At 43.2% G+C, this 68,235-nt stretch overlaps 7 protein-coding genes and 1 non-coding gene across 19 annotated transcripts in view; 4 read left to right on the forward strand and 4 right to left on the reverse strand.

Annotated features, from left to right (window-relative positions):
• Window positions 1-1,168: 1,168 nt before the first annotated feature.
• LOC142952015 (neurotrypsin-like) lies at window positions 1,169-13,773 on the reverse strand. The gene is made up of 13 exons (XM_076093975.1): window positions 13,112-13,773; window positions 11,652-11,894; window positions 11,027-11,165; window positions 10,749-10,927; window positions 10,492-10,639; window positions 8,579-8,757; window positions 8,072-8,213; window positions 7,533-7,753; window positions 6,621-6,762; window positions 6,249-6,527; window positions 5,020-5,142; window positions 4,661-4,929; window positions 1,169-4,095 (listed from the first exon to the last, which is right to left on the reverse strand). The coding sequence occupies exons 1-13, from the start codon at window positions 13,122-13,124 to the stop codon at window positions 3,512-3,514; spliced, it is 2,661 nt and encodes an 886-aa protein (XP_075950090.1). The 5' UTR covers window positions 13,125-13,773; the 3' UTR covers window positions 1,169-3,511.
• LOC142952021 (E3 ubiquitin-protein ligase TRIM21-like) lies at window positions 13,252-16,758 on the forward strand. 7 transcript variants are annotated; one of them, XM_076093995.1, is made up of 3 exons: window positions 13,399-13,499; window positions 14,120-14,166; window positions 14,274-16,758. In XM_076093995.1, exon 3 carries the CDS (start codon window positions 14,276-14,278, stop codon window positions 15,947-15,949), a length of 1,674 nt encoding a protein of 557 aa, XP_075950110.1. In that variant the 5' UTR covers window positions 13,399-13,499; window positions 14,120-14,166; window positions 14,274-14,275; the 3' UTR covers window positions 15,950-16,758. The 7 variants fall into 7 exon arrangements, with proteins under 7 accessions (XP_075950105.1, XP_075950110.1, XP_075950109.1 ...); XM_076093994.1 differs by having other exon boundaries at window positions 13,427-13,499; window positions 14,120-14,180; XM_076093991.1 differs by having other exon boundaries at window positions 13,451-13,499; window positions 13,676-14,180.
• A 101-nt stretch (window positions 16,759-16,859) lies between these two features.
• Window positions 16,860-21,918, forward strand: LOC142952024 (E3 ubiquitin-protein ligase TRIM21-like). Of its 3 annotated transcripts, none has more exons than XM_076094001.1 (2): window positions 16,860-17,009; window positions 19,411-21,918. In XM_076094001.1, the coding sequence occupies exon 2, from the start codon at window positions 19,413-19,415 to the stop codon at window positions 21,093-21,095; it is 1,683 nt and encodes a 560-aa protein (XP_075950116.1). In that variant the 5' UTR covers window positions 16,860-17,009; window positions 19,411-19,412; the 3' UTR covers window positions 21,096-21,918. The 3 variants fall into 3 exon arrangements, with proteins under 3 accessions (XP_075950116.1, XP_075950114.1, XP_075950115.1); XM_076093999.1 differs by lacking the exon at window positions 16,860-17,009 and adding an exon at window positions 18,454-18,855; XM_076094000.1 differs by lacking the exon at window positions 16,860-17,009 and adding an exon at window positions 18,454-18,846.
• Window positions 21,919-22,034: 116 nt separating this feature from the next.
• On the forward strand, window positions 22,035-25,711 carry LOC142952023 (E3 ubiquitin-protein ligase TRIM21-like). Its single transcript, XM_076093998.1, has 2 exons — window positions 22,035-22,174; window positions 23,044-25,711. Exon 2 carries the CDS (start codon window positions 23,046-23,048, stop codon window positions 24,732-24,734), a length of 1,689 nt encoding a protein of 562 aa, XP_075950113.1. The 5' UTR covers window positions 22,035-22,174; window positions 23,044-23,045; the 3' UTR covers window positions 24,735-25,711.
• Window positions 25,712-38,394: 12,683 nt separating this feature from the next.
• On the forward strand, window positions 38,395-45,520 carry LOC142952037 (cerebellar degeneration-related protein 2-like). The gene is made up of 6 exons (XM_076094023.1): window positions 38,395-38,584; window positions 39,310-39,422; window positions 41,211-41,359; window positions 41,449-41,619; window positions 43,405-43,618; window positions 43,784-45,520. The coding sequence occupies exons 1-6, from the start codon at window positions 38,503-38,505 to the stop codon at window positions 44,480-44,482; spliced, it is 1,428 nt and encodes a 475-aa protein (XP_075950138.1). The 5' UTR covers window positions 38,395-38,502; the 3' UTR covers window positions 44,483-45,520.
• An 832-nt stretch (window positions 45,521-46,352) lies between these two features.
• On the reverse strand, window positions 46,353-56,653 carry polr3e (polymerase (RNA) III (DNA directed) polypeptide E). 2 transcript variants are annotated; one of them, XM_076093981.1, is made up of 21 exons: window positions 56,532-56,653; window positions 55,669-55,765; window positions 54,783-54,833; window positions 54,545-54,622; window positions 54,351-54,466; window positions 53,655-53,737; window positions 53,301-53,408; window positions 52,926-52,972; window positions 52,715-52,834; window positions 52,489-52,574; window positions 52,019-52,063; window positions 51,828-51,919; window positions 51,391-51,511; window positions 51,193-51,274; window positions 51,023-51,082; window positions 50,633-50,790; window positions 50,480-50,541; window positions 49,957-50,393; window positions 48,622-48,699; window positions 47,797-47,919; window positions 46,353-47,704 (listed from the first exon to the last, which is right to left on the reverse strand). In XM_076093981.1, the coding sequence occupies exons 2-21, from the start codon at window positions 55,705-55,707 to the stop codon at window positions 47,648-47,650; spliced, it is 2,043 nt and encodes a 680-aa protein (XP_075950096.1). In that variant the 5' UTR covers window positions 55,708-55,765; window positions 56,532-56,653; the 3' UTR covers window positions 46,353-47,647. The 2 variants fall into 2 exon arrangements, 1 of the variants encoding a protein (XP_075950096.1); XR_012954629.1 differs by having other exon boundaries at window positions 47,636-47,704; window positions 48,367-48,699.
• Window positions 56,654-56,825: 172 nt separating this feature from the next.
• Window positions 56,826-56,907, reverse strand: trnal-aag (transfer RNA leucine (anticodon AAG)). The gene has a single exon. It is a non-coding gene; the product is annotated as a tRNA-Leu (tRNA).
• A 756-nt stretch (window positions 56,908-57,663) lies between these two features.
• The window catches only part of eef2k (eukaryotic elongation factor 2 kinase), a 12,715-nt gene continuing 2,143 nt past the window's right edge, over window positions 57,664-68,235 (reverse strand). For 2 of the 3 annotated variants that reach the window (XM_076093977.1, XM_076093976.1), the window contains exons 4-20: window positions 66,989-67,089; window positions 65,443-65,503; window positions 65,320-65,357; window positions 64,192-64,363; window positions 63,409-63,558; window positions 63,192-63,324; window positions 62,967-63,094; window positions 62,017-62,230; window positions 61,856-61,920; window positions 60,881-60,958; window positions 60,467-60,523; window positions 60,175-60,240; window positions 59,524-59,655; window positions 59,245-59,433; window positions 59,037-59,161; window positions 58,661-58,839; window positions 57,664-58,469 (exon numbers count right to left, since the gene is read on the reverse strand). In XM_076093977.1, coding sequence (XP_075950092.1) covers window positions 58,360-58,469; window positions 58,661-58,839; window positions 59,037-59,161; window positions 59,245-59,433; window positions 59,524-59,655; window positions 60,175-60,240; window positions 60,467-60,523; window positions 60,881-60,958; window positions 61,856-61,920; window positions 62,017-62,230; window positions 62,967-63,094; window positions 63,192-63,324; window positions 63,409-63,558; window positions 64,192-64,363; window positions 65,320-65,357; window positions 65,443-65,503; window positions 66,989-67,089 — 1,998 coding nt within the window. In that variant the 3' untranslated portion in view covers window positions 57,664-58,359. The remainder of the gene's footprint in view (window positions 58,470-58,660; window positions 58,840-59,036; window positions 59,162-59,244; window positions 59,434-59,523; window positions 59,656-60,174; window positions 60,241-60,466; window positions 60,524-60,880; window positions 60,959-61,855; window positions 61,921-62,016; window positions 62,231-62,966; window positions 63,095-63,191; window positions 63,325-63,408; window positions 63,559-64,191; window positions 64,364-65,319; window positions 65,358-65,442; window positions 65,504-66,988; window positions 67,090-68,235) is intronic. The other variant, XM_076093979.1, reaches the window with a different exon arrangement.

A 68,235-nucleotide genomic window follows, 5' to 3' on the forward strand; every position in this document is an offset into this window, starting at 1 on the left:
GGGACGTGTCTTGTTAGCGCTCTCTGACCTCCGACCCCTCGTGTCAATAAAATTAGAAGAGAAGCTGCCCCCAGAACGGGTCTCCTGAATCTAAATTACTTTTGACTTTGTCAAGGTTGTAAAGGATTGGTTCACCCCCCCCCCCCCCCCCCCCCCAGATGTTTCCAATCATTTCTAAGCAGGTGCAGCACCAACTCATCCAACAGCTTTTTGTTCTCAAAAACCATGAACATGTGTTTTTATAAAACAGTAAATACAATTTGTAACCTTTCTGTTGCAGGTACAGCAAAGGGAAGCGCTTGTTAAAGTGTTCTAACTGTTTTAGAAAGAGGTTTAATATTCAACCCATCTTTTGAAAACTAGGCCAACAGTAAAGTCAGGTTTTTATTTAATATTCCTACTGAGGAGGTTTCTCATTTTGAAGGGCTAAACTATTTTTCCCATCGGGCCGTTAAGTCAGAAGCTTCAGCTGAGTTTTATTTCTCAAAATCAATGCTATTGGTTCAGTTTATGTTAATCACAAATGTAACTGATCACAAATGTATAAACAATAAAAATCATGGTCCTAATATAGTATGTCATTTAATGTATTATGAAAAAGTCATCTTATGTTATGAAAATGTCGTAGCATGTCGAAAATAATAAGTTTGCGTCCCTTGTACGTTTACGTAAATGTACTTTGTATTAGTAGTACTTATATTGTATTATTCAAATAACTGCAGCCTGTCTTACAGATACCTTCAACATATTTAGATTTCTAAACATTTAGCCGTGTCCCAAAAGCAGAGTCATTACTGCGCATTACAAATCACTTATTGTACAGTTTTCTATAAAAATGAGCCGGTCCGCTGCAGCAGGGGTTCCCTCTGATCCCCCTGTTTTCAGAAGGGAACCACACACAAGAAAAGATTAACACGGCTCATGAGTGACTGAGAGCAGCAGCTCGGCAGATTTACATAAAGGCAATAAATCTTTGTGTAAGCAATCTTTTTAGTTACACAATCCATGTATTTTGAGTGTGGGATGGTGGCGCACAGCTAACCCTTTGCGTATTACATAATCATCCTAATATGGTGGGTTTACCATCATCAAACCAAGACTACAGAGTTAATTCGAGGTTATTATTCAATGAGAAAGAAGGTGGACCACACCGACACCGAGGGCTTGTTCTCACCAGGTATATCGTTTAATACTCATGATTCAGCACATTACACGAAGGGACTAGTTCAACACATGGTAAAGTAGGCCGTACACACTTTACACTGCTCCCTCATCGTCCAGCCACAAACGTACAGTATTTACATTAACCTACAGGATCTGCATGATACAACACCGATTCTCAGGAAGGAAGGAGTCGTGAAAGGATTTGAGTTAATGTACAGGATTACAGGACAGGTCCTTATTGGAGAAACAGCAGTCGCAGGTTACAGAGATGCGTCACGACACAATGGTTCACAGCACATAAAAGCACAAGTCAAGTCCGTACACACGTATAGCAACAGTATAAAAAGAACCATCAGGGCCGTGTTATCCAACGAGCCCTGTGAAAATAGAACAATGTCGCCATCTTCTGGTTAGATCGCACATCTGCTTAGAATACAACAGAACAGACAACATTTAACTTCAGGAGTTTGGGCTATCTAAGTCAGTCAAGAATTAATGCAGCAACACACACTATCTAATGTCAGGAACAGTAGTCTATCTATTCATCTGTCCGTCTATCTATCTATCTAGAGCCAGCTGCTGGAATCAGTACAAAAAGATATGTTACCACCCGACGGTCAGCTTCCAATGGCTTTGAAAAGGTGTTATTCTGTACAGTTTAGAAGGACCATACCGATGGTTTTGCAGGTTTTAGCCCCTGAACAAATGATATACACTTAACATAACTGCTCATGAAATCATATTTTCCTGTTTCAGTATTTTTCCAGGCAAACGCTGGAATAGAAATCAATTATCAGACTCTTGAGTTGTGTAATTCATCACGTCAGCAGGATGTTTTTCTCCATCATTGTTGTGAGGTAACGCAGGTTAATTGATCTGAGAAAGAAGGCTCTCAACAATAACGTGACTTTGACAGAAAATAAATGCTGATTTAACATTTATTGTGATAGATTCAAGTTTCAGGAGTCGTGTGAAATCAATGGAAACCAACAGTTTCCTGGAAAGTCAGGGAATAGTTTTGAGAATAATCAAATTTAAAGGGGGTTTAATAACGTTATGCTCTCTTGTGTGGATGTAATTGTGACTTTAATGTAAGTGTTGAACGCTGCCACTTTCTAATAAGACCTTTATAAAGGGATTATATAAATTGTAAGTAATGACTTTATTCATGGTTAATAAATTATTGCTTTTGGTTTGCTGGTTTTATCTGGTTGGCGAGTCGTTATTATTCAGAGTGTTACTTCTTAATATCAATCCTGCCATTATTAATGTTAGTAAGTCAATAACAAAGATCTGTTTTGAATAAGAAGTTAGTGAATGTTAATGAAAAGCCTGGCAACTCAAAAGCTGCTCTTATTAAACACTTATAACTTATATCTATAAGTTAATAGTAAACAATTTATTAACCATTAATAAACATTTTAAAGCTTTTTGTAAAGAAAACGATGCACATTATACTATAGATTGAAAGCCCGGTTGTGTTTAAGGGTTGTAGGTTCTGCACTTTAACAAATTGAATTAACTTTTTGATGAAAAACAGTCGGCAGTAGCGTATACATCATGAGTAATGGGAATAAATACACTAAAACATGAAGAATAACCGGTATGGCCCTGAGTAAAATAGCTTAATCAAAGGTCTAAACAGCACTTTCACCAGTAAACGTATAAGACAACAGCCTGAAGAGACGAGCCCTGTTGGAACATCTGAATCGTGACGTCTGATGCAGGAGTTTGGGGTTTAATCTAAGTTAATAATCTTGGAGGGACAATGATGATATACAGCCAGCCTGTATTCTAGATGTTCTGGCGGTTAGTTTGATGATTTGTATTATTAGACACACAGAAGACACACATTAATGGGGTGAATTTTTAGCATAGATTCTTGTGTGAACATCTTAGAAATATCCCCAGAATATTTTTTTTAACACGATTCTCCTTAATATACATGCCATGCTGATTTTTTTTTTTGGATATTCAGATATTGGGTGAAAGGCCCCCGATCAGCATGCCAGGCTCAACCTAAACGTTGCCGACCCCATCAGTCACCGCTCGTCTTCTCAACAGGCTGTAACTCACATGTAAAGCACCACAACTCACCCACACACTCTGCCACCCTGGCAGCTTCGGGAAGGTCTGCCCACGCCGCTGTACTCGTCCGACGATTAGCAACCGCAAACACAACACTGAGTTCAGATTTTGAAATGAGCAGAGACGGCCGTTTGTGCTGACCTAAGTTAGGAGCATCTTTCTTTTCTTTTAAAGTTTACTTTTGTCTTCCTTTAAACCCTCTTTTCCTCCTCTTCAGGGGTCACATGGCACAGATGGTAAGCCAATGGCACGGCCTCAATCAGACCAGAACTTGTGTGTTTGTGTCGGCATCCCCTACGTGATGGGCATGTGTGTTAACGTGCGGGTTGGTGTGTGAATGATGACTGTGTTTCTGTTTAAGATCATTGATTTCGTTTGTTTCCTGCTGATTGTGTGCGTGTTTGAGCTTGCCGTGCACGTGGAAGTATTCATCCTTGCCCTCGCCGTGTGTGTGTTCCTCGTGTGTGTGTGTTAGGTCATTGTCAACACGTGTCAGATCTTCTTGCGTGTCCGTGTGTGCGGTCGGTTCCTCCGGATGTGCTCGTGCGTTGGTGACTTCCTCGATCCAGCTCCTGAAGCGGCTGACTCGAGTGTAGAGCGCGGGAGACGAGGGGCCGTCGCAGCCGTAGCCTCCGGCGACGACCCCGGTGAGGACCCACCGACCCGACTCCCCCTGACACACCAGCCCGCCTCCAGAGTTGCCCTGACAGCTGTCGTCATGGAGGAGGCTGGTGTCTGGCGGGCTGCCAGCGCACAGGGTGCCGTGGCTGGAGAAGCTGTCGCCGTAGCGCTTCTTGCATTGCCATGAGGACATCAGAGGGACCCAGGATGCAAGAACTGAGTCTGCGAGAGAAGATGGACGAGATGGTGAAAGGAGCGACATGTCAGAAATGCTGACAATCGAGAACAATGGATTGACTAAATCGTATTTGGCTACTGATTTCATGGCATTGTATCAAGCAACAAGACTAAAAGTCTTCAGCCTTCAGCTCTGAGAGGCTGTACTTAGTGAGGCTTTGAGCGAAATGCTAACGTCAGCATGCTTACAATCAGTAGGCGATTAGAGGGAGGATACCATCCCTTATGCTAGCTAAATGATCAAAATGCATGCTCTTTCTTAACCTGCCTTTCTCCCTCTCCATCCTCGAGTAGCAGAGAGAGTGCAGGAGCACAGGGGTTGTTAGTCTAGTCTGCCTGACTCATATCTGACTGAGATTTGTGCAAGTTAGAATCTCTGGCTCTGAAATATCAGCAGCCTCACTGTGCTGTGTGCTGAATAATCCACGGAGCTGTCCGTGGTGCTAAGGTAGCAGACAGATTTGTGATTGCAACGTGTGCTCTACAATCTGTGTATTGTTTGATGTTTAAAGAGACATGATTGAAGTAAACTGGAGTGGAAAACACATACCTGGTCCTGTCCAGCCAGCAGTGACCATGACAATGCAAGAAGATGGAGTCGTCCCTCCCGATGCTGCGTCCGCACCGGGAAGGCACGCTGCGTTGGTGTCGGGGTCAAAAGTCAGACAGTGACCCTTGGTGCTGGGCAGCTTCAGCAGAGCCAGGTCGTGACCGCCGCTCTGACCCTTGAACTTCCTGTGAACCACCACCTGCTCCGGGGTGAGAGTCTGCGCCGAAGCCCCGACACGCACCACGTACCTGGACGGGTCGCTGCCAAACCTGCGGGAAGGAGGGCGAGAAGAAACTTCAGGTGGATTCACACTTCACGGTGTTCGGTGGAATGGATTCATAGTTCAGAGTGAGATTTACCTGCTGACACAGTAGGCGGACGTCAGGGCCCAGCAGGGGCTGATCAGAGTGCCGCTACAGAGAGGACCGCCATGCTCTTCTTGAGACTGAAGCCACACTGACACCTGCCACGGCCACGTGGTGCTGACGGAGAACAGGAAGAGATCTCAATCAAAACTCCTTTCTTTTCTTTGAGTTTCTGAAGGCAGGGTGCTCTTTGTGTCAACTCATCAGCCACATAAACGACTGTGTAGCTGCTTATGCTGACTATACATTCTTCTATACACACTTTCAACTCCGTGCACAAGAGGATTTTAACTCGACTCCAAGTATTTGGAAAGACAACAGCTTTCAAAATCTGCATATTCAAAGCTGGTAACCACCGGAGCATCAGAACCACAGGTTTACTGTGTTCCTTTATGTCAATTCAACTAAAGGTGCTGCGTAGAGTGTTTAACTTATGTAGAAATGTTTTGATGGGTGACATTAAAAATGATTTAATGAATTCAACATGTCTTTAGTTTTGCCTTTAATAGTAAATGTGTTTTTTGCATCACTGAAGGACAATAACAAGGTGAGTCTTGCATTGTTACCTAAATCTAATTTTAAGACCTCTCACATTGTGAGGTGAAGCTGTGCTCACATGGTGCATATTCATATATAAAGTTGTTTTTAAATCGAGTTATTACAAAAATAACTGACAAACAGAGAATCTGTGGCGAGGCATAAGAGCTTGTTTTTGGGTCTCTGTGTGTATAATGAAGCTGCCATGTGTTGTCTGCTTAATGGGACCTAGGAGGCAGCAGCCGACATCAATACTAGCAGGTCAGTCGAGGCTCATTGTAGTAATTTATTGCAGCTATTTTATCATCGTATTTATATTACAGTATTCACACTTTTAGAAATATCACTGCTACGGCTTCATTGTGAGTCGCTAAGTCACCAGGACAAAGCCACAGATGTAATTAGGGCGGCAAAGTTTAACCGATTAATCGATCAGTTGTCAACTATTAAATGAATCCGTTGGGAGTCATTTAGAAATTCACTGATTCCTGTTTCCTAAATGTGATTTTTTTTTTTTTACTCCTGTATGAGAATGAACTGAATATCTTTGAGGTGTTAACAAAACATTTGAGGACGTCATCTTGGGCCAAGGGAAACCCTGATCGATTAATTGAGAGAATAATCGTCAGATTAATCCCCAATGAAGATAATGGTTCGGTAATACCAAATTAGGTCCTAAATCCTACCTGAGCATGTTTTCCTCGCCCTGGTTTCTCCTCTTGCCCTCCTCCTCCCCCAGCTTCCTCAGCCCACAGCTCAGCTCTTGGGGCTTGGCCTGGACCGCTGACTCCCACGGCGTGACGTCACACCTGACTCCTGCGTCCACCCTGCGTCTGCAGCCCCGGACGCTCTGACCGAGAGACGGACACTCTCCCAGGAACTCCTCCTTCCCTGTGCACCTCACCTGGTCCAGGTGGATGGGCCCTTTCCCCTGACCGAACCCTCCGGCTGCCACCGCTCCACCGCTGAGGAGGGAGAAAAGTGTTTTTTTGGTGTAATTAAAAAACCTCTAAGTATTTAAAAGTAACTCTGTCCCTTTCATACGTATAAATATTAACCTGTGTCCAAGCTGTCTGCACACCACGGCTGCGTTCAGGTCGTTCCAGCCCGAGTCACAAATACTTCCCCAGTCACCATGGAGATACACCTCGACCCGACCCTCCTTTCTGCTGCTGCCACCCACAAGACGCACCAGGGGACCTGACGGGAGAGAGACACACACCTCATTCATATGCACGTCTGTGCACCTACATACTCCAGTCTACACGCACAGAGAGAGAGAGAGATACGTCCACTGACGGTGTTAAATGTCATCTGCAGCCATGGTGCCTCTTTATTCGGCCTCTATTCTCATTCTAATGGGCTGTGTGTCTACAGGAGGCCCAGTAAACACCTCTTTATTCTCTCTGCTGTCAACATGTGGCATTTAAACTCTTTGAACAGAGAGAAACACTGATGTTTTCACACTGAGGTAATGATACAGCGCCACAAAAGGAGACGGAACCGGCTTCATTTTTTTCATAGATTAGATGGAAACATCTTTTGCATGCTTATGATCAATTTGAATAGAACTTTGTCTGAAGTTGAAGTGTGAGGCAATTTCTGCCAGGGTTTAATAAAGTAAAGTAAACGGCTCACAGCCTGGCATGAGACCAGCGCTCTACAGGGACAGCTTGCCCTTTTCATACAATATGAATTGCCACCACACTTCTGCAGTGCAATCATCCTGTTGTTTTTGCTGGTTCCTCCCATCCCTCCTTTTTGTCTTATTATCTTTTGCAAATGAAAAGAAAACTCAAAAAAATGTAATACAGCAGTCTGGGCAGACGTAGAATAGATGTCGTTGGCACAGACAAAACAAACTAAATAAAATTACAATACAGAAGAATGAAAAGGGTGAATTAGCCCAGTTTGCACCCATTTTCAAAATAGGTATTCATGCCGGCCTTAATCCTGGTCTCATGTCTTACCCGTGGAAGGTGCGATAACCGGCACTTCATTGGTTTCTTGGCTGGATTGTCTCCTGCAGCGAACACCAACATCCTCACTGTGTGAGCAGTCGGTGCGGCCCCAGATCCCGTGCGGACAGTCCAGCAGGGAGGTCTCCGATCCCTCACAGTGGACGTCGTCCAGGAGGATCAGACCGATGCCCTCGCCGAACATCCCATCCGATACAACCTCAGCGTGACCCCTGAAGGTGGAGAAGAGGTGAAGGTTTGTAATGTGGACACCAAGTCAAAAGAATATGCCAGTTTTAATAATACATGAAAATTGATGCAAAGTAACATCTATGTTGGCTTTCATCCTTTAATAATCGTCATCATCAGTTACCTGATTTCTTCTTAGGTTTTAAATTGATGATCAACAAATGTAAAATACAACAAATGCAACTAATCGCACGAATTGTCTTTGCAAAACGTCTGCTGACGTCTTCAGACCACTTTCCAACATAAGGAGAAAGATGAATTTGTGTTCAGTCGTTTGTACATCTCCTCAAGTGTTTCCATACCTGTAGCCCAGCTGTCTGCAGACCACCTCTGCATGCTGCAGGGTCCAGCGGTCGTCACACACCGTCCCCCAGTCACCGTTGTGGAGAACTTCCACCCGACCCTCCCAGGGACTGTCTCCTCCAACCAGACGCACCACACCATCTGAAACAGGTTCATATTGTGGCTTTTATAAAGATGTAAGTATTGAAGTTTGACTTCACAGAAAATCCTTTAAGCAAACCTGAAGCAACGTTACATTTTTATAGATGCAAACACTAATGTATCATCTTGCATTCATTACTAATCGTATATTACTTTGATGAATAGTAGCTGTTATTTCATGCCAGTAGATATGTTACTCCTCAGTTCCCATAAATCCTGCTTGTCACTAAGAGGATGTTGCTGCTTCATGCAGTAATGATTTATTGATGTCCAGCGGCTATAAATAGCAGCTTGAAGCCCATCAGTGTGTGGACAGTAAACTGTGTGTGTGTGTGTGTGTGTGTGTGTGTGCGCTGTACATGTACCTGTATAAGGGCTGCAGGAGACCCCAGCATCCTCCATGTGGTCACAGTTGTGCTGCTCCCAGTCTCCATGGGGACACTGCTCCAGAAAGAGCTCGTTTCCCGTGCACTTCACAGCATCCAACAGGATCGGGCCTGAACCCTGACCAAAGTGAGCCCACGACCAGGCCTTCGCCACACCCCTGCAACACAGATATGCACCGGTTTTTTTCTTCAAATTTTGGCCTGATGATGGCTTAATTTGTTGCATGCCATCCTGAGGGGAACACGAACATCTGGATGACATTTCATGGTAATCCCTCTGACAGTTTTTGAGATATTTCACTTCAAACATAAATGTCAACCTCATGGTGGTGCCAGAGGAAAAGTCAGAGGATCACCAGAGTTAAGAATACACTGTTTCCGGAATCGTGAATGTCTGTCGACCATTCCATGGCAATGAAAGAAGTGGAGATATTTCAGTCTGGACCAAAATGACACATCAGCATGGCTACAAACTATAAACCGTCTCAGGTGCATATTGGTTCTATACTCTAGATTCTATACGACTGACTGTTGCCCAGTTCTTACAAAAGAAAAACACTCTAAAATATCCAAAATAAATCAAATCATCCAAATAAATAATGAACGCACATCCCACAAGGATGTGTAAGTGGTGATTATTTATTGATGCTGAAGTGCTACAAAAGGCAGTTCTGTGTGTTTGTGTGCTTTCCTGCTCCTGAATCAAACTTTACTGACCAAAAAAAAATCTATCAATTGTTTTTGTTTTTATAATTCAAATCCACCTCTATTCTCTTCCTGTGATGTGGTAAAATATTTAACTGAGGGGCATAACTATCCAGTAAAATGAGATGTGGGGTAACTAACTAACACCAACCATCAGATAAACAAGATTTTACTGTTAACTCGGGTAGAAGCAAGTAGAACAATATCATAGTAGGACTAGGATGCCAGTTGGTAAAAATATAAGAACGTTTAAAGTGTGTAAATGTTTGACACGCGTACCTATTGAAGGAAAATAAAACTATCCAGGTGGGAAAAAACAAAACACTTCATTTTGTCTTTAAGTGTGAAAGCGCATCAGTGCCCGTGTGCAGCTGTGTGAGAACCTGTGCATAAGCATCAAAACATCCATTATTCAGAGGCACAAACACAGATGGTGAGATGTCCCACTGCGTTAGAGGAGATGAAATGTAACCTAATGTTGAACACGGAAGGAGTTATTTCTCTTCACAGCTACAACGGCATCGTTTGTTTGACACTCAAAGTTGTCTGGGATGTTACATCTCCTCTGCAGGGGAAACACGCTGTGTGTGTGTGTGTGTGTGTGTGTGTGTGTGTGTGTGTGTGAGAGAGAGAGAGAGAGAGGGGAGGGAGACACCTGCAAGAATTCAAGCATTATCTACTTGAACAGACGTGCCTGTCAATATTATTTATTATAAGGCTTTTATGGAGAGTGGCAGCTCTTGGAAGCTCCTCTTCTCTAAAGCAAACAGGTCACTGTTGGTCAGTCCAGGTCTCAATCACTTTCCTGCTCTACTCTCTTGCTCTCTGCACTCCACATGTGGTTGAGCTTTAACAAGGAGGGTTTTCTATACTGACGGCCAGTGAAAGAAGACAATAAAACTGACTTCATTACCTCTAAAGTTCCTCATGCCACTTTGGCAAATATACAAACCCAGATTTTTGAAGGTAGATTTATATAAAAATCATATCTTACATAAAATGCAGGTTTTAATTAGCAACCATAGAGCACATGAATGACTGATTTCTTCATTTTCGTGTCATGCACATAACGTGCCCAACCCTCGTGTGTATATGAACCCTGTAGTTGAGGGCTGCTGGTGAGGGATGTGTTTACACATATCTGTGACTTGGTGTGAAGGTGTGAAACACCGCTGATGCATACGTACCCGAAACCCAGCTGTCTGCACACCACCTCAGCGTCTCTGTCGTCCCACTGGTCGTCACAGACGGAGCCCCACCTTCCTGCGTGAAACACCTCCACTCGACCTTCGAAGTCTTCCTCGCCTCCGACCAATCGCAGCGGAGGTCCGCTGCCTGAGAGAGGACGTAGGAATATAAACAGGTCCAAACAGCCTCCTCCTTTAGAGAGCATCACATATTACTACACAGTGTGGTGTCTCTCAGGTGTGGATGTCACACTGACCTTCCGGTGGCGCACACACCACCGCTGCCTCGTTTCCGTGGCTACAGTCGCCGGTGACGAACGTCCGGCTCTGGCATTTACTGACGGTGTTCTCGTCCCCGCGGCAACCCAGGCGCTCGTAGTGGAAGAGGCCGGAGCCGGAGCCGAACTGAGACTGCTGCAGCGCCGCGCCGATGTCACTGTTAGAAACAAGAGCGAGAGCGAATGAGTCAAAAGTGGTGGAACTGATGGTGAATGAGGATGGTTTTTTTTTTTTTGGGGGGGTCTTCTTCTCGTACCCGAGGCCCAGCTGCCTACAGATCACACTGGCGTCTCTGTCGGACCAGTGGGAGTCACACACCGCCCCCCACTGGCCGTTCAGATACACCTCAACACGCCCGCTGCCAGAGGTCGAGCTGCCCACCAGACGCGCTGCGCCTGAAGAAAGAAAAAAGCCCAGAAACAGACGAGATGGTTTACAAATCAACAAGCAGCGTACGATAACTTTCATAATCTATTAATTGTTAATTGTTTTTTTTTTGGGGGGGGGGTCACTTTGGGGCTGCAGAACAAGCTGTAAACACAACATGACATCTATAATCAAGCTGTTATGACGCTGAGAGACTCAGTCCAGTACTCACTCTTCTTTTAGCTTTGCTTTGATCCACATTAACTCCTGAAGGAAATCTCTGGCTCTTTAGATGCTAAATCCTTCACTGTGTTCACCAGCTAGTCAACTAATTAAATTAGTTGAACTGGTGGAGTAGAATTGCATTTATTGCACTGCATTTTTTCTACATTTTACTGTTCTTTAATAATGCCTTTTGTTGCTTATCTGCATGTTTTATTCTAAATCATAAAGCACTGTAACTTTGTCTTAAAGGAGTGAAATCAAAGTGTATTGCTGGTGGTCTGTGGCCGTACCCTGGTGGCAGTCGCAGTAGGCCCATCCGATGGCTCCAGAGTTCTGTCTGAAGAAACACCAGGGGTTGGACTCCCGGTCTGGGTTCCTGCAGTAGCTGTGGTCGCCCAGCCCTCGGCCCGGGTACTGCATGACGTAGTCTGGAAACTCGGTCCACTTCAGACAGGGGGCGCCAGAGTCCGTCTGAGACACGGTGCCGTTGTAGTATCCCAACTCTGTGAATCCCTCAGAGCAGGACAGAGGCACTGCACAGAAGAGAAGGAGGGGGGAGAGAGTGAGTCTATGTTGAGGAAGATGGGAGAATGAGATGTTTTGGATGAAAGGAGGAGGATTTGGGTCAGAGAGGACAGTGTGAATAAAAGGCGGGGGAAGTTTGGGAGAAGTGAGAGGCCAGAGGAATTGCTCTTATTCAAGTCACATTATCCCCATGTCTGTATTTTATCTGAGCATAAAGGCTTACATGGATTCTCACATGCTGGCCCACTGCCACAGCGGGATCCTTCCTAATGCATTTACCCCCGCTGATCCACGTTGGACCGGGGGAAAGTCTTAAAGCAGCCCCTTACTCAACATGGAGGTGATCACACACTTCCAGTAATCTTCTCTGAGAAGGAGGAATGTGTGAGTGAAGCTGAGACAGACAGAGAGGGGAAACCGCTGACATCGAAGTGAAAATGAGGCCACAAAATATAGAGCAGGTTACATACTGCGGCCCAATAAAGACAAAGACCTGCCTCCAGCATTAATGAAAAGGAATTATAGTGCAGGATTTAACATGCAGAGTGGTACACATGAAGGCACTCCGAGGTAGTGAGCAGATTCACAGAACCAGGATGGCAGATTGGATGGAGAACATTTCTTTACAGGACGCTTTGACTATGTAAATTATCCACACAATTTTATGGCAATTCATCCTGTAATTGTTGAGATATTTCAATAAAAGCCAAAAATACCCGCCGACAGCACTAAAGGAAACATCGGGGAATCACCAAAGTCTTGATTCATCCTCTGGGAACACTAAATCCATCCAACAGTTCTTAAGATCGTTAAAAACATGATCACATGTTCTCTTTCTCCTCGTCTTTCTAATTGCTTCCATCTTTTCTTCCAGCTATTCTTTCAACCTTCCGTTATTTGTTTCTTTATTTTCTTGCATCCTGCTTTCTTTTCTTGTTTACTTTCTTTCCAAATGTTGATGTTTTTTGTATGTTTCACCTCTACTCTCTCTGAAGGATTTCAGTCTTTCTCTGCACACACTGAAGCTTTAAGGGTTTTTGAGGCCAAACAGCTACTAAACTATGATTAATGGCGGCGGTGCTTCAGCAACCAGCAACAGTCTTATCTCTTCAACACACACACACACACACACACACAGCTTGGCCGTCCTGGAACATTATCTACACGGTGCAACCCTCATGCCCAACACACACACACACACACACACACACACATACACACTCACCGATTTGCTGCATAGTGCCCGGGACAGAAGCACAAACTAAATTACAGTTAGACACACACACACACACACATGGTCCAATTTGGAAGATAAGAAGAAGAGCAGAAGGAGGAAGCAGAGAGAGAGAGAAACAGGAAATCAATCAGGCAGAAATGTAATGAACTAAAACAGAAATCTATCCTCAAACAATAAATAATACAGAACACACTCAGACATTGGACCCAAAAAACAGCCCTCACTGGTATCCAAACCTCAAAAAGCCTCAAATAAAATGTGCCTGTCTCTTTAAGAAACATGACACAGGAAGAAACTGAAAGCAAGGGTCCTTCCTGGGAAAGAACCAGGATCTCCGTCGTCATTACTTCTCCCTTACAGACCAGCAGCAACAGACGTAAGTACATTACTGAGCCACACTTTCACTATGAACGCGTAAGCAGTGAAATGTATGTTGTGTGTATGTTGTAGTTTTGTCCCACACTCTGTTTTTAGAGCGTGCAAAAACAAATATGGGTACACATATATATTTGAGCACTAATATAATCAAAATCCTTCTTTTTTCTGTTACAGTATGTTTGAGGATTTAAATGAAACCCCTTCACTCTGAAATATGTCACAACACTGACGCTAAAGACGCTCTAACTTGTTCTTGCTGAGACATTAAAGGTGCCCTGTGGAGTTTTGCACACGAGCACACGTGTGGTGTTGATGTGGTTTCACACTATTGATGGCGGTGTCAAGAAAAGTGAACAATGCGCCCACAAAGGACTGCAAACTGGTAAACATGGATGTAAACAATGCAGGTTTCATCCATGAAAAATTGGTGTTGCAAATGCTTTGAGATAGGAAACGAGTTTTAAGTATTTTCACTTCTATAAAATATCAGAAAAGAATGAAAAATTCCCATCACAGCTTCCTAAAGCCCGATCTGACATGACTTAATGTTTTTTTAACAATTAATCGATTATCAAAATAGTTGCTGATTCACTTTCTGTCATTTATTTATTGTTTCAGGTCGAAATACATTTAATAAAAACACTAAACGGAAACTTGGTTTGGAGGTAAACTGCACAGGGTACAGAAAAAACTTAAATTTGGCCATATTCAATTTCATAACAACTGGTCAAACTCCATGCCTTCAAGTTTATTTGTTTTATTTGTTTTTCAGAAATGGCCTCCAGCAACAGTCTTCTATCTGAGGACCAGCTTCTTTGTCCCATCTGCCTGGATGTGTTCACTCGGCCAGTTTCCACACCATGCGGACACAACTTCTGCATGTCCTGTATCACGTCCTACTGGAACGGCATCCCAGTCAGCCAGTGTCCGGTCTGTAAGCAGAGTTTTGAAAGGAGGCCGGACCTTAAGGTCAACACTTTCATCTCACAGCTCACATTGCAGTTCGTGTCGCTTCAAGTGACGGACGCTCACATCCGGAGCCCGGACCAACAGCAGGCTCCTTGTGATGGAGCGGTGCTGTGTGACATCTGTACTGACGCCCAGCGAGAGGCTGTCAGATCCTGTCTGGAGTGTTTGACTTCTTACTGCGACGTCCATCTAGAGCCTCATCACAGAGCTGCAGGCCTGAAGAGACACACACTGGTTGAGCCCGTGGCGAGCCTGGAGGACAAGATCTGCAAGGAGCACCACAGACTCCTGACGTTGTTCTGCAGGAACGACGGGGTTTTGCTGTGTGAAGTCTGCGCCGGTTTACGCCACGTGAACCATGACGTTGTTTCTGTGCAGCACGCGCACAAAGAGATGAAGGCTCTGCTGGGGGACACTGAGGCCAAAGTGCAGCAGATGATCCATGAAAGGCTGCAGAAGGTCCGAGACATGAAAGTGACAGTAGAACAAAGCAGGACAGAAACCAAAGATGTGATATCGAACAGCGTGAAGGACTTGACGGCGCTGATCTCTGAGATCCAGACGGAGGTTGTGAAGGTGATCGAGGAGAAGCAGAAAGCGGCAGAAGAACAAGCAGCTGGGTGTATTGGCAGTATGGAGAGAGAGATCACCAAGCTGCAGGAGACAACGATGAAGCTGAGGGAGCTGAAACAGACTAAAGACCCGCTTTCTTTCCTCCAGAACTCCCCAAACCCACCCATCCTACCCCACACAATGGACTTGAACACAATCGGGTTTAATGGACAAGTGGAGATACTCCACATACAAAGATCTTTTAGCAAAGCAGTCTCTGAACTGCGAATGATGCTGAATAAAATGAGCACAGAAGTACAAAACGTCTCTGACGTCACAGACGTGTCTAACGATGCTACGCTGAGATGCATCCAGCAGTATGAAGTGGACGTGGTGCTCGATCCCGATACAGCTCACCCTCTGCTCTTCTTATCTGATGACAGGAAACAGGTGAGACTTGGGATGAGTTTACGTCCAATGGTAAACCTGACACCGAATATGTTTAGAGAACATCTCGCAGTTCTGGGACAGAGAGGCTTCTCGTCACGTAGGTTTTACTTCGAGGTGTTCGTGGGAGGAAAGACTGAATGGAATCTGGGCGTGGCCAAGGCGTCTGTCCAGAGGGCGGGGCTTGTTCGAAGTCCTCACTTTGGACTCTGGGCCATCTGGTTCATAAAGGATAAGATCGAAACCTTCAGTTCTCCAAACGTGCCGGTACACTTTGGGAGACTGGAGCGGGTCGGCGTGTTTGTAGATTATGACGGAGGGCAAATCTCTTTCTACGACGTACAGACCGCAACTCTGATTTACTCGTTCACTGGGTGTGTCTTTGCTGAAGAACTGCATCCGTACTTTAACCCCTGTGATAACGAATACGGGTCAAACTTTGGGCCGATGATAATTGTTCCTGTAGGCCGGACGGGGTAATTTGTGGGTTATTTACTAAAATGTGTTTAATTGCAAAAAAAAAAATTTGGTAAAGCAGCTTTTTATAATCATTAAATATGTAAAGTATTTAAGGAGATGAACCATCTTCCTTTGCTGATTTCTGTCTCTATTGAGTTTCAGTGTGCCTTAGATCCAAACTCATCATTACCTTTGTTAATTATTTTTAATACAATATCAAGCAGAGGGAAATAAACCAGAAGAGCTAACTTAATAGATGATTCAATACGTAGTGAATCAGTTGCAAGTGATGTAAATGCAGAAAGGGGAAAGCTAAATGTGCAGATCTTCACTATTTGATAAAATGCAGTGGTGTTGTTTGTGTTTGGTGTTGTTGCAGGAAATACTTTGTTATGGTTATTTTAAAAGAGGAAACAATATGACTCAATTAAAACAATCAATTAAAACATCAATATTTCTGTGATTTCACAAAGTGCTGAATTGCATTCCTCACTTCGTGTTTTCAGCTCCAACATTCAGGCCCTTATGTTGGAGGCTTTAGATCTGTGAGGGTCTTGTGTTTGGAAGAAAACCACGCAGAAGCTCATAACAGGCCTTTTGATAATAACGCAGTAATAACACAGTTGTAAATACTGAGATATATGATGGCTGAGCTCCATGTAGCTGCTTACGTTTCAGAGTTCTGGTGATTTTGTTTTTATGATCACACAAAGTGTCTCGTCAATGTAAATAAGACTGTTTTTAAAGCTGTATGATCTGTATCGGTAATACAACTTTGCTTGTCAGCTTGATGAAAATGTAATAAAGTAAAAAAGCATTGCATAATGTTATTATTTGTATAATTTGTTTGCTTTGTAAGGCAGAAATCTATCCTCAAACAACAAATAATACAGAACACACCTATCCATTGGACCCCAAAACAGCCCTCACTGTATCCAAATCTTTAAAAAAGCCTCGGGACTTAACAGACACCCAACAAAGGTGCCTGTCTCTTTAAGAACTGAAAGCAAGTTTATTTCCTGTTAAACAACCAGCATCTCTGTCTTCATCATTTCTCCTTTACAGACCAACAGCCACAGACGTAAGTACATTACTGAGCCACACTTTCATTATGAACTCATAAGAAGTGAAATCTATGTTGTGTGTGTGTTGTAGTTTTGTTTTTGGAGCAGTTTTGTTGTGAAATGCTGCTTTGTCGAACATAATTAAAAATATTTGTTGTCTTGTTGGAGAAATAATCTAAACACAAGTTCCATTTAGTAATCTTTCATGGTCTTCATCGGCTTTGCACTTTAATATAGACTAGTCCTGTTGGTATATGACAAATACAGTTGTTTTTCAAAATCCTTCTGTGGTTTCTGTTAAAATAAACATCGAACAAAAAGTTCGGAAATTAGTGTTTGGTAGATTATTTCTCTGTTGTAAAAATGCTTCTTGGCAATTAATTTTATACCGTTGGAAAGCCTGTTTAGTTACCTTTCAAACGGTGCCCCACTTGTAAGGAACATGCATTTCTGGGATGAGCAGCACAGCTGAGTATGTGGGTTGCGCCCATGAAAAATTTGCCAAATCTTCTCTGCCAATGGCAAACAGCTTATTCTGCTGTTGCTATTGACTGTCGGGCCCGTTTGCGCTGGTGTCGGCAACACCTGCACTGGAACCTGAACATGTGGAGGAACGTTATGTTCAGCGATGAGTCCAGATTCTGCCTAAGGAAGTTGGATCGTAGGGTCAAAGTGTGGAGAAGACGGGGAGAACACTATGCTGATTGCTGCACCAATAGAGTAACACCTTTTGGTGGAGGCAGTGTGATGTGTGGGGCGGCATCTCCATCACTGGAAAAACGAGGCTTGTCTTCATTGGAGGCAATCTCAATGCAGAGAGATATCGAGATGAGATTCTGCAACCAGTGGCAATCCCATTTCTCCACAGTCTGGGACCGAACTCCATCCTCTAAGTCTCTAAGATGACAACGCTCGCCCCCACAGAGCGGTTTATCAGAGACTACCTCCAGAATTTGGGAGTAGAGAGGATGGAATGGCCTGCCAGCAGTCCTGACCTTAACCCAAGTGAACACTTGTGGGACCAGCTGTTCGTGCCAGAGTGACCAACACAACCACGTTGGCTGACTTGCGACAAATCCTGCTTGAGGAGTGGAATGCCATCCCACAGCAGTGTGTGACCAGCATGAGGAGGAGGTGCCAGGCTGTTGTGGCTGTGTATGGTTCTTCCACACGCTACTGAGGCTCCTGTTTGTTAAATGAATAAATTGCCAATATGTCTTGTTTCTTCATTGTTACTGATAGACTTCAATCCACCAAACAACACCAAACAAGAGTCAATAGCAACAGCAGAATACGCTGTTTGCCATTGGCAGAGAAGATTTGGCAAATTTTTCATGGGCGCAACCCACATACTCAGCTGTGCTGCTCATCCCACAAATGTATGTTCCTTACAAATGGGGCACCGTTTGAAAGGTAACTAAACAGGCTTTCCAACGGTATAAAATGTATTGCCAAGAAGCATTGTTACAACAGAGAAATAATCTACCAAACACTAATTTCCGAACTTTTTGTTCGATGTTTGTGTTTGATGACTCATCTTGATCTTGGGGGTGTGTACTACATTCCTTTCAAAATAGCTGACCGCAAACAGGGTGTCACGACCTGACTCTGACAGCCATGACCTTATCAGGGAGACGCAGACAGTTTACCAAAAGCAAAGAGTTTTATTCGACATAAACAAGACGTCTAACGACAACTGGTGGTTGGAACGAGCCTTCCTCCACGGGGTGATAGGAGAGCGCCTCTGGTTGCCAGGAAGGCGGAGCCTTATAGTGGAAGCGCACCGGGCCCAGGTGCCTCCACTTAGGGTGATCACCACCTCTGGTACCTGCTGGCTTAAAGGAACATACACAAGTACGCAAGGTAGGGAACCGTCACACAGGGAAACAATGCAGGTTTCACACTTTTCAAAAGAGTGGTGTGGGGTAAGAAATGCATTTAGGGCCGCAACTAACCATTGTTTTCAGACTGATTAATCTGACAGTTGTTTCCTCAATTAATCATTAATCATTTGGTTCATAGAATATAAGAAAAATCTGAAAAATTCCTAAAGCGCAAGTAGTTTTTTGTCGATGAGCAGTTTAACACCCAAAGAAAGACATTCAGTGAATCAGATATTCACAGAAGACAAAGTGGAGCCACTTAACTTTTGATGGTTTTGCTAAAAGGAATGACTTAAACAATTTGATTATCAAAATAGTTTCAGATTAATTTTCTGTCGATTGACTAATTCACTAATTATTTCAGCTGTAAATGTATTCAAGAAAAACACAAAACAGATACTTTATTTGTTTAGAAGAAAATTCCACAGGGTACTTTTAAAATGCTAACAAAAAAGTAAATTTTAACATCTTCAATTTAATGACAACTGGGCAAACTCTGATTTAACTGTAACAGTATAGATCTTTTGTTTTTCAGAAATGGCCTCCAGCATCAGTCTTCTATCTGAGGACCAGCTTCTTTGTCCCATCTGCCTGGATGTGTTCACTCGGCCAGTTTCCACACCATGCGGACACAACTTCTGCATGTCCTGTATCACGTCCTACTGGAACGGCATCCCAGTCAGCCAGTGTCCGGTCTGTAAGCAGAGTTTTGAAAGGAGGCCGGACCTTAAGGTCAACAATTTCATCTCACAGCTCACATTGCATTTCGTGTCGCTTCAAGTGACCGACGCTCACATCTGGAGCCCGGACCAACAGCAGGCTCGCTGTGGTGGAGCGGTACTGTGTGACATCTGTACTGACGCCCAGCGAGAGGCTGTCAGATCCTGTCTGGAGTGTTTGACTTCTTACTGCGACGTCCATCTAGAGCCTCATCACAGAGCTGCAGGCCTGAAGAGACACACACTAGTTGAGCCCGTGGCGAGCCTGGAGGACAAGATCTGCAAGGAGCACCACAGACTCCTGACTTTGTTCTGCAGGAACGACGGGGTTTTGCTGTGTGAAGTCTGCGCCGGTTTACGCCACGTGAACCATGACGTTGTTTCTGTGCAGCACGCGCACAAAGAGATGAAGGCTCTGCTGGGGGACACTGAGGCCAAAGTGCAGCAGATGATCCATGAAAGGCTGCAGAAGTTCCGAGACATGAAAGTGACAGTAGAACAAAGCAGGACAGAAACCAAAGATGTGATAGCGAACAGCGTGAAGGACTTGATGGCGCTGATCTCTGAGATCCAGAAGATCCAGACGGAGGTTGTGAAGGTGATCAAGGAGAAGCAGAAAGCGGCAGAAGACCAAGCAGCTGGGTGTATTGGCAGTATGGAGAGAGAGATCACCGAGCTGCAGAAGACAACGATGAAGTTGAGGGAGCTGAAACAGACTAAAGACCCGCTTTCTTTCCTCCAGAACTCCCCAAACCCACCCATCCTACCCCACACAATGGACTTGAACACAATCAGGTTCAATGGACAAGTGGAGATACTCCACATACAAAGATCTTTTAGCAAAGCAGTCTCTGAACTGCGAATGATGCTGAATAAAATGAGCACAGAAGTACAAAACGTCTCTGACGTCACAGACGTGTCTAACGATGCTACGCTGAGATGCATCCAGCAGTATGAAGTGGACGTGGTGCTCGATCCCGATACAGCTCACCCTCGGCTCTTCTTATCTGATGACAGGAAACAGGTGAGACTTGGGATGAGTTTACGTCCAACGGTAAACCTGACACCGAATATGTTTACAAGACAATTCGCAGTTCTGGGACAGAGAGGCTTCTCGTCACGTAGGTTTTACTTCGAGGTGTTCGTGGGAGGAAAGTCTGACTGGAATCTGGGCGTGGCCAAGGCGTCTGTCCAGAGGACGGGGCTTGTTCCAAGTCCTCACTGTGGACTCTGGGCCATCTGGTTCATAAAGGATAAGATCGAAACCTTCAGTTCTCCAAACGTGCCGGTACACTTTGGGAGAGTGGAGCGGGTCGGCGTGTTTGTAGATTATGACGGAGGGCAAATCTCTTTCTACGACGTACAGACCGCAACTCTGATTTACTCGTTCACTGGGTGTGTCTTTGCTGAAGAACTGCATCCGTACTTTAACCCCTGTGATAACGAATACGGGTCAAACTTTGGGCCGATGATAATTGTTCCTGTAGGCCGGACGGGGTAATTTGTGGGTTATTTACTAAAATGCAACTGATGTGTTTAATTGCAAAAAAAAAAATTTGGTAAAGCAGCTTTTTATAATCATTAAATATGTAAAGTATTTAAGGAGATGAACCATCTTCCTTTGCTGATTTCTGTCTCTATTGAGTTTCAGTGTGCCTTAGATCCAAACTCATCATTACCTTTGTTAATTATTTTTAATACAATATCAAGCAGAGGGAAATAAACCAGAAGAGCTAACTTAATAGATGATTCAATACGTAGTGAATCAGTTGCAAGTGATGTAAAAGGAGAAACTGGTAGCGGGGAAAGCTAAATTTGCAGATCATCACTATTTGATAAAATGCAGTGGTGTTGTTTGTGTTTGGTGTTGTTGCAGGAAATACTTTGTTATGGTTATTTTAAAAGAGGAAACAATATGACTCAATTAAAACAATCAATTAAAACATCAATATTTCTGTGATTTCACAAAGTGCTGAATTGCATTCCTCACTTCGTGTTTTCAGCTCCAACATTCAGGCCCTTATGTTGGAGGCTTTAGATCTGTGAGGGTCTTGTGTTTGGAAGAAAACCACGCAGAAGCTCATAACAGGCCTTTTGATAATAACGCAGTAATAACACAGTTGTAAATACTGAGATATATGATGGCTGAGCTCCATGTAGCTGCTTACGTTTCAGAGTTCTGGTGAGTTTGTTTTTATAACACAAAGTGTCTCGTCAATGTAAATAAGACTGTTTTTAAAGCTGTATGATCTGTAGTGGTTATAAAAGTTTGCTTGCCAGCTTGATGAAAATGTAATAAAGTAAAAAAGCATTGCATAACTTTATTTGAAGTTATTATTTGTATAATTTGTTTGCTTTGTAAGGCAGAAATCTATCCTCAAACAACAAATAATACAGAACACACCTATCCATTGGACCCCAAAACAGCCCTCACCCAAATCTTTAAAAAAAGCCTCGGACTTAACAGACACCCAACAAAGGTGCCTGTCTCTTTAAGAACTGAAAGCAAGTTTATTTCCTGTTAAACAACCAGCATCTCTGTCTTCATCATTTCTCCTTTACAGACCAACAGCCACAGACGTAAGTACATTACTGAGCCACACTTTCATTATGAACTCATAAGAAGTGAAATCTATGTTTTGTTTTTGGAGCAGTTTTGTTGTGAAATGCTGCTTTGTCGAGCATAATTAAAAAGATTTGTTGTCTTGTTGGATAAATAATCTAAACACAAGGTCCATTTAGTAATCTTTCATATTTCATGGTCTTCATCGGCTTTGCACTTGGATATAGACAAGTAGTCCTGTTGGTATATGACAAATACAGTTGTTTGTTTTTCAAAATCCTTCTGTGGTTTCTGTTAAAATATGTTTGATGACTCATCTTGGTCTTGGAGGTGTGTACTCACTTCCTTTCTAAATAGCTGACCGCAAACAGGGAAACAATGCAGGTTTCACACTTTTCAAAAGAGTGGTGTGGGGTAAGAAATGCATTTAGGGCCGCAACTAACCATTGTTTTCAGACTGATTAATCTGACAGTTGTTTCCTCAATTAATTATTAATCATTTGGTTCATAGAATATAAGAAAAATCTGAAAAATTCCTAAAGCACAAGATGAGCAGTTTAACACCTAAAGAAAGACATTCAGCTAATCAGATATTCACAGAAGACAAAGTGGAGCCACTTAACTTTTGATGGTTTTCCTAAAAGGAATGACGTAAACAATTTGATTATCAAAATAGTTTCACATTGATTTTCTGTCGATTCACTAATTATTTCAGCTGTAAATGTATTTAAGAAAAACACAAAACAGACTCTATTTGTTAAGAAGAAAACTCCACAGGGTACTTTTAAAATGCTAAAAAAAAAAGTAAATTTTAACATCTTCAATTTAATGACAACTGGGCAAACTCTGATTTAACTGTAACAGTATGAGATATTTTGTTTTTCAGAAATGGCCTCCAGCAACAGTCTTCTATCTGAGGACCAGCTTCTTTGTCCCATCTGCCTGGATGTGTTCACTCGGCCAGTTTCCACACCATGCGGACACAACTTCTGCATGTCCTGTATCACGTCCTACTGGAACGGCATCCCAGTCAGCCAGTGTCCGGTCTGTAAGCAGAGTTTTGAAAGGAGGCCGGACCTTAAGGTCAACACTTTCATCTCAGAGCTCGCATCGCAGTTCGTGTCGCTTCAAGTGACCGACGCTCACATCTGGAGCCCGGACCAACAGCAGGCTCCTTGTGATGGAGCGGTGCTGTGTGGCATCTGTACTGACGCCCAGCGAGAGGCTGTCAGATCCTGTCTGGAGTGTTTGACGTCCTACTGCGACGTCCATCTAGAGCCTCATCACAGAGCTGCGGGCCTGAAGAGACACACACTAGTTGAGCCCGTGGCGAGCCTGGAGGACAAGATCTGCAAGGAGCACCACAGACTCCTGACGTTGTTCTGCAGGAACGACGGGGTTTTGCTGTGTGAAGTCTGCGCCGGTTTACGCCACGTGAACCATGACGTTGTTTCTGTGCAGCGTTTGTACGACGACAAGATGGCTCTGCTGGGGGACACTGAGGCCAAAGTTCAGCAGATGATCCAAGAAAGGCTGCAGAAAGTTCTAGAAGTGATTTTGTCACTGGAACAAAGCAAGACAGAAACTAAAGATGTGATAGCGAACAGCGTGAAGGACTTGACGGCACTGGTCTCTGAGATCCAGAAGAGCCAGACAGAGGTTGTGAAGGTGATCGAGGAGAAGCAAAAAGCAGCAGAAGAACAAGCAGCTGGGTTCATTAGCGGTATTAGGCGAGAGATCACTGCGCTGCAGAAGACAACGGGGAAGCTGAGGGAGCTGAAACAGAACGAAGACCCGCTTTCTTTCCTTCAAAGCTCCCCAAACCCACCCATCCTACCCCACACAATGGACTTGAACACAATCAGTTTTAATAGACAAGTGGAGATACTCCACATACAAAGATCTTTGGGCAAAACAGTTCCTCAACTGCGAATGTTGCTGAATGAAATGAGCACAGAAGTACAAAACGCCTCTGACGGCACAGACGTGTCTAAAGATGCTACGCTGAGATGCATCCGACAGTATGAAGTGGACGTGGTGCTCGATCCCGATACAGCTCACCCTCGGCTCATCTTATCTGATGACAAGAAACAGGTGAGACTTGGTATGAGTTCAGGTACGAAAAAAAAACAGAACCTGAAACCAAAAACGTTCGCTTCAAAGCTTGCTGTTCTGGGAAAGAGAGGCTTCTCGTCACGTAGGTTTTACTTCGAGGTGTTCGTGGGAGGAAAGACTGAATGGAGTCTGGGCGTGGCCAAGGCGTCTGTCCAGAAGAAGGGGCTTGTTCCAAGTCCTCACTGTGGACTCTGGGCCATCCGGTTCGTAAAGGATAAGTTCGAAACCTCCACTTCTCCAAACGTGCCGGTAAACTTCGGGAAAGTGGAGCGGGTCGGCGTGTTTGTGGATTATGACAGAGGGCAAATCGCTTTCTACGACGTACAGACCGCAACTCTCATTTACTCGTTTCCTAAGTGTGTCTTTACTGAAGAACTGCATCCGTACTTTAACCCCTGTAATAATGAATACGGGTCAAACTTGGGTCCTATGGTGATCGTTCCTGCAGGCCGTACCAAGTGAATGGAAGTTTCAGAGAATCTGTGATTCGTGATAGTCACTAAAATGCAGCGGATGTGTTTGACTGCAATACAGATTTTTGTCAAAAAACAGAGCAGAGTAAATATTAAAGAATTAATGAATCAAGTGCAGGAGAAGTAAATGCATAAAAGGAGAAATTAGTAGAGAAACTTCTACAATACAGCTGCGAAGTGTGCAGATTATCACTTTGTGATTAAGTGAGGTGGTGGTGTTTATGTTTGGTGTGGTTGCAGAAAATACAGAGGAAAAATTATGATTAATTTATGGGTAGAATGTTTTATCAGAAATATATTTCTGGAGCTTTCTGGTGGATGATTAAGCATCAAAAGTTGTACAATACATAATACAAATTCACCAACATGCATCTTAATTCAACGCTTTTTTCCCCCTTGTAAGTATAAATACACGTGTTGCTGACTTTAATAATCATTTTGTCTCTAAAGTGACAGAAAATATTCTTCCGATCAGCAGTCCAAAATCTATGATATCAAATCCTCACATTTGAGAAGCTGGAACAAGCAAATGTTTGACATTTTAGCTTGAAATTATTTATTTTTACTTTTTATTTCAGCTCTTACATTCAGTCACTGATGACGAAGGTGATGTTAACTCGAGTTCCAGTGTTTGGAAGTGGGCCATGTTATAGCTCATCACAGGACATTATGTCATGTCACAGCTGAAAAATACTGAAAATGAACGATGGCTGAATTCTATTCAGCTGCCTCAGTTTGAGGATCTGGTGTTATTGATGCGGGCTCACTGTCATGACTTACTGGGACAAAAACCCTCGTGCTCTGTGAGTTTTTATGCTGATTTTGTTTTTATGATAACATGAGATGTATGTCTTGTCACTGTTGTTAAATGATGTTAAAGCTGCATTTCATCTGTAATGGCAATAACACTTAAATAATAAAGTAAAAATGCATTCTGAGGCAAAGAATGACATTTAAACAAATGTCTCTCTTTGTTTTGATATTTATTATCACTGCACCTTTAAATTCTCTTAACTACTTTCACCTCCTCCCTCGCCATGTATGCCTCATTCGTGTCCTTTTATTCATCTCAACACCCGCAGCGTTCACAACCACACACACACACAATGCTCGCCGCTAACACCCTCCGCATTGCCACGACAACGGTACTCTGCCCATCGCCATGGGAACACTCAGTCTCCCCGCTACCCATAATCCATTTCCCGGCCACAATGAGTATTTGACACGGTTCACACTCGGAGGCTGGCTGTATGGGGGGTGGGTGATGTGTGGAAAAACACACACATTTTAACAAATATGGGGAAATTGCCGCTCCGTTTCTCAACGTCAAACTGGTTTTTTTAATACAATATTGTGCAACAAAGGAGAGCTGGAGGCAACCGTTGCAACAGAGAAGCATCTTGTGCAACATTTGCTGAATTTTCGTACTTGCTATCCAGGTGCTTGTCTTTTTTTATTTTTTAGAGAGAGCCTTGAGGTGGTTTCCACATGAGCTAGCCGGTTTGGCAGGTAACTGAGAGGTGTGTTTGTAATTGTTTTTGTAAGTGTGTGCACGGCTGTAAAAGCACAGATATTTCTGTGATGGAAACGAGCCAGAGGAGGAGTCCCTCGCCCCACCCCCCAACATGGCCTCCACTCCTCTCAGGGATGGAGGGAAAGAGGAGAAAAGAGGGAAATTAAATGCAGAGGGGTGCAGGCCGCAGGGAGGAGGAGAGGTAAAAGATATAGTGTGGGAGCAGGGCTGAGGCGGGTGGATAAAGAGAGCGTAGAAGAGGCGTCAACAGAGGGGTTTCATGTGAGCGTGAGTCAGAATGTGGGTTAAACTGCAGGGGGAAAAATCACAGTATAGAGAATGGTAGCGATGGTGTAGGAGGAGAGGCTGGATGGAGGGACACTTGATTTATAGCTGAGAGTACAGACAGGATGAGAGTGCTGTGTTCGGAGTATCTCCTCCCACTCACCTGAGTTCTGCACCTCGTTTAAGTAACTGTCCTCAGCCACCACCTGCAGACGGGAAGACAGAAGCAGCAAGTTAGACAGCAGACCAGGATGTCAGTTGATCATCTCAGAATTCAGCCCCAAAAGACATGATGTTAGTGAAACAAACGCAGACCAACAACAAGACAGACTGTGGAGGTCAGGAGGTTATGTTTTCTGTTCCTTTTAATTAGCAGACAAAGCACTGGGCCCCAGAACATGAATTTATTCATTTATGGAGAGAAATCGGCCTCAATATTTGTGACAAATGCAATTCATGATGCAAATGTTTGTCCAAAAAAAAAAACCTTTTTAAAATATATTCCATACTGTTTTTTTTTTTACTGGTTGTCAAATTCTTGTTGTGGGCATGGCATATTTTGGATTAACAACTCTTGAATAAAATAAATCCTCAATATCCCATCTGACCGTCCACTGCTCTGCCTCCTCTATGGTTACAGGTTGGCTGGATTTAGGTAACTAAAGGGTTAACATTAAAAGACACCAACGATGATAGTGACACTTCGTACACCAATCCGGTCGAACAGGTTTTTGCAGCTCTGCAACAACATTCCAGCACCTCCGCCTTCGCTCCTGACAGAAACCAGTGATTCTTCTCACATCCACACAAGCTGCCTTTGTCTGCGTCATTTTAAGTGTTTGATAACAAATGAGCGGAGCTGTCGTCGTTCTGCTGAGGGCATCGTGTAACCGCAACCAAATTTAGATGAAACATGCACAAATTGGACGGCTCTCTGCATGGAGGCGATACATTTAAATGGCCACTTAAAGGATGAATCGAACGGAGAAAAGGCTGTAAACTCAGGAGTATTTTCACAATTTACTTGCATTTGTGAATGAGTGTATTCATTAACAGCAGGGAGCACCAGTCAGAGTTAAAAAATACAAGCCACCCAGGTGTGAGAGCGTAGCGTACAGTGTAAACACACACACACACACACACACACTAATATTACTAGACAGTATCTGATAATATCTGACAGAAGAATGTCGGTTTCATTTTCAGAAATCAGGTCACACCACTACATAACAGTGGGGCACCTTGCAGAAGAGGAGAGGACACACACACACACACGTCCATGACACACACACGCACACACACACACACACACAGTGCTGCCGCTGTGAGGGCAGAGTAATACGACACATTTCACCTTCACACAGGTTAGTTTTGCTCTTCAGACAACCGATAACCCACACAAACACACACACACACACACACACGTATGTAACACACTTTGCAAACGCCTCCCAGAAGTCTCCCCGCTCAGCTTAATGACATTACAGCGGGAACAGGTGACCTGTGGTAGCGAACATGGTTGCTGATATCTCCGTTCATATCAATCACACGGCTCGATTACAGCGGTAATCAGTTATGACGCTCTCACAGCTGCGTCCAGCCATGCAAATGCACACAAACACACACTAGAGCCGGGACTGTGAAGGGAGACGGGAAGAAATGAAGAAGCAAGAGTCCATTTCTGCTCTGAGGGAAAATGAGTTTCTGCAGAATAGAAAACTGATGTTTATAGTCCAACCTTTTAGTGCTAAATGATAAAAACGGTGTTGCCCTGACTGGTTGTTTCTGGTAAGCTGTTAAGTTTGTCTTCAGATGATTTTTGTCTTCTATGATTTGGGCACCACGCCTGGATTCAACCTGAAAGGAACCCAAACCTATTTGCGAAAGGTGAAGTGCTTTAAATTGAGGTTTTCTACCATCTAATCTATCATACATATTAGCTTCACAACCTATTAAAACTCTTTTTGTGCGTGAGTTCACATTTTGCAACTTGGTAGATTTGTGAATGAACACATTTTTTCTTATTATGTTGATATTAGAAGTAATGTAATTTCTAGGAGACAGGGTTGGTGGATTTGCATATAGACAAATACAGCAGATACAGAAGGTGCTCTATGATGGTGGGCTGGCATTGTCTTCCCAAGATGAAAGACAGCATCAGTCTTTCCAACAAGTGCACCAAAACGGCATTCCTGTAGTGGCCACAGTCACTATGATGGGCACAAAGGAAGAAGGAGCAACAAAGTATGCAGTCAAGATGGATGGTTCAACAAAACATCAGACAGTTCATTTCCACTTGACAGTCAATGTTTGTTTTTAGTTTTTGTAAAGCATGAAAACGTGACGACGAAGGTCCTCTGACCTTAAAGGTGCTCAATACAGAGCATGCCTATTGCCTCGACATGGCACTCAACATGGAGACGGCTGAGTCGGTGGCTAGCAGCTAACGGTGCTAACAGCACAAACAGTGCAAACAACGGCAACAGCGCTGACAGAGTTAACAGTGTTCACCTATGGGGGGAACCAGAGGGTGGGCGTTACGACACTGTGACGACGCTGTGGCGTGTGATTTCTAATGGTTTGTGAAGGCACAGACAAATTCTGTCATCCCGCCTGAAGGACCTGGACAATGTATTTAGTACTTTCATTTGAAGGACTGGTTGGTTTAAACCTACAGTAGTTGTGCCCATTTATTTAGATGCTTCCCTCGCACATGTGCTTTGGCATGCGGGGCCCCCAGGACCCCTTGATAGGCAACTTGAGGGCAACTTCATATTACAACTTACTGCTTTAACATGAAGCTATCTTAAGACTTTTGATCTATGAAAGTGAAGTAATGTAGATGATTCAGAGCAAAGCAGAGTTTGCAGATTACAGAGGACTGCATTGGTGGATTTCCACGGTTTGGTTTCCTTTCCGTTTACTTGTGAACATCTTTGATGTTTTGTTGCAATGTTATGTAGCCTCTTTCTGCATTCAGTCTTTTCCTGATTAAAAGATTTGTCTAATGAAGTTGAAATGAAAAAAAAAACTGAAACTCATCTGCAGTGTGCTATTTGTGCTACATGCACGGCTGCTTCCAGTGTAAGGGGGTCTAATTAAATCCTGCACATACTCCACTAATCACGCCTATACAGCTCATATGCTGCACATTATAATAGCACAGCACACACTTAGAAAAACATAAGAAAATAGAAAATGAATGAATTTGATTATTAATGGTTTAGCATTAATTTATTGTTTTGCGACTGGAATACGAAGAACTTTTAAGCAATTTGGTGGTATAAATGATTGAACCTGACCAGCTGTGGCTCTGGGTGCTCTGACCCACACCTGACAACGCCTGCTTCACTAGTTTTGGGCTCCAACATGTCTGAGCAGACTGATCTGCTGTGACAAGCTTCAACGGGGTTCATTCCCACCACGCCGCGTTGGCAGAGGAGCCACCGATGGGTTCCTCTCATGATATCCCGCCGAGGGGGCCGAAGGAGGAGGAGGAGGGTGGAGGGGTTGTGATTGAGACCGTGCATGGCCGCGTGTGTGCGTGTGTGTGTTCGCGCGTGCGTGTGTAGCCTCTTAATTGTACAATGCGCTTTGAATGCACCATTAATTGGCTAAAAGACAGATTGTCTGGTGCTTTTAACGCCCCGACCTGCACCTGCTTTGTTGGAAACGCACCCCGAAATCAATCACGACAACAGACACGAGTCTGTTCTTAAATATGTTGGTTGCATTGCCCTGAATTCCGGTAGAGGTTTATCAATCCTATTAATCTAATTATCGACCTAAATTAGGTTGCATGACAAATGCAGCTCAGGTCACCAAAGCGTGACTGTCACGGGACATGGGTCAAGAAAAAAAAGGGTAAAATAAAATAAAAATCAGGCCACATTGCAAAATCAACCCCATCATCATCATCATCATCATCATCAACATCAACATAACCATCATCACCAGACAGGAGTATACGTACCTCCGCCAACAACGGCAGCCAGAGGCAGGCGGTTCCGATCAAGCACAACATTTCCCGGCTGGATAGAGCCATCCTTCCCTCCCGGTGCGTCCGTGTCATAGGCAGAAAAGCCGCCGCTCCGCTCCCATATCTGTGCCCAACCTGTCCGCGAGGTGAACCGTTATCCTCCGCTCGTCCCGAGATGCTGGAAGAATGAAACGCGGTGTGTGATGATGGTGTACGTGGGAGGTTTTACGCACAGAGGACAGGGTGCGGCACTATAAACGCTTCACACACACAGAGAGAGAGAGAGAGAGAGAGAGGGAGAGAGAGACACACACACACACACACCGATCCAATCCTGGTTGAAATAGTGTTGAGCTTTGCAAAAACCTGATGCCACAAGCATCTCCCTTTCTCCCCTCTATCTCTCACAAACACACTTTCTCTCTACATCTGTCAGCTGCCCGATTAATCATTGATGAATTTGATTTTGTTTGCTGCAGGTTAATCACTTAGATTTTAGCTATGTGCACAATGTAGCAGCTGATGAATGTCACTAAATGCACCGACTCACAGTCAAACATACAGACATTGATGTATGAAAACAATATCATCAATAACAGTATTTTGTCTTCTCAATAATCCAGTGTGTGTTTTTGGTTTATGGACAAACTTAAACATCCCTTTCACTTCACATGTTTCCAAGATATAGAGGTTGCATCTCTTCTCTTATAGAATATTAATAGTCTGGGTGCAGTTGCCCTGTTGATTTTGTGATTGCCTCATAATGACTTGAGGATTTAAAGTTTCCAACCTGGACTTGAATCTAGACTTCACAGCCAACACTTAAGACTTAACTGTGACTTGCAAAACAATAACTTTATCAATACTGCTGCATGTGTGAATACATAGATACGGACAGCACTCTCCACCATCATCATGGGGGATTTTGAAAGAATGATGTTCATCGCTCCAGTAGAGTATACAGTCAAAACTGTTGTGTATCAGGGAAAAGTTGTCTGTGTTCATTACAACTAGTGGAAAAAAAACACTACTCATGTTCCCTTATTTTTCTTGTAGCTGCAAAACTGCTAAACTTAATCTGCTTTGCGAGGAAACATCCAAAACAGGAACTGGCTGTGAAATAAATAAAATCAGGACAGCAAAGATTTTTGGCTAATGGGGACAAAAGCTCTTCCAAAAAACCCACACATTTTGATTATAGCTGTTGACAAAATCGCGTCAGTGCTTTGCTTCGAAATGGTGTATTTGAAGTCAATCCAAGGAGAAGCATTTCAGATCAGCACCGATAAAAACCAGAGCAGCTGCCAGGACGTTTTGTCTTCACTCAGCAGTTGGACTGCACTGCTGGAGAGAAGTGGTCAGCTCAGCTTTTTTTTCCCCCAGTATGTGTGTGCGTGTGTGTGTGTGTGTGTGTGTGTGTGTGTGTGTGCGTGTGTGTGTGTGTGTGTGTGTGTGTGTGTGTGTGTGTGCGTGTGTGTGTGTGTGCTTAAACCCATCAGATCCTAAAAAAGTTAAGCAAAATCACAGAGATTTATTTTCTTGAACATTTAGTCTATTAAATGCGATACAATTGTGTGATGTCCTGTTTACTATCATAGAAGACAAAGTAAAAGCAACAAATCCACATATTTCATTTGGGACGGACTGAAAAAGAAACAGCATCAGGTATAAGCATGTTAACCATGTTCACGATTAAGTGTGGTGCAGTCGCTAATATTTGTTTCTCATAATTCTCATAATATCCGGGTCGGCAATCAATAAATCAAATGCTCTGACAAAAAAAAGAAAAAGATTCGGTATCTGGTGCCATTGCCGGACTGTAATAAGCCCGTCCAATCATTTCCTTCGGCTACCTGCCTTCGTATTCTGCCCGTGCACTCACTGCTAAGCGCTGAAGTCTTCATCAAGCTGCCGTAGCTTGACAGCTGAGAGTACTAACAATAGCCATGTTTACGTTCACAATGATCATTTTGGAGGAGTGGCTTTGGGGAAGGGGAGGCCTGAAGGGACGGGCTGTCAGTGTTGACGACATGGTGACTTTCTTGCTAGATTTAGGGACTTTTCAAGCTAGTGCTGCTAGTTACCTTCATTGGATAAGAGTTGGCATTACTGGGCTGGGTTTTTTGGTTGGATCATTTAAAAAATATAGCGTACTCTGGCAAGTTCCTCAACATTACAGACCCTAGCTTCGAATAGCAGAGTACAGCCAGTACCCCCAAGGATAGGCATTGGGGTCGGGGGCATTGTCAGGCAAAAGGCCGTTCCTATAGGGGAGGACAGGGTCTGGTTTGGGGACCTCAGAATTACTTCTCGGCTTTTTGCAGATGATGCGGTTCTGCCAGCGATCGAGTGTGAAGAGGTCGGGATGAGAGTCTGCAACTCCAAATCGGAGGCCATGGTTTCCTGCCAGAAAACAGTGGGTTGCTCCCTCCCGCCTTCTTTTAGAGGTTTCCAGGAACGTCCAAAGGACCCAGAAAACGCTGAAGAAACTGTATGTTTCATCTGGTTTTGGAACGCTGTGAGATCCCCCAAGAGGAGCTGGAAATCACTTCTGGGCAGAGGGACGTCTGGAGTACTTTGCATAGCCTGCTGCCACCGTGACCCAACCCAGGATGGGGAGCAGACAATAGATGGATGGACAAAGTACAGCCGAGGATGATGGCAATGTTGCTAGTTTTGTAGGTATTTGGTCATAAACCAAAGTATTTTGACCTGACATTTGGCAGAAAAATGATTATGATCAGTTATTATTAGGATACATCCTCTAGGAAACAAGAATATATCTATCACATTTCATGAAAATCAAAGTGTTGGACCGGCCAACATCGCCATCCACATAGAATATCTCTAAAAATGACTTTTCAAAAATACTTGCAGATTAATCTGTCGACTGACAAATTGATTAATCATTTCCCCTCTTAGCTGGATTGCTTTTATGGAACTGGAGTTAAGCATCTTGTCTCACACACACTCACACACCATCCATCATCCCTCCTGTCTGCTGTATCAGCACTGCGTTTTGATGCAACATTGGCCACGTCTCTTCTCATCCACACACACAACAGAAAACACCGGAGCAGGAGGCAGCTGTCAGTCACTCTTTTTCCACCTTTCGTCCTCTCAAACTGACTTTCCTCTCGGATGCTGGTTAAACGTCGTGTTTTTCGTCCTGTGTTTGGGATCAGGGACATACAGTACAGACCATCTATGCTCAGTATGTCAAGAGGAATGGGATGTCCCCGTTTCATAAAGTGTGAGCACCAAACGAGGCACCAGTGTAATTTTCTATCCCTGTGCTTATGTGATCCCCTGAAGCTGTGCGAGATAGATTAGCTAAATTCATCTACTTCACAGAGTTTTGTTTTACCCACGGGCCCCAGGGTGGGAGATTACTTGGGAAATTAAACTCATAGTTTCACAGTTTCTCTTGCCATCGTTGCCTTTGATGTCGGTGTTTGGTGTTAACAGTTTGCTATCTTTAACCCAAATCCAATTTCTGTTATCATCATCTTTCTCTCTCTGGTTATCTCTGCGTCTCTCTTTTCCTAATTTCCTGTTTATTGCATTCAGCATGTAAACAACATGGATGGACCAGAGCAATAACAAAGCAATACCATGCATGCACATACAGTATACAGTATGTGTGCCTGTCTGCTTCAGCACAGTTCTTTTGTCTACTGTTTTTTCATTCCCTTCACAAGCCCATATGTGATCCTGAATGAGAGTTGGCATCCCGCTGGTTTTTGCAAACCGCCTAGTTGTCATGGTAGCGCGGTGGGTATATCTCCCAAATCCTTGACTGTTTGTTGCGTCCATGTCCAGAACAAAAGGCGATGGAGGAAAGAAAATAAAAGATGAAAGAAGAGGACGAGAATCAGTCAAATAAAATCACAACAAATTAAAATGGCTGCAGGCTCGTTGCCTGTCACGATGGATTTCTGCAAAATGTAAGAGCTTTGAAGATTAACTTAAAACACACACACACACACACACACACACACACACACTCACACACAGTCAGAGGTTTTGTCATATGTGTGTTGAAGTTCTACCCAGAAGCACTTCCTGCAAATCCCATTACACCCGTACACACAGCTCAACTGAGGCAGTTGGTATGGAAACGGATCAGTAAAGCTCCAAATCTCTCTTTTAACGAATCATTACCAGTCGCTGCCGCCCATTAATGTCACAGCTTCCGTGCAACGGCAGAAAATAACACCATCACTAACCCAAAGTGCTACAGGGAAGAGAAGGAATGTGTGAAAGGGTCTGTGAGCACAGTGGTAATCATCCTGTTTCTCTTTCCCCCTCCCCTGTAATATTTCCATTTCCTCCCTTCGTTTATCTGACATCCTTTTACTTGCAGACGCTTTATTGTGCTGCTTGAAGACGCCTCTGCTGCCACAGAAAAAACATGATTGGACAGCTGGTTTTGCATCTGAGACACACCTCTGGAGATATGAAATAACAGGAGTGCATGGGGGGTGCATTTCACACCCTATGAAATCAAAAATGAAAAGGCAATACATCAATAAAAAGCAAAAAGGGCCACGGGTGTAAGTGTAGATAGGGGGGGGGGGGGGGACACACACAGAGTGTTGATTCTGCAGAAAAGAAGAAGAAGATCACAGCTATTTTATCGCTCTGTGAAGCCGAGTCCCCGCAGAGAGCTCTTGCTTCCTGCTTCGCCTGTTCTCTCATCTCGCTGACAGCCGCAAAACACAGATGGAGAAATCAGGAGGATGGCGGAGGAAGACAGGGGGACACCATGAGGGTGGAGGAGCACATGTGAGATGAAAGGGACGGGGCTAACGGGCCTGAAAGGAAAAGCTTACTGATGTTACAGCAGCTAATCCTCAACCTGGCTGAATAATGTGGCCCCGGGGTCAGTGTGTTATTAGATGTGTCTGCTCCGGCCCCTCAAACGCTCACACAATCTGTTCGTGCAAATCTGTTCCTGGTTAGTGACACCCTGTAAAAGGACTTTCATTCATGGGTAATGATTCTAACTGCACCATAAACAGACATACATTTACATATCTAATGGAAGAAATGGATAGAATACTCTCAAAGAATAATAGATAAATACTGAAAGATTTGAGCTTTGAGCTAAATGCTAATCCTTAGCGTGGCCAAAAATGCCGTTAGGTGGAGGCCACAATTTGCCACGTTCCAGCTGAGTAGTCACTGACTCACTGCTATAAGTCATTAGAAATACATTCACGTCAAAGAACATTACACAGAACCATGTGTTCCCATCTAGAGGGCCGATTAAAGATCCTCAGTTGGGAACCGGTACCTTGCCCCTGGCAACTTCTCTGCAATATTAATTTGATCTCAGTGTTGCGGAGGACAAATTTTATTTGGTATTTTATTGTTCGGTGGACGTGAGAAGTCCCCTGATTGAAAATATATAAATACAGAACCCTGGTTTGCTTTGGTTTTCTGAAGATAAAGAAGGTTATGAATAAACACACACAAACATACAGTACGTTTATTTATTTTGCGTTGAAATGAGTGATTTACTGTTAAACCACTGTCTTCTTTTTGTGAATAAGAGGCAGACTTTTATGTTGGGAATGTTGAGCTGAACAGGGAATTCAGATCAAATTATGAGGCTACGCTGCCACCTACTGATGGAAATGCACTTCATCATAATGCAGCTTAGTTAATCATCAGTCATAATAGTGCTGCTCATGGAAAGGGCTAAATAATAAATGGGAATATGTGAAAAACTACACAAGAGCAGACAAGAGTGCACACTTTGTTTGATGCTTCAATCTTGGACTGTTTTGGATCATTCTGATATGGATATCATATAAAAGAGTACAACATTTTTCTAATTCCTTTGACTCCTGAAGATGTGCCACTGCCAGAGAATCCAAGGCCCAAACATTTCAGCTATTTTTTAGAAAAATGCATAAAAGCAGCTAAGCCTCCGTAAAGTAAAAAGTGCAATATTACCCTTTAAATATGAACAATGGTCGTGGTCAGGTGGGCCATGAAAATTGTATTCTTCTGTAAAAATTTTATTTTTGCAAAAAGCTTCATAGTTTGACAAATTATATTTTATTTTTAAATCTACAGTGTAATATTAATAGATTACGTTTCAATCTCAAAAATATGTAACTCTTGGAATCTGCAAGTACTTTTAATATATCTTTCTAATACATTTCTCTTGTGTCGCTCTTTCATATAACAAAGACTATAGAAGTGAAAATCAAACTAGAAAATGCATTTCCTGCAGATAATGCGTTCGAATGCTGAAAGCTGAAATGAATCGCAAATAAATTGCTGAAAATACAGAAATGGGAGACTACCTGTCGGAAAAATGTTGAAGGCAAAATGCATTAAACTGCACTGCTGAAAACCCTTCTAGTTGAAATGTCTAACTGGCAGACTTAAAAGATGTAAATTAAAAATATAATTCAATTAAAAAATGTAATTAAATTGAATTACCCTAAAAAAATGAAAAAATTAATTGAATTAACTTAAAAAATTTAATTAACTTAAAAAATTGAATTAAATTAACTTTAAAAAAAAGATTATCCAAAAGAATCTGAATCTTTCTAAGTTTCTTTTTTAGTACAATTGCTAAGGAGGTAAAACAGATGAAAAATTAAATTAATTTATTTTAATTTTAAAAAAAATTGAATTTATTAATTTTAATTTAAAAAATAATCAAAACATATGTAATTAATTTAATTGAATTTAAAAAAATTGAATTTAATTAACTTAAAAAATAACTTAAATACAATATATATATAAATATAATATGAGATCAGAGGCTGATTGCTTTGCAGTAAAAGTGAAGCTATTGAAACGTGGTGAGACTAATCATTTATATTCATATTTGTTAAAAGAGAAAACAGCGCCCTCTTGTGGGCAAAACTAGACAACAACAACTCAAATATCAATCATAAAAGTTAAAATGTGACAGTTCAAAAAGTGTAAAAGATATCAAAACGCTGAATCATACGGAAATAGTTCAGGGGGTTCTCAACATTTTAAAGGTGAAATGGTGTCTGCAGCTGAAAGTAGGAGGAAGAATAACGATTGGAAAGTTTAAGAAGTTTAAGAGGATTTGAAAATGTTCTCCATAGACATCCCATTCAAAATAAATTTGCAAAAAGCTTAATAATTCAAAAAGCACAAGAGGTAGAAATATGACGTCATTGCAGCTGAAAGATTGAGAACCTCTGCTGTAAATAACATCACAGTATTCTTGATCGTCAGGTCTCAGTACAGGTGTGTTTTGATAATAGATGTTCAGGTTTCGACGCTGCAGCGACCCCGTGTGGTCACCCGGACTCTGTGCGCTGCAGGTTTCTATCGGAGCAGGTGTGGTGAACTGACGGTCAAACCGTTGCGTCAAACTCACAGAGAGACGCAGGTCTAAACCGGAAACAACGCCATCGAATCTTCAGAGTAAAAGCACAAACTACTACAAAATAAACAAGACATCACTGACCTGCAAAAAATACAAACTGTTGGATGATATGTCGAGATACACTGATAGATTCGTACTATATTTGTATATAAAGATACATATGGTTTATCGTTAAAAACAGGCCTGCTATCACACTGAAAGTTTTTACATCAGTCATTCATACATTTTATTTATTCAGTAAATGGGTCTGTGAGCTATCCTTATCTTAATCCAGAATTATATTAAAAACACATCTATATGCTGCCAGCAAGTGGGGTTTTGGAATCTGCCTGTGTGTTGGCTGCAACGTTGGCTGCTTTTATTTTGTAATTCCAATCCGGGAGCAACGCAGCAGAGCCGTGAGCAGCAGTGAGCTGTCTGTCTGTCTGTCAGGCGATGAACGCACACCGGTGCCGGTTGCAGAGGCGTGCAGACAGCGGCAGGAAGGACGCGCGGGCCGAACCGTCGATCACCGCAGATTGCGCTCTGCCTTTGTCATGTTTAAAACGCGGACCGATCCTCAGAGAGTGTGACTGATTCTAACCGCCAAGATGTTGACAGACATGGCTGTGGAGCAAGAATTTGACATCAAAGAGGAGGAACCGTGGTACGACAAGCAAGACCTTGAACATGGTACAATTTCCTTTCAGTCTTTGTCTCTGAAGCTCATTGAATCATATCAATCATTTCATAATATTAACAGTCAAATGAAACAAATATGGGATATGCATAGGACATTTAATGTATGTGCTTGATTACAAACTCGATATGCAGGTGCACAGGAGGTTACATTTGTAAGAATTTCCATGTGATTTTGTGAGCCAGTAATATATCATATTTTCACTCGGGGTGTTTCATTTAGTCTACCCGCTGTTTTAGTGTAAATGAAGCACCTTGACAGGCTGCAGGAAAAGGCAGGAGTCAGCAGGACCCTCGCATATGCGGCAAAGTGAAAAAAGAAAAGAAAAGCTCTGTCTGTAATGAAGAAGTGTTTTTGACTTCGATCTTCCTTTTAATGCTTTTACACTTCAACTTTATGTGTTTGTGTTTGTAATGTCCCCGTCTCTGCTTCCAGTTGTGTCCTTTTTGCTTGATTTAGCAGGTTTTTTTAATGGTATATTAAAGAAAAACAAATAATAAGTGGCTGTGGTAATTGTCTGAGTCAGGAAATAACCATCAGTCCTTACTTATCAGAAGACTTGAATATTCAGTTCATATGAAAGTGGGTTACTGGACTCCTGCCAACCGACAACAACCTCACAAAGCTGCTTGTACCGTAAAGTCCTCATGTCTCCATCAGTGGGACTGAACTATGAGCGCTGAAGCACTAATGGTCCCTCACTCCGTCTCTCCTGCAGACCTGCAGCTGGCTGCCGAGCTCGGGAAGACTCTCCTGGAGCGGAACAGGGAGCTGGAGCAAGGGCTGCAGCAGATGTACTCCACCAACCAGGAGCAGCTGCAGGAGATCGAGGTAAAGAGAGGTCTCGTCGCCCCGGCTTATGTTCGACTGTGTGTCTTTATCCAAAGGGCCAGGGTGTGCTGTCAATAAGAGGGTATACTGTCACTGATGCTTGGGTCATGAAGCACTGAGTTCCTCTTGAATGCTGTGTTCAATTCTACCATCCAAGCCTCAAATGAGCCTAAAAGCAGAATACAACATGCTGCCGTGCAAAGGCTTTGGGATGGGGAGGACATGCTGCTTCTCAGGCAACATACAAGCTGCCATACATTCTGTCTGAAGATTATTTAGGGTTTTTTTTTTTTATTTAAAGGGGCGACCTGCAGACACAACTCTAACCCCAACCCAACTCCGCTGATTCTTCTGGGTTAAAAAAAGTAATTGTGCCGTTTGTATTTATAGAAAACTCTCCTAAAAAGATGCTAGAACTGAACATCAAGTGCTCTTTATAGTAAATGAATCAATAAAACATTCTGAATTAAGTTTAACATATTCATATTTAAAAGGATCAAGTCTGAATAATAGAAGTTATGGGTGATTATTGTGTTTGTGCATTACAACGCAACAATTTAAGTGTCGTTTTTTGGTATACTAACATTATTATGGAAAGCATAACCAATTTAATCTTGATGTATTATTTGCTCGATAAATGAAGAAAATTACAATTCTATTTCTCGTAAATATGTGTCTTCCTCTGTACAGATTTAAGAAAGGTGCCTGCAGGATTTCCAGTCGACCCTCAACCGAATCATGAGTTCATTTTACTTAAGTGACGTAAATTCAATATTTAGCTTCAGGTTTTTGCAGATTTTCAGGACTGCTAACTTTTCATTTCGTCAAGTACGGCTCGTCTGGCACTAAATCTGTCTCGCTGCTGACACTCCGAGTTTAATCTCTTAAGACCTTGACTGGATACTCGTGACGTCACGTGCCTGAATCCTGCTCCTGACTTGTAGTGCAATCAATTACCTGCTTTACTGTCACTCTGAACTGGAATGAAAGGCCACTAATGGTAAATCCACCACTCCATGTAAAGAATCTAAACAAATGGAAGCAACATATTCAACTTTACCACACTAACTACATGTTATTCATTGATTTGTGACTGTTTGTTTCCAGTGTGCCGGTGCAGTCTGACAATGAACTGCAGGTCTGTTTCCACTGTTTGGTCTGTTGATTGACAGCAAGCAGATTAGATGAGAAAAGGTTCAAAGTGTTCTCGCTGCAACGGCTGATAAGATAACCTGTTCTTAAGGAAACTGTTGTTTAAAGGAGTTTTTGATTTAGAGGCATTCAGGTGTAACTGGGAAACAGAAATGTCAGATTAGCTCTTAACATTTATTTTAGGCTTTCAGCTAAAACCTCTAAATGATGATAATAATAATAAGAGCACCATTGTAATCATTAGAAACCATTGATTCTGCTGGTAGTTGGACATACTTATTATTGATTTGTTTTAATTGTCAATATTCTAAATATCTTGCAGTAAAAACATTACATTTTGCCATTCAGATTAATCAGAAAAGGGAAGTTTAAGACCTGATTTTAGCCTCAATTTTCAATGTTCCTGTTTCTTTCTTTCTTTGTCTTTTTTGTGCATCTTTTTTTCATGAAATTTGCTTTATAGATACCGTTGTATTTTATTTTAGTGTGATTCAACATGTCTTTTTTTAGCTAATATAAAAACAGCATTGACAGACTGGGTGTCTCGTTATTGAAGACATCTCAGCAGACGATGATGCACAACGTTCTGTCCCGTCACTCACGCCCTCATCCCCGTCCCTCTGTCCCCTCCTCCAGTACCTGGCGAAGCAGGTGGACCTCCTCAGGCAGGTCAACGACCAGCACGCTAAAGTGTACGAGCAGCTGGACGTGTCGGCCCGAGAGCTGGAGCACAGCAACCGCAAGCTGGTTGTGGACAGCAGGACGGCGCAGCAGAAGATCCAGGGGTAAGCATCAGAAAAGCGGACCGATTTTCAAGCGTTTTGGTACAAAAATGTCCCCCGTTAGTAACGCGACGGACCTTCTTTGCTCCCAGGCTGACGGAGACGGTGGAGCTGCTGCAGACGCAGGTGGAGGAGCTGCAGCATCAGGTGGAGGAGCTGAAGCTGAGTCCGTCTCAGCCTCTGAAGCGTCCGCACAGAGAGAAGTGCGCGCCTCGCACCTCTCAGAGTGTGTCCTGCCTGAAAGAGCTGCAGAACACCCTCAGGTGAGGACTCCACACTGTATCTGTATCATTAGGGCTCCGTCGATGGATACTCCGTCACATAGCATCATGAATGTAATATTTAGGGGTTTTAATCTGGACTGTTTACTGTCAACTTGAAGACGTCTCCTCAGGCTCATACAACTTTTAAAAGACACTATTTGTGACACCCCTCTCATATCTGCGCCCTCAATATGAAGCTAAGAGCCAAATCATTTCATAAATAATAACTTGTGATTGTGACAGGGAATTATTCAGCTCAAGTGTCTCTTGTTGATGTATTGAGACTTAAGAAAAAAAAGACTTTAAATTCCTTAACCAGGTAGAGGAACCCTCTTAACTGCCTTCTCACTGATCCAGAAGCTCTTTGTAAGCTTCAAGGAGGGAAGCAGCAAATCCTCCACTGAGTCCTGCTCACTGCAGCTCTCTCTCCCCCCCCCCCCCCCCCCCCCCCATGTCTGCTAATCCTACTGCTGGCAGTCGGCCACCTTGCAGCAAGTCTCACTCCAAATGCTGGACCGTCCTGCGACGGCCTCATTCACTGAGTTTAGTGTGTGTGTGTGTGTGTGTGTGTGTGTGTGTGTGTGTGTGTGTGTGTGTGTGTGTGTGTGTGTGTGTGTGTGTGTGTGTGTGTGTGTGTGTGTGTGTGTGTGTGTGTGTGTGTGTGTGTGTGTGTGTGTGTGTGTGTGTGTGTGTGTGTGTGTGTGTGTGTGTGTGTGTGTGTGTGTGTGTGTGTGTCAGGACTGCTCCCTCAAAACATTCCGATCAGACGGATGTAAGTTTCACTGATTAACTCGACAGAGAGACATGAAACAGGTCTGATCTGTGGTGGATGAGGTTGGAAGGAAAGAGGTCAAAGTCGCGAACGTGTCTCAATATCTCTCTTCAGCTCAGATTTATTCTTCGGCTCAGATTTATTCTTCAGCTGATCTCTAATCTACTCGGTTCTACTGAGAAGTTCCTGATTCCTTACTTAGTTTGCTTTTCTTTGCCTTATCTGCTATATTTTTAGTTATCAAACATCTCCCATATTTATGTTTTAATTTTTAGTTGTGTGTCGGTTTGGTTTATTGTAGCAAAAAAATACTTTATATACACATTATATAGTTGCAAAAATATTCGTAGTTAAAAAGACATCCAATTGGAATGGAGCTGAAATAAATCATTGTGCAAGACTATATTTTTATTTTGTTTGTTTTTTTCATTTGTATCTATCCGTCTTGCACACATATATCCAATGTGTCCATAGACACAGTACAGTATAGAGTACATACAACTAAATATTAAATAAACTACAATTTTGATTTAATGTATGTCAATCTCCGACACCGTTCGTTTGCCATTTACCGTAAAACAGGAGTGTTCTGTTAATTGTAAACGTCACATTTTGCATCTGCTGTGTTGTGACCTTTGGTACGCTGCCGTCTCTCTCCACGACGCACTTCTCGTCACCTTTCACTTTGTTTTGCCCGTTTTATGAAGCGCACAAACGAAAGTTGCGAAAGAGAAGACAAATTATCAGCCTGCGTGGCGATGATAAAAGTCATATACAAAAAGTTGACAAAGCAACATCCACTCAAGGTCCACTTACTCGCCTGCTCTGGGTATCACATGGCCTTCATCGGCAGGAGAAAACCATTCTGAACTATTGTGAATACGTGAAAAATTGAGGAAAATTACCTGAAAATGAAATAATAACATTCATCATATTGAAAAATCTTTAAAGGCAATCACAAATCAATGACCACAAGAATGCATCTAGTGCTAACCGCCTGTGTCTCTGCGCAGGTACGACTGCGACGAACCCTCAGACGGCCTCGAGTCCTCCGACATGTCGTGGAGCGAGGAGGAGCAGGCGTCTCTGCGACAATCCCTCCGCAGCCTCCAGACCCAGTTCGCCAGTGAGCGCGCTCAGAGGGAGGAGTCGGAGCGAGAGGCCGAGCTGCTCGCCCGAGAAAATGCAGCGCTGGAGCAGCAGCTGGCGGGGATGGAGGGCTGTCGGGTATGTACGATGAATCTCTCACCTGTTGTGCATTTATAGGCATAAAATGTATATTAATACTGTCAGAAGTATCAGAAGAATGGCTGCTGCACCGCTTGTTTTATCAACTTATTGTTTTGAGTTCAGCTCGAGTTCTAAACTCTTTTTTTTCGCTCTCTGCTTCAGGCCAGAGTGTCTGAGCTGGAGCGTGAGGCCGAGGAGCTCCGCCAGCTCTGGAAGTCCGACTCCTCCACCAGGCCGGACGCCATCCACAGCCTGCTGCCCAACGCCATGTTCCTCCACCCGGAGGAGGAGAGCGAGGGGGACGCAGCTGAAGCCAAGAGCCCCTGGGTCCTGAAGAGCTGGGACAGCGAGCGGCTGATGAGGGCCACGCAGACGCCCGACTCTCCCGACCAGGTCCACAACCACGAGTGCTCCTGCGTGCGGCGTGCCGACGTGGTGAAGTATCGCGGGATCTCGCTGCTCAACGAGGTGGACGCTCAGTACAGTGCCTTGCAGGTGAAGTACGACGAGCTGCTGCGGCGCTGCCACCTTGGACAGCAGCAGCAGCAGCAGCAGCAGGAGGAAGAGGAAGAGGAAGAGGAAGAGGAAGAGGAAGAGGAAGAGGAAGAGGAAGAGGAAGAGGAAGAGGAGGAGGAGGAGGAGGAGGAGGAGGAGGAGGAGGAGGAGCCGATCCACAAGTCGGTCCAGACTGCATCTCTTGCCGCCGCTTGTCCTGCTCTGACGGACATGGAGGACTTTCACCAGCCGGAGTACAAGGAACTTTTCAGGGCGATTTTCTCCTGCATTCAGAAAACCAAAGAGGACCTGATTGAAAACAGAGTGGGACCCTCAGCTGGGGAAGGGCTGCCTATTGTGCATTAGTAGACCCCCCCTAAAAAAAGACCTGCTGCAAGATTAATTATTGTCTTCCAGTTCAAGAGCGTCTCACATGAAGCTTACCAACGCTCCACTTTACTGTATATTTGCAGACGCAAAGGGGTTCAGAGATGCGAGTGATGCAGGAACCAGAAGGCCAAACACCAGCAGCTCATGTCTCAGATGTGGCTCATTTTGCACAGAAACACCGGTGCCTAACGCTGCCGTCTCTACTGTGCGCTCGCTCTACCTCACTTTGCACTGTTGACAAAACATCTCTGGGTCTTCTTCTCGGTAGCCGTATCGGTAACAGTTTATTCTACTGGTCCCAAAGTTTCCTAGAAAGACGTAAATTCATAGAAAGCTTCCTGGAAGAGACGTAAAGATGTAATTTGGTGCTAATTATAGAGAAAATGGAGACGGTGTTAAAGTCAATTCCTCTGGAAATCAAACTGCAAACAAAATTTAAATAGTTTTGCCTGCGCCTATAAGAGCGACCAATGCAAGTTGTTATATTGGTGAAGGAGTTTATATTATTAGACTTTGATGATGAAAGTTCTGATAAATAGAGATGTGTTTTGTAATCGTAAAGTTTATTTCCCAGAAATGATACTTGATTATTGTACGATAGGTTAGACGACTGTGAGTGTTGTATTACAGGGAAGTTCTGAGGTTTACCAGAAGGCTAACTCTATGTACGTGACGCTGTAACGGCCTCCTGATTGTATATTCTGTAGATTCATGAAACGGTGTTTGATTAGAAGCTTTTCTCAGCAGCACTTCTGTGGCTTTTTGCTGCCTGACGTCCGTGTGTCCTCGTCAGGCTTTAGTCTGTGCACACAGTTTGTAGATGTCTGTAAAAAAAGTCACGTTAAGATGCACTTTAGAAAATTGCACATTATCAGTGATCTTCTGACACTTAACACGTCTGTTAAATGTAGTCCAAGTGTCCTGAATAACCTGCTGTATGTGTGTACGGTGTGTTCTACCGGTTTCACGATTGGACCTCATGGTTTATGTTTGAGCCATAAAACATGAAGCAGGTTTCTGTCTGTTTGTTTGTTGTAAAATATGATTGAACTTTATTTATAGAGACGGTTAAACTTGGACGTCATAAATCGCTGATGCACTTTGAGTTACATAATTTATATATTAATAAAACGGCTTTGACGTCGGCCATCCAGACACACTGCTGCACTTCAGACACACTCGACACGTCAGCCGGAAACGACAAAGAAGAATCATTAACAGGTCAAATTAAGAGATGTAATGGGAAACGGTGTTGCATAAAATTATAGCATGTAATATATGTAAATGGATTTTCAGCACAAGTAACAGATTTAAGTAGATTCAAGTTTCTACAGTTAGTTGATTGTTGGACTTCTGAGCCATTACTACTGTTGGGATTGTGAAATATAACTTTCATTAAAACATTAGAGTGCAAACAAAGATCTTTATATTCTGTCACGAGCTCTACAGATCAAATCAGCCACAAAAAGGTTCCTTTTGTAAAGCACTTTATAATCATCCAACCAGAATCACTCATCAGAAATGAAAAACTAAAAGTAGAAATAACCTACAGACGTATCTTTTCCCTGAGACCATTAAATCTACCCGTTTCATTTAGATAAAGTAACTGAGCTCTGAATTTAGTTTGAATACAACTTACAAACAAAACTGTTTTTCATGAGGAAACAAGTTTACGTTTGAACATCAATATAACATCTTTTTTTTTATGCACATAAGTTTGCACCGAACATCATGAGTACTTCAGTAATCTGTAAATAAATCATACCGTAAAAAAAGTCACCTCACTAATACAGGTTCTGACATTTGGGATTCCATCTCAGCACCGATGACTAATGACAGAAGAAAACAAGTTATTAACAATGTTTATTGAGCAACACAAACCAATGCAAAAGAAATACACCCGTCATTGTTTGACGATGCACTATTACATTTTAAAGTATTTCAAAGAGAATCAAAGCTTTATTGCTCCTCATAGTCTGAGTGTGAGTGAGTGGGAGTTTGTCTTGTGAGGCACTTTTAGACGGAGGCTCAAGATAGCAGCACAGATGTTGGTCGAGTGTTTGTGTCCGTTCCTCTTTGTTGGTACAAATTTAATTAAATACTGACAAATTTGATGATCAAAATATGACAAAAAAAAAAAAATATTCACCATTGCATCTTTATTGGCCGTCATTGAAATCAGCCTCTCTCAAAGGAAAACCATTTCAAACTCTGTACATTCAACCAGAAACAAACCACATCAGCCATTTAATCCGCTCCTTCCTCCAGCCGCACATCTCAGTGCATTCCACTGAATGACGCAGAGATGTGGGACAAGCCACATGTGGCCATGTTTCCAGGTCCATGATTGCCAAAACATATTCAGTGATTTCAGTTGTACAGCGTGAGCGTAATGACATCAGGGACTTGTTGCTTGTTTTTTTTCCCCCCTTTTTGTTTCAGTTTTGCCGACTCATGAATTTGCCTCCACGCGTTGTAATTAAGCAACCGTTGCATTTAATCATAAAGTTTAACTCTTTCATGGCGCGTATTGAGGGTGGAGTTAATACCCGAAACGAGTCGGCTCAAAGACGGTGTGTTAAGTTAATGGCTTTCTTAAACAATGTTCGCTTTGTTGATACGATGAAGCAACACTTGTTTCCTCCGGCTAAATGCAGAACTCAGGAGTAAAATGAAAGCACTTTGAGCCACGTTGCTTTAAACAGTGAACGCCATCCTGATCTGGTAAACGTTTATTTAAAAAAATAATCAAACATGAGGTCCAAACAAAAAAAAAATCAAAAACTCTACTTTTAAACCGTATATATAATCTTGCTATTTCTTCATGTTTCTTCGTTCATATTTTACCCGTCAGACACTCCAGGTCGTAGTGAGAGTGTGTGAGGAGCTTCTGTCCTCCGCGCTGCATCAGAGTGCTCGTGTTAATGTCAGACATGCTTCAGTGTTCATCTTCTGAGCAGACGGCCGACATCTTTTGTCCTCCAATCGCCCGCCCTCAGAGCGGGGGGCGAGCTGCGATTGGCTCTCGTCTCTACGGATGCCCTCCCACTAGACACCCGGGAGAGGATTTGATTGGCTGTCGATGAGGAGGTGTGTGTGTGTGTGTGTGTGGGGGGGGGGGGGGGGGGGGTGCTCTCAGTGTCAGGACTGTATGGTTCCCTTTAGGTACCACATCCCTGCATGGCTGATGCAGCACTCCTGCAACAACAGAGAACAAGTTAGATCAGTGATGAAAATAAAAACTCCTTAAAAAAGAAAAGGTGACTGTTCAGCCTCATCACTGTTCTCACATGGAGCAGACGGTCAACGTCCGCCTTCGGAAAGTCTCCAAACTCCTGGGTCAGTTTCACTTGTATCACGTTCCTCCTGATGCGGTAGTTCTTCTTGTACAGCTCGTACAGCACCCGACGATGCTGCAGGAGGAAAACAAACAAACACGGAACTCATTTAGGGGAATAGTTCGTCATTTTGGGGAATACGCTTAGTTGCTTTTATGAGGCGAGTTAGAAAATCGATACATCTCTGGGAAGACTGGAAATGGGGGGAAACACTTAAAAAATCCATCTACCAGCACCTCGAAAGCTAACTCATTAACATGTTGTATATTGTTTGTTTTTAACCAGCAATCCCCTTGAGATGGACATCACACCAATTAGTTTAAATAGAAATAAAACAACAGACAGGAAATACAATGATCAAACACACAGAGAGACTAAATCTGTTTATACTCGAGCATTAACAGAGCCGTTTGTACTCTGTGTGCTGTGCTTTATTCTAACTTTTAACAAAGGAAGTCTAGTGCAGAGTCATTGCACATTAAAGAAAACTAAAAACAACAACACAGAGGGAAAAACACACACTTGGCATGCAGCTTTGCCTCTTCAGCTTGTGGTTGTGGGTGACAAACTGAGCCATGTCCTACTTGTCTCTTCTGCGTTGCTTCTCAGTAATGAAACTAGCTGATCGCGGCCCACGCTACAACACGCTGGGTTCTGAACTTCAGGCTCCGACTTGTGGTTTGTGGTGCATTTCAGCTGCAGAAGTCTGCACGTAGAGTCAAGAGACGAGGAGGAAGCTGTGAAGTTACTATAAACCTGTTTTTAAAACGTGTTTACCTTGTCGGATTCATCTCCAGTCTCCCACAAAGCAAACACCTTCTTTTCATCGGTGGCTGCTGTGGTCTGAGCAGGAAACTAAAGGAGGGAAATAGAAACGTTAGAAAAGCTTTAACATTTAAAATCAGTAAAGATTCTCAGCACTCGGCCTGGTTCATCAAAGCCTTGATTCAAGAGTACTAGTGCCATTTTATGCAATGTTTAACAAAAGACGGCATTGCTTTTCTTTCTCTCGGACACATTTGTTGACAAAATGCCAAAACAATACGAGGCCGAGCAGGACCAGCACCGAGGAGGATTACCATCCAGACAGTCCGACCCGCTGACTCAAAACTGATCTGTGAACTGTCAAGACATCTAAAACAACAACGTTTACTGAACGTAGAAGGCCTGACTCCAGATCTGCCTGCGTTTGAAAACAACAAACCGGCTTAGTTCCCCCCCCCCCTCTGAGCCGTAATGAGCTTTGCTTCGAGGCCAATAATCTGTTGCACAACAAAGACGACGGCCGGCCATTCCCTCCCCTGCGGTGGTTAACACCCTTTTAATGTCAGGCGTACAGATTGGATCAGACCTAAACCAGGACAGGGCTGGTCCTGGCAGCTTAATGCAACAAGACCACGCAGCTCCCTGCCCTACGAGCAAACACCACACCAAGTAAATACGCAGAAACAGAAAACATCTACAGTAAGCCTACAAACAGCAACCTCAGTCCAAACACACTGAGGCATCAGGTGGCTGCTGGACCGTGAGTGGAACCTGAGAACCAGGTTTGCATTGCTTCAGTGCACCTCCCGCTTCACAGGCAACAAAGCGCTCACAAGCAAAACGGCCGTTGATGTCGTTATTCTGTTTGAGGAAACCGACAGCTGCATTCAAGCAGAGAAAAGCTTCTTCAGCCCCGACAGGCGGTCTAAGCTGGACCAGAGCAGCAGCTCTTAGTCCAAGGAGGAGCAATCTCTGATTTTAGCTTTTTAAATCAGATTTCACTACTAATGTTCGGGGACGCGTTTGAAAACTCAGTTCAAAAATGCAGAATAAGACGCATCAAAGCTTCCTGCTTATTAAGGATTTTTAAAATCAGTCACAGCACTGATTTCTTCCTCACAATCAATTTATCTACAAATCTCAAAATGTCCATTATAACTCTTATACAATACCAAGAGTTTACATCTCACTCCACTGTTGGGCTTGAATCGTAGGAATGTGAAACAATACAACTGTTAGAAACAACGATGGAGAACAGGAAGTAAACCAAGAGCCTCCAGGGTGAATGAAGTGGGAGTTTGACAACCGAAACCTTGCGACAGTAGAAACTCCGGCCTGAATACTCACAGGCACCATTATCTGTTTGCACTGGCAGAGCAGTATGGCGTCCTGTAGCATGTGGTCCGAGATGGAGGGGAAGACGCTCCGTCCCACCGGCATGGAGGCAAGGTGGAGGCTCAATAGCCTCTTGAACTCACTCAGCGTCAGTACAAAATGCTTCCTGAAAGTCTTGATCACAAAGTCCTGCAGCTCCTGGGCCGGCGCGTTCCCGCCGTCACCGTTGGTGTGATCGAAGGCGGGGGAGGTGGCACTGGGGTAACCGTTGACCGACCCGTTGGGGACGGAGGAGGAGGTGTCCATCGGTTCTTCGATGGGTTCCTGCTTGACGTGGACGCCGTCTCCTGCCCGCCTGGCGTCCAGGTCCTTCTGGAGGGACGACTGGTTTCCTTGAGCGCGCTCGTGAGCCACCTTCAGACGCTGCTCCCCGCTGACGTGCACAGGCTCTGGAAAACAACACGCTGGCATCAGCTGAATGTTTAACTTTCATTGTGTTAACAGCTGGCTGTGAGAAACACGGCTCGGTACACACCAGGCTGCGGGGAATTCTTTGGCCTGAAGTCTTCTTTGGAGAAGTTAAAGACCTTTTCCAACCTTAAAGGAAAGAGAAACAGCATTTGATGACACTTCGACTGACAACACCGTGAAAACAACCTTCCTCCCGTTTCTCTTGAGTGTGACCCACTTGCTCTGGATGCCGAGCCACAGCATGTGTTGCCTGTGGCCAATGTCTGGGTGTTTCTTAACGAATTCCGCATCGGTAGGCAGCAGGAACTCCCAGCCCCGGTTGACTCGAGGAACGGCGACATGCTCCAGGAACTCCTTCACATCCTCTGGAGGAAGCTGGCAGAAGAAGGGAGGAAGAAGTCGTTAGTTCTGTTTACCTGAATGAACGGAGCGGCTTTAGCCTCAAGGTGACAGGAAGTTCAGAGACAGTCCTGCTTCAGTGAAGCTGCTCGGCATCTAAACAACCAACAGACACTGTGGGGGCACCGAGCGTGGTTTTGTTTCACAATGTGCTATCTTGCGATGTCATTACCAACCAGGAACAATCACTTTGAGATTAGATTCTTACTTTGATGATGGATGCGATCTCCTTTCTCATCACAGAGCGCTCCAGAGTGAACCTCCACATCTACAAGAGAAACAACCGAGTCACTATGACTTTAAAACCAAGGCGACCACACACTAAACGCATTCTCACGGCACGGCCCTGTTACTGGTTTAACAGTAACCGCAGCTCACCACAAAGTCACGGCCACGACAGAGCACTTCGGCGGGGACGCCACTGTGAGGACTGCAGGTGTTTTTAGGATACAGAACATCGCTGCAGAGAAAACAAAAACACACAGAGACGTCACTCTGCTGCCAGGTCTGTGAGTCGTTAAGAGAAGCACGACACCTTTAATCTGTTCAAATCTTTTGAGTGACATTTCCTCTCACCTCTTGACAACCCAGTTGCCCTGAACCAGCAGCGCCACCTGCTGGATGCAGCGCAGCGCTGCGGTGGAGTCTGTGCCAGAGGCGAGCAGCCCCATCAGGTTAGCAAACGGCATCAACTTGACTAGAGGAGAAAATATTAAACATTACTGTCAGAGGAAGGACAACCCAACTGGATGTTGATTATATGGTGTAAATAGGATGCACTTCATGTCTGTGAGAAATGTACAGAGCACAAAAACATGACTGGAAAGTAAAAGCATTGAGTGAAAACCAAGCTGCTGACAGAACTCTGCACCTCTGTTTGGATGCATTCAATAATTCTTTATAAAGTTTTAAATCATTTCACATGTCTAACATTGATCCTAATGCTTTGTCGCCCCCGTCTGGCTTTAAGAAAAGCTGCAATTTGCATGCGTCTTGTCAATGCGTTGTCCTACCGTTCTTCATCAGCGTCTTGACTTGCTCTCCCAGCGGCAGAGTGCGGAGTTGAGCCATGGAGAGCACATTACTGGGACCAACTGGTTTCACACTAACAGACACAGAGAGAGAGGAACATGTCAATGAAGCTTCTCTGAGACCGTCATCCTGTTTAAGTCTCACTCGGGTTAGTAGAGGGAGGAATACTTACACTTTTTCCTCTGCAAGAGGGGGCATCAGCATTGCCAGGTACTCCCTGCAAAAAAAGAAAAGAGAGAACCATCAGGAAAATCCACATAAGCGATATTTGCAATCAGACCAATATTTTGTTTTTCTACGGTGGGCTCAACATTAATGGCGTCTAAAATCTGAAAGGACACAGTAAACTCACGATCCACACATCGACAGGAAGCACCCTGTATTTTCCCCGATAATGCTTCATTGCGAACAACAAATGTGTTGAAATCGGCCAGAATAGTTCTAGTTAACGTTGGCCGACAGCAGCCGGTGGGCGGCACAGTCCAGCTTGGCTAAATAACGAAGCTAACAGCTAACGTCAACGGAGTTTTATCATGATGTGTTTGAAGGTACATTTAAAAATTCATCAGCATAATGGTTTCAAAGCTAATCTTGTAAGATTGGGGGAATTATGAGAGTCGAATGTAATTTGTTGATACTCACTTAGGAGTTTTGACCAGTTCAGAGTTCTCGGAGGCGTCCCCAGACTGACAGAACAGGTACTGCCTCTCATGGTCTGAGCGCCCATCCTAAAATATAAACAACAGGTCAAAGACAAAAACAAGTACAAGCTCCGTCACGTTTGCCCACGAACCCAAAACTAATGCTCTCAGTATTCTGACGACTCTTGAAAGAGGGATGAGGTGGCCCGATGGTGCAGCTCCCCTACCTTGACGCCGTGGTAGTGCAGGTGAACCCAGGGCTCCTCCGCCTGCTTCTTCTGGAGGAAGTCGTACGACTGGAGCCTCCTCTGTCGCGCCTGCTCCGACTCGGGACGAGCAAACCTCACCTGGAGTGGAAACGCATGCAGAATGAATATATTATTTAGAAATGATGGGTTCAGGGCAATCATCAGTTTGTGTGTGTGTGTAAGTCTTCACCGTGATGGCCTTGACGTCCTCCTCTGCTTCATCCTGGGAGGAGTCTCCTGCAGGCAAAAGACTCTCATCACACAACAGTCGGCTTAATGTTTTAAGACATTTTTACAAGTTAGCAAAATAACAAAATTCTAGTTAATAAAAAAACCTGGCACTATTTATTATATATATTATTTGTGCCGAAACACAAAATGAGAGCTCTGCTGAAAGAGCTCAGGGTTTTTTGTTTAAATATTATGTTAATGAACAACAAGAGTCCACTGAAACAGTAAAAATACAAACAGATCTTTGCCATTGTTCTGTTATTTAAAAAGAAAATTAAAAAAAACAATCTTCTTTAATCTCTCTCAATTATTTAATTTTGGAAAACTGCCACACCTTCATTGGCCGCCTCCCTCTCTCTGGTTTTGGTGTCGGCCTTGTCCAGGTAAGAGAAGCTCGGCCTCATCTGGAGGATTCCCGTCAGAGGTGTGATGTGGAGCTCACCTGTTGACACGAATAATTAAACAATCAGAAACACAAATACTACTTTTGGTGCTCAATTGTGCATCATATTGAGATTTTCGTTATCTTCAATGTAAAGACAGAGAAGTTAACGCGAATAAGAAAAGTACGACTGATAACGACTCATACGGACTGTGAACATATGAGTGTTTACAAGAAGCAGCAACGAGGTTAGACCAACCCAAACACAAGCACGGTGCTAAAGTGGACTACTGGATCAAATCAGACCTTTACGAAACACAGCAGCAGCATATCTGGAGGTGTTGGTGGTGGCCTGGATGGAGGTGAAGGACTGTTTATCCATCATTTTCCTGGAGAAAAAAAAAGCAAGAGCGGAATGCTTAGACCAGAGACATAACTGGTTGATTATTCTGCTCATTTGCAAAGAGAAGTCTGGAAAAACTCATCTGGTGCTACAGAAATAGTTTGAGTTTTATTTGTGTTCTTGCCTAAAGTTGGATGAGAAGATCGATACCAAAAGCACGTCCAAAACAGCTGGTTAGCTTAGCTTAGCATTAAGAATGGAAACAGCTAGCCTAGCTCAGAATAGCCAGAAAAGGTGGTTTGCATTCTGAAAAATGCCCCTTGATGCTGTGGGACATCCTGATACTTTTGAAATACTTTTGCATTTGGCTTACTATGTATTGGGACATACATGGTAGTATGAGTATTATAATGCTCAGATAGTTTACCTTGTTTCCACTCTTTATGCTAAGCTAAGCTAACCGTCTCCTGGCTGAAGCTTCATACTTGACGAACAAACATGAGATTGGCATCAACCGTCTCATCTAGCTAATCGCCAGGAAGCAAATATTGTTGAAGCTCTGCTTTACAACTCTGGTGGCGAGTCATAGCGAGCTCACACTGACCGATGGGACCGTAACGTACAAACTGAGTGCAGGTGAAGTTTAACAGAAGACTTACCCTGAATAGGTGTTGGTTTCGTCGTAAGTCGTGCCGTCCACATTCAGAGCGATCTGCTCTCCTTTACTGCGACAGTAGTTCGGACTCATCGCGTTGATGGCCAGTTCCAACTCCACCTGTATTAGTGAGATGCATTACAAACATGCTCTACACTGATGGATGATTTAAAAAAAAAGAAAAGAGCCTTTTTTTACCCTTTGCTGCTTGGGTTTGATCCTAGCTGATAAGTGGTTGACGTCATCGTAGGTCATAGTGGACGGTCGGACGGGGTACTGGGTCGGAAAGTAATCAATAAAGGCGATTAGAGAGTGACTCGTGACACTTTGAACATTATACAACAATCGTGCTACAGAACATAAAGAGTTGAGATAACTTACAGAAACAAAGAGAGTCATACTCATCAGCATTAAGTACAACAAAGGAAAGTATTACCTGGAAAAGATACAGCTTATCTGCAAGGCTTTTGGCAAGATAAACATCAATCTGAAGAGAAAGAGAAACATTGATCAAAGTTATGCGAGGAGCTGATGAATCGTCTCAGTCGAGCCTTTCCTACAATGCATGCGATTCTTTCTGATGCCGTTTGTTTGTGCGTTACATTTACTCAATAAGTTTGCAGCACCACAGCAACCCCTGGGTTTACGTTACCCAACACAGAAATGATCCCAGTGCAGTGTGGTGTACAGACTTCAAATGATGGGAAAGGAGAGCACTGGTATATGAGTGGGAACCAGTATTAACAGATACCCCGAGTCGAGGAATCAGACTCAGGAGAGAACAGAACGGATCAGTGCAAACCTATTTATAATCCACGGCAAACTGTGTCCAAAATCCAAGATAAATAAAATAAAATGGACTCTCAGGCTCTGAAAACACAAGTTGTACTTAAATAAATATTAAATATTTGGCACCTTAACATGTAATATCCTGCCAATCTGTGTGTCGATGGTTTGGACTTTTGTTAACAAGTGCAAAGCAACAACATGTTAGCTATAAGTTCGATATAAGTAGCACCGACAACACTCCTCTCTCATTCGGCCTGAACCTTAAATGTTCCCACACCGGCGCTGTAGATGATAAGTTGATAACAAAGATTATCTTTAAACTTAACTTTTCCACCCTGTCTGGGCACTCAGCCACAAGATCATACAGTCATGTTCATAATGATGAAACCACACGTCACCCAGTAAAATGGTGTGGCTTATTGAAGAGGAAATAAGCTACTCAATCCTCAGCTACACAGGCAACTATCAGGATCAACTCTTTGTGGGTTAAAATATCTCCAGCCTCATGCTTTAACTTGGACCCACAGACATACCTCCTCTATAATGGGGTCATCGTCATCCCCGCTGGCCATATTGATGTGAGGAGGAGCGAGGAGATGAAACAGCAGCAGCAGATCTCAGAGATCCAACCTGGAGACAAAGACACAGTTATAGTTATGTATTGTAAAGCTACACATCAATGTTGCCAAGTGGCTACACCAAGCTGGTTATTAACAGGTGGCAGTAAGAAGAACATTATGATTCAGCATATCCAGGTTACATCAGGATTCGTTGCTGTGTTGTTACAAGGTGTGTCAGTCTTCAGGACTTAAAGTTAACCATGAAAACCCCCAAAGTTAGCCCCCAGCCTGACCATGCAGTCTGTCAAGTGATGCTTTGACTGACACAACCAGGTAAATGTCACATGATGCAAGACAATGCAATCCACATTAAACCACTGCTCTTCATGCAAACATTGTGTGACAAACATAACATATAACCCAACACGTAAAAAAACATGTTGACTCATAAATATACTCGTTACAGTTAAGTATTCGTTAAAATAAGTCACATTACTGGCTAGGTTAGCTCGATTAGAAAGCTAGCAACAAACCCTTCAGTCCACTTGTCACAGGCCTGCACTACACTGCGGGTTGTTATTGTTTTATTCCGATACAACGTTGAAAAACATACACCTGTAAAAGAAAGACCAACAGCCCAGTGTTTAAATGTCCTTTACGCAAACGTACACGCAACGAAACTAGCTAGCTAACATGCAGGTAGCCTAGCCAGGCAGCATTAGCCTCGCGTTAGCAGGCTAGCTTGGCGTGCTAACACACAGATCAAAATAACACACAAGTCACAAAGGGACTGTTTTGTTTCCTGAAACAACATCCAGGGTAGATTCAGCTCTCACCTGCACACTTCACTCTACACTCTTAGCTATCTCATCCGTGTGTGAAGGAGTCCAGCAGTCTGGTGCGTAGAGGAGTAGTGTCAGCTGAAATCTGTAGGTGTCGGTACCATGTTGACTGCTCCACACAGACACGTGGGGAGGAGCCCGTGCCCATAATGCACAGCGAGATCACTAGCAAGTGTTTTATTATTATCTCTTTCACTTGTTTTTCACATTTGCATTGGAGTTACCTGCATTTCCCAGTTCATTCATTATGTGGTGAGTACTTTAGATATGAATGTACCAAAAGGTTTATGGCAGCGGTGGGATTCGAACCCACGCCTCCGAGGAGACTGGAGCCTTAATCCAGCGCCTTAGACCGCTCGGCCACGCTACCCCGATACCCCATTGATTAGACCACGTGATTATATAATACATTTTATAAATTGTATTTATATATATATATATATATATATATATATATATTTTGCAGGTCACTTTGACAATAAATACACTATGCGTAGAAATAGGAAGAATAATTAAAATGTATACGTTTATTTGACAAATTACTTATATACATACATTAATATACACACTACATTTAAATTGTTATACTTAAGTTCAGAAAACCTACGAATAAAACATAACACATATTTAAATATCCATAAACAAAAGGAGATCAAAAAATGTGACTTTGATTTTAAATTTCTTATCTATATACTGTAGCGTATATAGTATATTTAGTGTTAAGTTAATGGAAGTACTTGAGTTTCATCTGGTACATTTTGAAATGAATCTGCTTACATTTCCAAATAAAACATTAAATTAAATTGAACATGAAAGTATATTTGCTGTATTTCTGTACGGTAAAATATTCTTCCTCTTTTTGTATGGGAATAAAAATGCAATGCATTTTTAGGTAATTGTGTTGTAACTGACAAAATCCATATATTGTCAGAGTTGACACAAACATTGTGCCTTGGTTGCATTCATGCATTTTGGATTTGAGATGAACCGTTATGAGAGCAGCATTTCTGTTGTAACGAGAACCATGTGAAGAGTTTTGAATAAAGTTAACTCAATATTAAGAAATGCTTTTAAACATTTGTTTAAGAACACATTTGTTAGAGGGAAAGAACACAGGGACGAATAGTGACATGTGTTTACCCATAAAAAGCAAACTTTATTTAACCGTTTTATGCTCCAAGAATATTTAAACATGCATTCTTCCAACATGAATGTAGAGCAAAGTAAGTAAACTATTCTCTTTATTTTGATCTTTCAGACCTTCTCTTTCATGCAGCCACATTCGCTTAGTCCAGGGGTCGGCAACCTTTACGATCCAAAGAGCCATTTTGCCCTATTTTCCACCAAATAAAATTTGTCTGGAGCCGCAAAAGCTATTTGATATCACAGCTTATGAAGTTTTATATATAGTTATATTATTTATTCAAAAACTATAATTTGTTGTATTTATGAAAATATAGAACAAGAATAAAAAAAACTTCTTGACATGTTATTGCTATTTTAACTGTTATAACAATATCAAACTCTTATGAAGAGGAGAAAAAAAACTTGCTCAGTTTGCTGCAGCAGTTGAGCCGCAGGTTGCCGACCCCTGGCTTAGTCAAAATGTAATCAGAGACAGGGAATTAATGAAAAGAAACAGAAGGAAGAAGAAGAGAAACCTGGACATTTAAGCCTGATTGGGTAGATGGATAGAAGGTTGAAAACACACACTGCACTGCGGCAGAAAGATAATATTATACAATATAAATATGTAAACTGTAACCATTCATGTAAAAATTAACTCCGGCGGCCTTTTTGTGATAAAAATGTGTATCCAAAATTACTCCTCCATTAGCGCCCAGGCTTCTTCAGCTTTCATGTAGTACTGGTTAGCCAGTCGGCCCTTCATGGCCTCCATGGCAGCTTCTGCTGCTTCTGTAAACAGATCACCTGCAGAGAAGGATGGTGGGAGCCGTTAGGATGCAGGCACAGACAATTATATCCATCAATTAATGACGCCATGGTATTTTTTTATAGGTTTACACGGGGTAGATTTCAGTGGACTATTCCTTAAAATGACGCAGGTATATTGAAGTGTATTTTGACACATCGAGGTTTGTTAAGCCAGCATGGAGTCCAACCTGCTTTCTGTGGGTCTGCGGTGAGCTTGTTGCCTCCCACTTGGTACATCTCAGCCACTCTGGCCAGCAGCAGGTGGCGAGGCTCGTCCTGCGTCCCGTCGAACTCTCCGCCCTCGTCGTAGTCTGTCATGTTCAGCACACTTTCATACCAGTGAATCGCTTCCTCCCAGTCCTGCTTTCTGGATAATCAAAGAAAGAAGAAAAACAATAATGCACAAAACCTTCAGCATTACAAATAGTGCCATCTTCCTTTACTTTAATAAAGGAAAGATCTAGAAATCCCTCTAGGGGGCAGTGTTATCATATCTTATCTTTACCCACAAGTCCATTCATAATACAAGTCCAGCTTTCCAGAGTTTAAAACTCAACCACTGACCTGTCAGCTGACAGATTGATCCCAGTATCAAAGGCTCGGGCCACTGTGATCATAGAAGATCTGTCGCCGGCCTCCGCTGCCAGCAGCAGATACTTAATTCCTTTCATCTTGTTTCCAGCGTTATCCTGCCAACAACACAGACATATTAAAGCACAAGGGTTCACACTGTACAAAACCCGAAAAGGCTAAATGAACTTTAGCGTGGTACCTCCAGCTCCCTCTCCGGCAGTATGTGGTGAGGCAGCTGCAGACAGCACTGTCCCAGGGCCACGATGGCTTCCAGCTCTCCGCACAGCGCTGCTCTCTCCAGGTGCAACATGGCCGAGTCCTGATCCCACTGCTCGTCCTTCTCACAGAAGCGACCCCCTTCGTGGTACCGCACCATCGCCAGGTGGACCTGGTTCGGGAGGAAGGTGATCCAGAATACATTCAACAAATGAAACTCACCTTGAAAGCCAGATTTCAGCCAACCAATCTGATCTTTTACCTTGCCGAGGATCGACTGGCCAGTCTTCTTCTGCATCAGAGCGTCGAGTCGCTCCACCTCGGTGGCCACGCAGGATGACCGGTGGACGTGAGCGCGAGACGAATGGTAGAAGCTCCACTTCTCCTCCGTCAGCTGAGCAGGAAAAGACAAGTCAAGATATACAAGAAGGAGGAGGAACGGTGATGCTCTTAACCACAATCATCGGAAAACAAATCATATGATGAATGTACTGTATGTAAAAACTCTCAGGGGTGTACCCATCCAGACAAGTTTGCTTTTGGAATTTTAGCTGATGAATGAGCTGGAGGAGTACATCCATGTTGGCCTCAGTGAATGCAAAGATCAGGTAAAGCATGGGAACACACACACACAGACACACACACACACACACACACAGGTATTGTCATTAGCAAGAGGGTGGAGTTGGTGAAACAGAGGTAGATGGTGTTTCGGTTCCAAATGTCAGTTTTTATTTCTTTGTATTTTGCTTTTTAAAAGACTGTTTTCAGTGACTCTGAAAATAAAGGCGGAAACAGTGGCAGCCTGTGTAATCAAATCAAATGTAACTCGAGAGAGTTATGCTTGATGAATAGTAACAAAACAACAACAGGGAAACGCTCGGCGGTCACAAGCCTCCATGCAAATAATCACCCATTCGTTGTCGGCATTGTAAGAATCTAAGTTTGGAGTGAATCTCGGAGAAGCTACCATCTTCCTCTAATGAGGGAACACAAAGAGCAGGAGCAGCTAAATCAGAGGGAAGGTGAGGAACTGATTCTGCTGTTAAATTACGTCATGAGGAAAAACAAAAAGAGGAAAATCAGACAAAGTGAAGAAAAACAAGGATGAGGGAAATCAGAGGAGGATTATTTGATCACGGTGATGATGATGATGATGATGATGATGATGACATTTACACACTGGTGTCTCTACGTTTGTTTACCCGTCTGAAACTGTCCTCATCCGACTCCGAATAATTTCTTTGGCTGCGATGACGGGCCTGAGTGACAATACAACATGCATTTATAAAACCTACATTTAGACTTTATGTGGAGAAGAGGAAACGTTTACAGACTAACAGCTGCTGAGAGGACTGAAGGACAAAGGAGGGTGAACAAGAGAAGTCTAATATACCAGGGTTTAAAAATGATGTTTGTTTAAGATAATAAACAAACCATGAATTATTCAAACAAGCTGTGACGTATCTAAAATGTCGACTTGGTAAATGCCAGACATACACAAATACATTTCTTAGCCTTGTTTATCTACAGACTTACTGACTCTTTTTCACGTACTGATAAAAAAAATCCTCAATAGTCAAAATGAAAACAAACACAAGTCAGACGTAAACATTTACCCCGTCTACGTGGTCATTCGGGTCTCCTTCACTCCTCCTCTCGCTGGGGTAGCCGCTGTCCCCGCCGCTATCAGAGTCCTACGGACAGAAACACATTTTAGAGATCAGTGTCGGGACTCGTGTGAGTCGTGATGTTTCGTCCAGCTGAGAAGCATCTCAGAAATCACATCTTTCAGATCATTCGTGTTTTTATATCATCACGTCTAGATTATTGCAATTCATCGTATTAAGGGATCAAAACCAAAACACAATCGGACGCCTTCAGACAGTTCCAATCACAAATGCAAGAAGACAAAAGGTTTACATCACTTCTTAAATCCTGTGTTTGATTTTTCCAGTTACAGTATCTGTTTCATTTGTTCTATTCATCCTTCTTTTGTCCGGTTTTAATGAGGCAATTTTATGTTTGTACCTTTAATGGCCGGATTTAAGTTAATTGTAAATCCATGCAAAGCACCGTGTAACGTTTGAAAGGTGCATGTAAATTAAGTTCTTTCAATAAACCGTGTGTAATATTTTGGGAATTTATTGGCTGAAATGGAATACAATATTCATAACTATGTTTTCGCCATGTTGCACAGCCATTGTTCTACCGTATCCCAGAACGTACAAACCAAACACCGGCTCTAGAGAACCTTTCACATTTTTAAGTTACTTGAAGCCAACCGCAGTTATCCCACGCGCTTGGAAAGCAGAGGGGTGTTCAGTTAGTAGAGGTATGATACGTAGCATGCAGCGCCGCCTAGAGGTGGAAATGTCGATACTGTATTTAAGTGACGGATGAAGTTTACTCCAACACATATTTTTAGCTTCTTTTACCTGGATTTTACATAATCTTTTATGAAAACAGATACGAATGTAATGTAAAAGGACAAAAATAGAGACTTTACATCGGCAAACATGGAGCTCTTGGGACTCAACATGGACCTGAGGTATACCGACTTAACTACAGTTTGGTTATGAGTTATTGCTCACCTTGTTCTCACCGATGTTGTTATTATTGGCTCTTTCATGTTCGCTCATTCCGATAAATGAAAAGCCTGTAAAATGTAGAAACATTACAAAACTATTTAAATGGTGGAAAAGCACGGTTATATACGTGCAGTGTGTAATAACATTGTTCATGGACACCGTACCGAGAGGGGACCTTCCCAAGAATCCATGTGCAGCTAGCGGGGAGCAGGGCAGCATGAGAGGGGAGCAGGGGATCGATTCTACGTCGCTCTCGTCCACAGAAGACGTCTCCGACAGGCGGGACAGCAGCGGGTGCGACCGGCTGCCTGACATGGTGCGAACACGAGGAGAACCGCAGGGCTCCTCGCAGCCCCTCAGCACCGTCTGGGCTGACTTCTGAGATAAAAAAAACAAAACAAGATCAATCTTGATGGAACAGCAACAGAACAAGCAGAATACACTGAAGATAAGCATCCGTCCTATGCTAATCCTGCAACTGAGTTGGAGAGCGAGTATTGGAAATTACTGTTTGAGTGTTTAAAACATAATGCAGCACCCTTTTCATCCTTTTATCTTTCTTTTTAGTGCTTCAGGCTGCATATTCAGTTGAGATCTCTCCATCTTACAGGAAATAAGGTCCCAAAGCCAGTCAGACTCGTGACTAATTATGGCAACTGGGACCTTTGTTTTGTTGGTTTGTCTGTCTGTCTGTCTGTCTTTCTGTCTTTCTGTCAGCAGGATTACAGGAAAACTACTGGCCCGATTTTCATGAAACCTGGTAGAAATGTGTAGCACGGGCCAAGGACAAACCCATTGAATTTTGGAGTAGCTCGGCAGTGCCCAGGAGGCAAACTGCCACCTCTCCAGCTACCAGCCCACACTCCATACTTGACCCTCCAGTTTCCAAGTCACGTCTCCACGGACTGAGCTACTGCCGCCTCTTATTGTTCACTTATGGGAAAACAGCCTTGGCAGAGGTCTGCGATCTACAAGTTTCTAAATCTTAGTGACATTTGTTCCACATTTTTATTTATTATTATCATTATCTTATGAACTATTTTTACTCTGACCTACTTCTGATTTCTGGCCCTGGCTGACATTTTATTTATTATTATAAAAATGTTAAAATTACAAGCAGTTTGTTGGTGCAGTCCAGCTGGGACTTCTCTGCAGGGGAAAGGTCAAAAGGCGTCAGGCCCATGCTCTTGCAGATCTTGTTACACAGGTGGGAGTGGAAGAACAGCGCCATGCCCCGCACACCTGGAAAAACAGGCACGATTTTTTAACAATAAATACTATAATTTAGAACTTCACACGTGTATCTAGCAGCAGTTTGTCAACATCAAAGGAACTGTACCCAGATTTCCATCTCCGAAGTCCGTCCCCTTCTCTGTGTGGATCTGAGGGTCAGTGTAGAGATCTCCAACTCCTTGGATGTCCACCACGATCAGCTGGTGGCCCGCTCGCTCAAAACTGAAGTGAGTAAAGGCCTGATGGATGCAAAAAGAAATGAAGGTTATTCATTTAGTATTAGCTCGAACATGTATAAACACTAAAAGGTGACGCAGCTGTACCTGTGGGGTGAGTCGGATGTTGTCGTCCCTCACGAAGCCAGAGTTGGAGTTGTATTTGATGTACTTGCCCTCGATGTAATGTTCCAGGTGGAAGAGAGGTTTGCCTGGTCTGTCCGTCATCTCTATCACACACATCTGGATGATGTCCACCTGAGGATTAGAGAGAGGTAAACAACACTCACATTACAGCAGTACAGATGGTTACGTCATGCAAATGTCACAATGGATTATTTGTCACATGCACAAACAATGTGCCGTGAGATGCATTGTAACCCGCTCCTAAGGCTGTGCAGAAAAGACTGTGTTTTTACAGCTAATGACTCTCTGGGAAATAATTCAATATCATTGTTTACTGTTCTTCTATTATGATGAGCTGAAATGATGATGAATACATCCACCAGAGAGAAATTATCCATTTAAATACATTATAATAATAATTAAAAAATATAACACATTCTCAGGTTACAGCTGCTCAGTTGGCAGGTCCTGCTGCTTCCCTTTGTTGTATATATTACAATAAACTGAATACCTCTTGACTTTTGTTCAGACAAAACACTTTTTTTCAAAATTGTTGGACAATTAATAGACTAAACGATCAAATGCTTCAATGAAAAAAATTGCAAATCAATTGATAATGAAAAGAAAGATTAGTTTTAGCCCTAAATCTAAGATTCAAATACTTTATATTATGAAAACAACGAGGGTAAGAGGATTGTGTTCGCCCCTGATTGTCCCATCCCATGAACTAGGCAGCACATCAGACTGTAAATGTTCTCTCTGTACCTGTTTGGGAGGTCGGTGGCGGTTGTACTCCTCTCCCCAGAGCTTGGCCTCCATTTGCAGCGTGACGTCCTCAAAGTAAACACTTCTGTCCACCGTCTCCATGTAACTCTTGGACACATAATTAAATGCTGACTTCCAGTTGCTGCTGTGTGAGAAATTTGACAACTTCTTCCTGGAGGGAAAATAAACAAGATATTGCATTAGTGAGCAGCATTTCAGTTAAATTTAAATGTATTTACAGTTCACTCACAGATAGAAACCTTTATAAATATACATAACGAAAGCCACATTTTATCATAGCATCAACTGGAACAGATGTCAGATGTACACAAAACTGCTCCAAAACCAGGCGGCAACCTCTGGATGATATCAATCAGAAGCTCCGCCTTCTTGTGTCACTTCTGGTTGCAAAAAACCAAGATGGCGACGGCCAAAATGCCAAACTAAAGACTTCAAAACCGTAGTCCACACACCAATGGATGACGTCACGGTGACTACGTCCAGTTCTTATTTACATATACATATCGATGGTCTAAAGTTTAACCCAAACACTGTATGTACAAATCCCACAGGGACCACATACCATCATTCCTGATTTTCTTGTTTTATCTTGTAAGAGCTGGATGATTTATGTTCATGCTCAAGGTTTTGTCACAGTGGAATATTTCTGTGGGATACTGCAAACAGCAAACAGCTAAAGTGGGAGGTTGATGGATGCCTCGCTTTCACATTTCCCACATAACTCAGGTTCATGCACGAACAATAAGACCATTATCCCTTCTCTCTTTCATTCTGCAGGGTCATGCAGAAGCCAAAACACAACACAGCGGCGCAGTGACAACGCTGTACGCTTCTATTGTATTTCATCCAAAACAATAAACAACTAAAGCCCCGGTGCCATCACGGAGGACTGTATTGAGCTGCTTCACTGTGATATTTTCCGTACCATCTTTGGCTCTGAAATTACTAAATTAGTCAGCAGCTATCCTCCCAAGTCGAACAAGAAATGTGAGGAATGTGGACCTGCAGAAAGAACTCTTCTGCTCTCTTCACACAGAGACCACGAAGGCCTCCGTTACCAGAACTCGAGGGCATTAACCGCTGGATGAGAAAAATACTTCAACTTACGTTCTGAAGCACTCCCTCATCGCCCCTTTCCCAAACGGCTGTGAGAAATAAATAAGAGAAGAGATAAGAATTAGTTTTTGTTTTTAATGGCGACAATACAGTCCTTCTAAAGAGCAGTAATACCTGGGCAGCCATCTTGATGTGGATCTGGTCTTGAGCCCACTCTCCTGTGATGGCATTGTACCTGCAAAGAGGGACAGTGAATTTACATTACAGTCATTTTTAATTTTTTTAAATGATGGACGCTCTTTAAATTCACATAAAATAAAATCCAATAACTAAATCTAATAACACACTCAAAGCCAAAGTACAGCCTCACAGAGCTGCTAGCATGACTGTACTCCAAGTTGTGTTTTATTCTGAAAGGACAGCTTCTTTTCAGCTTCTTAAATGTGAGGTTTTGATGCGTGTCTGTGTTTAATATCACTATGATCTTTGTGCTTTGGACTGTTGGCTGCACAAAATAAAGTGATCCGATGGTTTTTTTTTGTTTTCCACCTGTTACGTTACAATTCACTCACACTGGATGCCGGCCTACAACATTGAGCAGAACTTGTTTGTCTCTTTTGAGTTGACTTCAGTTCCTAAAATTCTCGTTAGCCAAGTTACTCTTTGCCCTCTGTGAGGGAGTTCCTATGTCAACAGCTCGTTATGAATTCTTATCACGGAGGCCCATAAAGCATCTGGCTTCCCCTCCGCGGAAAACCAACAAAGAGAGAAGAATGAACCAGTGGAGTTGTGTGTGCTTTCCTGTTTCTTCCCAAAAGATACGGCACCTTGTCTCTGCAGCCATTTCTTTTTGGATTTAGGGTTAAATTCATGTAATCAGGGAGGAACTCATGCAGTCGATATGGCGATACAAATATGTGACTAAACACTGTGTGTCTACACACAGTTTGTCTGTTTTGGCTTGGCGGGGTGTGTGTCCTGAGTTAATAAATACTGCATGAAGTGTAGGTGCAGCTGCAAGTCTTCCCAGCTCAAACCTGAGTGCCTTCAAACTCAGTATTAAGCTCTGCTCCTCCATTGAAACAAGAACAGCGCTCTATTCTGCCAACAAAGCATTTGAGCCTGAGGAACGCAGCGTACCACAGTGACATTCATTCCATCTAGCTCAGACCACAGGGGGGGGGGGGTACAAACAGGGAGTGAGGAGTTGGGTTACATGTGGGTAAAATTAGCACATGAAAAGAGGAAGCGGAGGCGAATCCCAGCTCCTGACAATCCCTCCTCTCTACAGTCAAGTCCCAATCCTGTCACTAGCAAAGGAATTATTTTTCTTCTTGCTATTCTGCATATTTTAATTGTGTATCGATGCCTTGACATAAAGCGGCCCACGTCTGAGAGCTCTGCAGGTGTGTGTGTGTTGGCTGTAATACCTGGGTAAACACCCGAGTAATCCCAGCTGCAGTGCGAGATCTTAAAAAAAAAAAAGAACTGGGCGGTCCGAAGGGCGTCAATGTGCCCGGTGAAGGGGCAGTAATGTTTGTCAACAGTTCAAACTGACCCATATATGAGCCAAACGGGAATAGCAAGGTCGACTAACGTTTACCAGCCCCGCATCATCTCACCGGCTTTGTTTTTGGTCGAAGCAGGCATCTGTTTTTACTGCTACAAAAAGTCAAAAAGCCTCCCGTGTTGATTGACAGCCACACACAGTTATTCGTACCTGTAACGAAAGCAGGCTTCAGTCTTGATTTCCTCCAGGTGGAACTGGGCCCAGGGGTCGGGCATAGCTTTGGCCTTTTCGATCGCATGTTTCCAATGATCCTGTCGCAATGAGCAAACACAACTTATCAGCTGACAGCGTTTGTCTTCATGCAAAGACAATGGACAAATCTGTTTCCCAAACAGGTTCGCAAGAGGAGACATTGAATTTGAACAACAAAAGCAACTGAAAGCGTATTTTTGTGCTCTCTCTGCACAACACTTTCTCTCCTCTATTGTGCGAACTAATTAAGCAAATTAAATGTCACAGTTTCTGCAATGAGCAGCTTTCCCTCATTCTTCAAAGTATTTGCATTTAATCAGCTTAGAGCTAGGGAAGCCTGCAATGAACATCGTTTATCAACAAGTACATTTATATCCATCTATTTATTTGTTATATTTTGTTTTACAAAGATAGGAACGCAATGTTTATATCAAGCTTGTTGCTGCCTTACACATAAAAGAATGATCTCAGTCACTTCCACACAGTGAGGCGTACAGCTTCTTAATTAAACACTGGTATCGGATCCGTATCGGGACTGAAAATGTCGGATTGGTGCATCCCTAGTTTGTAGCAGCGTGCAAATCAGGAGGAAAGGAAGGAAAAAACACAAATATCTTCAGTACAAACAGGAAAGAAAGCACACAGCAAATGTAGCTAATTAATGAATTAATACACAGGGTTTAAATATTAGGCAGGCTTCAGAATAAATGTATTAATGAGGGTCAACCAAGGTCTCCTATTCCATAACATCAACTGAAATAATTTACTGCTCCCTCAATATGAATATGATGTTTCAAGCCCATCTGCAGTCGTGCCATTTTCAAAAAATAACTTTCTTGGAAGGACCCATGAATCGAGTGTCAGGGGTAATCCAAACCTACCCCAGTAACCCCAAACCCTGAACCCCGCAGTGCTGCACAGCGGCACGTCTCCCTCGTATACCACCGGTCACTGTGCAGCAGGCGTTCAGGACATGTCTATATTTAGAGCGAGGGTGTTACATGAAGAGAAACATAAAGGTTGGGTTTTTTAACTGAAAGAGTCTCACGTCTGTTTGAGACAAGAAGCGGACGACACATCGTACGTCAAACCTCGTTCACCTGCTGTGAGTGTGCAACTCCTGCATGCTGTCAGAAACAACGCAGTCTGGTTACAAGAGTTTAGGGTCAAATAGCGCAGCCTGGTATGGTGGTGAAGTGCACAGC

Source organism: Anarhichas minor, unplaced genomic scaffold (genome assembly GCF_050575085.1).
Source record: "Anarhichas minor isolate MPS153535 unplaced genomic scaffold, ASM5057508v1 ptg000017l, whole genome shotgun sequence".
NCBI classification, from domain to species: Eukaryota; Metazoa; Chordata; class Actinopteri; order Perciformes; family Anarhichadidae; genus Anarhichas; species Anarhichas minor.

What these genes read in the sequence shown, in the direction of transcription:
- LOC142952015 (XM_076093975.1), bottom strand. An exon ending in TGTAGGCAGCTGGGCCTCGG is followed by an intron (nt 10,928 to 11,026) that starts GTACGAGAAGAA and finishes TGTTTCTAACAG; the next exon opens with TGACATCGGCGCGGCGCTGC. An exon ending in GGCGAGGAAAACATGCTCAG is followed by an intron (nt 5,143 to 6,248) that starts GTAGGATTTAGG and finishes GTTCTCCGTCAG; the next exon opens with CACCACGTGGCCGTGGCAGG.
- LOC142952021 (XM_076093990.1), top strand. Translation starts at nt 13,403, where the DNA reads ATGACACAGGAAGAAACTGAAAGCAAGGGTCCTTCCTGGGAAAGAACC. An exon ending in ACAGACCAGCAGCAACAGAC is followed by an intron (nt 13,500 to 14,273) that starts GTAAGTACATTA and finishes TTTGTTTTTCAG; the next exon opens with AAATGGCCTCCAGCAACAGT.
- LOC142952024 (XM_076094001.1), top strand. Translation starts at nt 19,413, where the DNA reads ATGGCCTCCAGCATCAGTCTTCTATCTGAGGACCAGCTTCTTTGTCCC.
- LOC142952023 (XM_076093998.1), top strand. Translation starts at nt 23,046, where the DNA reads ATGGCCTCCAGCAACAGTCTTCTATCTGAGGACCAGCTTCTTTGTCCC.
- LOC142952037 (XM_076094023.1), top strand. Translation starts at nt 38,503, where the DNA reads ATGTTGACAGACATGGCTGTGGAGCAAGAATTTGACATCAAAGAGGAG. An exon ending in AGCAGCTGCAGGAGATCGAG is followed by an intron (nt 39,423 to 41,210) that starts GTAAAGAGAGGT and finishes CCCCTCCTCCAG; the next exon opens with TACCTGGCGAAGCAGGTGGA. An exon ending in GCGCAGCAGAAGATCCAGGG is followed by an intron (nt 41,360 to 41,448) that starts GTAAGCATCAGA and finishes CTTTGCTCCCAG; the next exon opens with GCTGACGGAGACGGTGGAGC.
- polr3e (XM_076093981.1), bottom strand. Translation starts at nt 55,707, where the DNA reads ATGGCCAGCGGGGATGACGATGACCCCATTATAGAGGAG. An exon ending in ATGACCCCATTATAGAGGAG is followed by an intron (nt 54,834 to 55,668) that starts GTATGTCTGTGG and finishes CTTTCTCTTCAG; the next exon opens with ATTGATGTTTATCTTGCCAA. An exon ending in TGCACTACCACGGCGTCAAG is followed by an intron (nt 52,575 to 52,714) that starts GTAGGGGAGCTG and finishes TTTATATTTTAG; the next exon opens with GATGGGCGCTCAGACCATGA.